This window comes from Spermophilus citellus (genome assembly GCF_964194105.1).
Source record: "Spermophilus citellus genome assembly, chromosome: 3".
In the NCBI taxonomy this organism is placed as follows: Eukaryota; Metazoa; Chordata; class Mammalia; order Rodentia; family Sciuridae; genus Spermophilus; species Spermophilus citellus.
The window spans coordinates 212,920,111-212,981,058 of NC_138184.1; the positions used below are offsets into that span (position 1 = coordinate 212,920,111).

At 43.8% G+C, this 60,948-nt stretch overlaps 3 protein-coding genes across 5 annotated transcripts; 1 reads left to right on the plus strand and 2 right to left on the minus strand.

Annotated features, from left to right (window-relative positions):
* Window positions 1–2,073: 2,073 nt before the first annotated feature.
* On the plus strand, window positions 2,074–12,945 carry TMEM140 (transmembrane protein 140). The gene is made up of 3 exons (XM_081282853.1): window positions 2,074–2,282; window positions 8,589–8,695; window positions 11,485–12,945. Exons 2-3 carry the CDS (start codon window positions 8,635–8,637, stop codon window positions 12,090–12,092), a joined length of 669 nt encoding a protein of 222 aa, XP_081138979.1. The 5' UTR covers window positions 2,074–2,282; window positions 8,589–8,634; the 3' UTR covers window positions 12,093–12,945.
* A 152-nt stretch (window positions 12,946–13,097) lies between these two features.
* CYREN (cell cycle regulator of NHEJ) lies at window positions 13,098–17,666 on the minus strand. Of its 2 annotated transcripts, XM_081282855.1 has the most exons (4): window positions 17,529–17,666; window positions 15,889–16,158; window positions 14,600–14,675; window positions 13,098–13,828 (listed from the first exon to the last, which is right to left on the minus strand). In XM_081282855.1, exons 2-4 carry the CDS (start codon window positions 16,023–16,025, stop codon window positions 13,568–13,570), a joined length of 474 nt encoding a protein of 157 aa, XP_081138981.1. In that variant the 5' UTR covers window positions 16,026–16,158; window positions 17,529–17,666; the 3' UTR covers window positions 13,098–13,567. The 2 variants fall into 2 exon arrangements, with proteins under 2 accessions (XP_081138981.1, XP_081138980.1); XM_081282854.1 differs by lacking the exons at window positions 15,889–16,158; window positions 17,529–17,666 and having other exon boundaries at window positions 14,600–15,869.
* A 1,322-nt stretch (window positions 17,667–18,988) lies between these two features.
* WDR91 (WD repeat domain 91) lies at window positions 18,989–59,139 on the minus strand. Of its 2 annotated transcripts, XM_081282843.1 has the most exons (15): window positions 58,971–59,139; window positions 57,313–57,492; window positions 56,559–56,766; window positions 54,785–54,867; window positions 53,267–53,397; window positions 49,567–49,732; window positions 39,266–39,424; window positions 37,578–37,768; window positions 36,922–37,072; window positions 35,091–35,185; window positions 34,749–34,917; window positions 25,737–25,845; window positions 24,983–25,095; window positions 23,396–23,593; window positions 18,989–21,104 (listed from the first exon to the last, which is right to left on the minus strand). In XM_081282843.1, exons 1-15 carry the CDS (start codon window positions 59,091–59,093, stop codon window positions 20,940–20,942), a joined length of 2,241 nt encoding a protein of 746 aa, XP_081138969.1. In that variant the 5' UTR covers window positions 59,094–59,139; the 3' UTR covers window positions 18,989–20,939. The 2 variants fall into 2 exon arrangements, with proteins under 2 accessions (XP_081138969.1, XP_081138970.1); XM_081282844.1 differs by lacking the exons at window positions 54,785–54,867; window positions 56,559–56,766.
* Window positions 59,140–60,948: the final 1,809 nt, after the last annotated feature.

Below are 60,948 nucleotides of genomic sequence, written 5' to 3' on the forward strand. Positions count from 1 at the left end.
AATCTGTATATGGGGTAAAAATGGGAGTGCATAACCCACTTGAATCAAAATGTGAAATATGATATGTCAAGAACTATGTAATGTTTTGAACAACCAACAATAAAAAAAAAATTAGGAAGTTTTCCTAAAATCATACCAAATGAAGAGACATTCACTCAAAAAAAAATTGGCTAAATTCCTGCAAGAACAGTGAGGGTTTGTGACATTCTGCCATGACTCACTCCTTTTCTTCACTCCAGCTCAACAGGAGGGAAGCTCCACTCTGAGAGAGAGTGACCAGGAACACTAGGACAGCACTCTCCCCAGCTCCCAGTTAGGGCCAATGGTGTCTCCCTGGGAAGGGCAGGTTACTAACATTTCTCGCCCTCTGGTGTGGCAGAGGCTAAATTCCAAGCAAGAACAACCAAGAGGTCAGGGATATCCTTCCTCCACCCAGCCATAGGCTGTCCCTCAGGTCAACAGGCTGGGAATATTGGAGCCCGGTCACCTTTGCCCCAGCTCCTTCATAGAATGGAGGTTCCCTGTGGAATCTAAAAAGACCAAAGGCTACTTACTGTGCCACCCAGCACACTACTCAAAAAGCAGACTTGTCATTCTAAAAGAAGTAAGCCACTGTCAACAATCTCACCTCCAGAGCAGTAGCTCAGATATTTTGCCTGGGGAGGGAGAAGTGTGCCCTAAGAGCAGAGAACTTTGAGGCCCTCCCCAACAGATTTGTTTGGAATAGAGTGTGGGAAAGTTTAAGGATAAAGTTATCTTCCAAACAATGGAGATTTGGTTGGTAAGTAATTAAGAGGAGTTTAGTGATTTGATAAAAGCAACAAGCCCAACCAGAGACCAGCTACATTGCCAGAGATAACCAGTGTGAGTGTGTGGGGTGGGGGAATCCAAAAAGAACCCTCCTGGGGTGGAAACACAGGAGGAAGAAAAGGAAAGATAAAGAATAAGAAAGAAGTATTTTACATTTTCAATTAAAAATGGCAAATTGAATACACATTTAGTTTTGTTTCCTCCCAAAACCTCACTTAAATAACTTTTTTTTAAAAGCAAAAACTGAAGGGATACAATAGGAGAGGAGGCTATCTTGGAAGCAGAATGACTTTAAACTTTTCAACAGTAACAAGAAAGCTAGATGGAATGGAACAAAATCTTCAAAATTATTTTTTTTAGTTATATTTAACCCCAAATGCTCTATATACTCAGTCCAACTTTGATCAAGTTTGAGAGTAGAATAAAAATAGTTTCAGTTTTGCAAGTTCTCAAAAAAATGTTTGGTGCACCCATTTCTCAGGAAGTTACTGGAGACTTCCTCCACCCAAACTGAATAAATCAAGAAAGAGAAAAACCTTTGATGCAGGAAATAGGAGATCAACACAGCATAAAGGCAAAGAGAGTCTGTAAGATGTACCAGTTAGACATAGCGTGTGAAGGGGACAGGAAGAGGAGCCCTAAGGAGTCAGCAGTACTGGGTCAGTCTACTGACTTAACCCAGCATAACCCCCATTTGAAAGTTCCATAGTCTTGTGAGCAGCAGAAGCAATCTTTAAACTCTGGCCAGGAGTTCCTGTGGTTTCAAAAATAAAAGCTTTGTTCTGCTCTTATTTTGAAATCAAATAGATGTTCCTAACTGCTTCAACATGGGCCTAAACATACCCAGTGAGAACACAAAGTTTTGTGTCCAGAGAAGTCAATCATTATAAAGCTGATTTCTGAAAAGGGGACCAGATGACATGCCAATATCCAAAGGAAAGAGTAGGAGATGACCTGGGCCCCAACAGGCTGAGAGCTTGCACTAGGTCATCTTGAAGGCCCTTCTAGGTTGTTTATCTTGGAGTTTAAATCGCAGAGTTCTAAGAGTCATGATCGCCTTTCCCTGCTGGACTTTCTGTGTGACACAGTCAAGACCCTTACCTGGCTCTTTAAATAGGATGGCTTACTGGCTCCAGTGTGGTAGTGAGTTCCAGTGAACAAGTTGTTTACATTTCTTAATTCTGGAAAGTCACCGGGCCACAGCAAGTTAAAAACCGAAAGTGAAATCAGCTGATAGTGACATCAGTCAGCACAAATGTACCAAAGTTCAGAGAGCTGTTTACTTCGGGACAACTGCGAATGGCAGCAGGACCTCAGCTCAGGGCTGCATCTGTCTGCCATTTCTCTCTGTCTGACCTCGTTTCTGGAACCTGATATTAGAAAGCCAGCAGGAGGGAGAATCCAACCAACTGAACCTGATTGCCTAGTCCATCTTTTCATGAGTGTTCCTGGGGGCGCTGCACATTCTGGTTGTAAGTACCTCCCCACAAGCATCACAGCTGGCCCAGATGCCCACCACCTCCCAAGACAGTACTTCTTCTCAGATGTTCACTTTCTAGAAAGTGCCTCAGGAAAGTATTGGCTGCTAGGTGTCTGTGGCCTTCCTTCCTCTCTCCTCGGTACATCTACCCCTTTATTCTCTGATCTCCTTCCATCTACTCTCTTCAGCATCACCTGTGTATCACTGGCCACAAAAATGATGCCACTAAAGCTGGCAGAACCAGTTGGGCCTACACAGACTAACTATGAGCAGCCAGGTCTGTACAAGTAACTGTATGTGGCTTTTGGAACACATTGTTCATCAAAACAGGCAGCCAAAACCCACGCAGGTCACTGACCAGCAGCAGCTAAACTGTTGCTCAAAGGTGATTATAAAAACACCATGAGCCCTTCGAATACACACTGAAGATTAAAATTTCCAGAAAGCTCTGTGCTCTTAACTTGGAGAATATAATAGGATCTAAGAGATTTTTAGACCCTATGTTATTAGAGTAGATTGCTTCTCATGCCCCAGTGGAAATTCATGGTAGAATTTTAGTTTTCTCGGGGCAGATGGTGAGACCTTTCATTTTTGTAAGTGGGCTATTTGTTCATAACTCTTATTATACTGCTTCACCTGTAAATTCAAAGCATTCATTGAGTAAGGGAGAAAAGTGCATATTTCCTTCTTACCTCATGATATTAAAGTGCATTTTCAGTATCATCTTCCTATAATATATCCCTTTCAAAATCTTGTTTCTGAGATTTAGTGCGTGTGATTTTCTTCTTTCAATTTTAAACATGTTTTCTTTTATGAACTTTCTTTCCATCTTGGCTCTCATCTAATTACTGGAAGTTATGATTATTTTATAAATTTTATTTTTTCTGAAAAATAGCTCATAATTCTGGTATTTTATTTTAATGCAAAAAGAAAGGAACAATTGCCAATAATTCAACTACCCAGAAAAACAGCTAATATTAATTAACTAATAATTAGTTAAATAATTCCTTAGTCTGTTTCTCCTGTACATGTTTATATAGAGGCATTCATACTAGTGGGATTTTTTTTTTTTTGTAAGAGAGGAGAGAGAGAGAGAGAGAGAGAGAATTTTTTTTTTTAATATTTATTTTTTAGTTCTCGGCGGACACAACATCTTTGTTGGTATGTGGTGCTGAGGATCAAACCCGGGCCGCACGCATGCCAGGCGAGCGCGCTACCGCTTGAGCCACATCCCCAGCCCACTAGTGGGATTTTATATAGGCTTTTCTTAAAAGTTGTGTAGTGTTTCATCATTCTGATATTTCCTAATTTACTTCTAATACTGGCAATTCAAGTTGCTTCCCACTTTTTGCCAAAGTGACACTGTAATAAACATTCCTATCATTGATTGCATTTCTGTTTCCTGCCTTAGAATAAATTCATAAAAATGGAGTGACAAAGAGATTTGACTGTTTGGAGGTTTTTAAATGCAAGTTGGCCAATTACCTCCCAGAGAAATTTTCCAAATTTTTACACCTGCCATCATGTGTGAGAAAGCCAGTTTTACCACTCTTGGTATCAGCAAGTATTTCTCTTTTATTTTAATGTTTATTTTTTTAGTGGTAGTTGGACACAATACCCTCATTTACTTATTTTTATGTGGTGCTAAGGATTGAACCCAGGAACTCATGTGTGCAAGGCCAGTGTTCTATCACTGAGCCACAACCCCAGCCCCTCAGCAAGTGTTTTTATCTACAGTTTTGATAGGGAAACACATAGGTTATGTTACTTGGCATGTCTTTGATGACATTAGGATAGAGATTGTTTTTTCATGTTAGTTAACTACTTTTCATTCTTTCTTTTGTGAATTATCTCTTAATATTCCCTTGTCCATTTTTATGGAGTTTAATATTTTCCTTAACTATTCACATGAACATTTTAGGCATTAGGTATATTCATCATTTAATATTTGTTCTACATATTTTCCAAGCTCATTGACTTTGTGTGTGTATATGTCTGTGTGTGTGTGTTTTAGTGTTGTATGCTTTTGTATATAGAAATCTATATTTTTTTAAGTAGCTAAATCTGTACAATTTTTATAGCTTTGATTTGCTTTTAAGTTCAGAATGTCCTTTCTCATTCATAAATCAGATTTTTTTTACTTTTTTCTGTTTGTTTTTGAATATATGTGCAATTTATTTTGGTTTGTGGAATGCAAAGAGGACCTAAAATAGTTTGGGTTTTCTTTTTTTCTCTTTTCCAGCTAGCTTGTCAACTGCTCCAGTTACTTAATAAGAAACCCTTTATAGGCTCAAACCAAATGTCTCCTCTACAGAGCGGTCTTCCCTGACTCTCAGATCTAGAATCATTTCCACTTTCTCCCTTCCATTTTCTCCCCCTGACTTCCCCCTGTTTCTTTCCCAAAGCTTTTCAAACATGTAATTATCTTTCTTAATTATGTTTGGTGTCTGTCTTCCCAAGTAGAGTGCAAGCTAATAGGGAGATATCTGGTTGTTCCCTAGCACCTCTGATTCTCCAGGGTCCTCACTCCAGAATCACCCAAAATGCATCATGAGTAGTGTCCTAAGACAAAACTGTAGCCGGAGGGTGGGGAAATTTCTTCAGAATTGCAGGAGAGAGTGCTGGGGCCAGAGAACCCACGCTAGCCTCTAGTGCTATTTTGGGCCCTGTGAATCTCAGCGTCCCATAAACTGGATGGGGGAGATCTGCCCAAAAAAAAAAAAAACCAAAGGAGGATGGGTTCCTCAATTTATAGTCATTTGTTCATTTTTAAGGATTTTTTTCCCCTACCTCTAAATATTTTGTAACCTTTATTCTCAGCTGGGTCATCTGCTAGTAAAAGCTAATCAGCAACAAAACAATCAAACAAATAGCAAGTTAATATTAATGGACTCATTAAACAATGGCTTATCGTGTCATGGCTGGCCTCATGCCTCTGAGTTTAAATTGCCATCTCATGGTGTATCCCCATTTCTTCTGGGAAAGCTGTTTTTATTTACATATAAGAATTAAGCAAATCTGAACATTGCAGTGTTCCATGACAAGCTGGGTGATGCAGACGACCACCCACAGAGAACACTGTGAACCCCAGGAGCTGCCACTGGCCAAACACATCCAAGAGACACCCAGTTGTGAAAAACTAGAGCTTAGACGCTTATTTCTGCCAAAGGAAATACGACACGTTTCCCTATCTTCTTCCCTTTTTATTTTTGTGAGAACCCCACCCAAACCAGGAACATGCTAGTCTTGAATGTGTTCAGCCAGCAAGTTTTTAGCCAGGACTGGTGGCCTCCTGTGACGAACACACACTCTTGCCCTGCACCCTGTCAGGTTTGGTGGTTCTGGCTTTCTTCTGCTTGGATTTTCTTTTCTGGACTTCTCACTGCATTCATGCCATGCACTGACCCGCCATCTCTACGTTACTCCCGCTTCCATTCCCTTTTGCCCCCTGGAATCATCTTCTTCATCACACAGTAGACACGTGGTACTTAGCACTTGCTGGGCACTGATCCATCTGTGCTGCTGTGAACTCATTCAGCCTCACAACAGCCCCATGGGGAATGTGACGGCCAATGCATGACAGAGCAGCATGTGATGGAACTTGCCCAAGGCCACATGACTAGTGAGGAACAGGACAGAGACAACCCAGGTGGTGGTGGTCACCACTGCCTGTTGCTACCCAGGCCTCATTCTGGAGTCATCACCTACACATATCCAAGAGGACAGCTTCCTGGAGTTGAGCTCTGTAAAGTAACCCCAGTGCTCTGTCCCCCTAGGTTCTCACCCAGGCTGTGTGGTCCTGGGCTCAACCTCTCTGAGCTTCAGTTTCCTCTCTATAATAAGAATAATTTGAGCAACTCTTACTAGGTCATGTTCCAAGTGTTGTGCATGAATTACCTCATTTAATTTCCATAACATCTATAAAATAAATTCTGTAATTATACCCATTTTACAGATCAGAAAACTAGGCACAGAGATGGCATGTAACTAAGGTCACCACAGCTGGTAAATGGAAGAGCTGGGATTTGAACCCAGAAGACAAAACTTCAAAGCATGTGTTGTGAATCATTATTCCACTCCCCTATATCAAGTGAGAACAAGAAGAATAGCAGCTACATTTGGTTGCTCTGAAGATTAAATATATAATGCTGGTGAAGGGCCAGGCCTTAAATAGGCAGATGCTCAGGAAGAAGCAGGCTCTTATTCTTACACTGAAGACAACTAGGCAGCCTGATAGGCTCCAATATCCATCAACGGTATGAGCATGGGCTGGTTACTGACCCTCACTAGGCCTACTTTCTCCTCAAGGAAATGGAGATGAAAACAGGCAATCTACCTTCTAACCTTGTTGCAAGAAATTAAGAATACCTGCAACGTGCTTGGTGCAGGGTCCGGCACATAATAAATGCTCAAGAAATGTTGAGGTCTGTTTTCAACTATTAACAAGACTTCAACAAAATTGGATTCCTTCTCAGTTCCTTCCCACTGGGTGAAGAGACTCTCAAAGCAAGCTCTCTCCTCTGCTTCCCGTGGCTTCTGAAATTGTTCACAAAATGAAAAGCCAAAAGGGGAATTTATAACTGACAAGACCCTAAGGACTCCCCTGTTGTGTTTTCTTTTGAGCTTCCATGCTTTCAAACAACAAAATACAAATCCCAGGTTGGACTCCGAGGCCTTGGTAGCAACTCCCTGGGTGGTGCCAGGGCAGGGGAAGAGGCTGCTGCTCCCACCTCAGCCATCACCATATCTAGTGTCAAATGGTCCCAGAGTACCCAACTCCTGAAGCCGCAGGCTTGGATGAAGTACCTGAGGGAGAGAGGACCTTGTAGAAAATTTACATTTAGCAAGGCACAGTGGCACATGCCTGTAATCCCAGAGGCTTGGGAGGCTGAGGCAGGAGGATCATGAGTTCAAAGCCAGCTTGAGCAATTTAGTGAGGCCCTAACACAACTTAGACTGTGTCTCTAAATTATATATATAAAAGGGTTGGGGATGTGGCTCGGTGGTTAAGCTCAACTGGGTTCAATCCCAGGCACAAAAAAGAAAACTTGCATTTAGAAACTGAGAAAGAAAAAAATAAAAAATAACCCAGAGGCAAAGAATCAGGACAGAGAAGTACATACAGAGGCCCTGGTGCAGCAAAAGAATTGTACTTTACTATGACAATTATGGTGGCAAAATGTTAATAGCCTTTACATAGAAAGGGCTCAGACTGACAAATGAAAACTAAAACCGGAAATAATTTTTTTTCTTTTTTTTTTTTTAGTGGTGCTCTGGATCAAATCCAGGGCCACACATACTCAAAATGATTTTTTAAAGCAAAAGAACTAATATCACTTCACAAAAGAAGAAATATAGATGATCATTTCTTGAAAATATTGAACTTTACTAATTCTGAAAGAAAATAATAACAATGAATCATCATCTGTCGCTATCTAAGACTAAAGATATGCAATTCTAGGGAGCAAGCATTCTTGGGCACAGTAATTACAGTTCTCAGGAGGCTGAGGCAGGAGGATGATTTGAGCCCAAGAGTTCAAAGCCAGCCTGGGGCAACACAGTGACACCCTGTCTAGGGGGTGGGGATGTGGATTTGGACAGGACAGGACGGAACTGGGAGAAAAATAGAGATAAGCACTCTCTTACACCGCTGATAGAAGGATAAACTGATTCACATACATACTCACTGTAACTTTATTTATAATATAAAATAATGTTACAAAATACAATTTAGAAACACTTTAAGCTCTGAAATGGCTATATGAAGCCCTTAAAGGTGTCACATAGGAAATATTTCTAGTGATATAGGGAAACGTTTATTCTACAATGAAGTTCACAAAGTGGAACATGAACATATATTTATGTGATCCTAGCGTATAATACAACATTACAGAGCACTAAGAGTGGGTATTTCTATGACCTGGAGTCATAGGAATTAATTTTTCGTCTTTTCTCTACACTTTCATTTATTTTCTAGTTTTCTGCAATTGGCACACACTATTTTCTTATAAACAGGAAAAAGCTCATCTAAAAATGGCCACAGTGACTCAGCAGTCTACCCTTTTGCCCTTTGAAGGAAGCACTGGCTGGTCATTAAAAAACTCATTGTCGGGAGAACATGATTACCAGGATTGTTATAAAACAAAAAGAACAGGGCAGACTTTGGGGCTGGGAGAACAGTGTCACGGGTTTCCAACCACATATCCAGACACTGTCATGTGAAATGTTTAGGAAAAGCCAGGACTAGACTCCGACCTCTCCGTCCCTACTTCCTAAAGTCTGTACGTGTTTCCAACAGGAAGCACAATCAGACATCTTGGCACTGTGCTGGGAATGTGCGGAACATGAAGATGGCCCCTCACTCAAGAAGCTCCACTGTGTGGTTACGATGTGGACATAACACATGTAAGTGAAATAACCCAAAGACACCAAGCACATTTTCATTCATTAATTTAAAAAAAAAGAAATTCTCTGTATGCTGACATCAGTCCAGGAAAGCTCAGGAATCACTGAAGGTTTTAATCAGGTAGAAAGTCAGAAAGTCAGGTGGGAGTTTGGGGGTTGGGGAGCGGCTGAGCATGGGCTAAGAATGGACACAGCCTGAGCAGATGCTGGACCATGCAAAGCTAGAGTGGAGGAAAAAGGAGCTGGGCCTCAGTGGAAGACTGAAAGTTCAAGTCCTAAGTGGAGCCAGATGGTGGAGAGCCTCAAGCACTGGACACGGGAGCTGGGCCTGTCTGTATCTATGAAGAGTTGAGAAGGAGAAGGAAACCACCTCCTCCACAGGCCTGGGCCTGCACTTCTGGGCTCCAGTTTTGTTTTGTTTCACTCTCCATCAAAAACCTCTAAGTGTCAGTTGGAAAAAAAAAAAAAAAAACGAGGAAGTTAAAAACAAAGGTTTCAGGCTCTGTCTTCAAGTCAAAAATGTTTAACAGTAATGATTTTTGGAAGCCAGTTGAATCAGGATTCAAACAGGAGAAATGGGAGGGAGTATTCAAACACAGTATCCTCTCTCCCATCCTGCTTCGTTCCAGGGCAATGCAGGCAAATTTCTGTAGCATGGTAGTGTAAATCAAGGTCCCCACTCTCGAAATCCATCCCACTTCCCAAAATACCAAATCCCATTAGAAACATAGGCTTTTACTAAAGTTGTCAAATATTCAAAACCATGCAAAATACATTGGGAATTTTCTCAAACCACGGGCTGGACTGGTTAAACTTTTCATCATACCATCGGAGAACAGTTGGATTCAGTCACCTTTTAGAGTGTTGATGAACAAGCAGCAATGCTCCAAGAATCTCCAACTACATTCAAAGGGGGCCTTCTGCCCCTTGAGTTTCCAGAGACTTTAAACAATAAGGTACTGCAGAGGGGCAGCTGCTGAGGCTTGAGCTGAGATGGTCCCTCACACTTTGTTTCCAAGTGTCACTGCCATCTCTGTCTGGAGGGAAGGAAAGCACAAGCAGGAGCAGAGCAGGCTACTCAGTGTCGCCAGGGGCCTGGTGGAGGCAGCACAGATTCAGGTGCTCAATGTCCTAACAAGGGCTTGCTCAGCACCAGGTCTCTGTCAAAGGATCTCTGATGAATCCCTGTTCTCATTTCTGGCCTTCATTTGGGTCCTTTGAATGGAGCTGCCTTCTCTCCAAGCCTGACCCATGCTCTTTGTTCCACTTGGTCCCTTTCTGTTTTTGCAGAACAAACGCGGCATATAGAATCAGACAGCTGAGGGAAAGGAGGGCTGCTCCCCAGGGGGTCCACTGAGGAGCTGAGCCCCAGGGTCTCTGGGTTCCTCCCCAGGTCACCAATGGCTGCCACACACTTCACAGCTGGATCCCACCTGGCACTGCTGGCCAAGGCTCACAGGGCACCACTTGGTACTCTGGCTCCAGTGCGTGCATCTCACAAAGTTTGCAGCTAGGCGTCCCTCATAACCCCTGACGTAAATGGCTGGTTTATTCACATGGAAAATGCACACAGATGAAGCCCCAGCGTGCAGACTACTGTTTTACAGGCCAGTTTGAGAAACACTCTTCTGAGTAAAAAAAGTAGTAAATTTTTTAAAATAATGAGGAGTGTAATGAAATGGGCATTTCCGTACATCTAGAAGGACCACAATTAGCAAGTTTTCTATAGGTCAGTTTGGCAAGATGCCCTAGGATCGCTATGATAAGCTACCTTGACCCTGTGACGGCTCTTCTAGATATCTAACCCAGGGAAAAGTCAGATTCCAAGCAAGATTCCTATAAGCTTCTTCATTATCACAAAGGTGAAAAATGGAAACGACTTGTCAATTGCTAGTGTAAAGGATAAATCTACAACATGGACTATTCAGTGAAAAGAGTGTCATGTGCAACACAATGGTTATTGTAAAATACATCAGCATATGGGAAATGTTAGTGAAATATTAACAGTGGTTCTATGTATATGGTGGGATAAAAGGGCTTTTTAAAAAATATTTTCTAAATTTCCTAGAACTAGTATATATTACCGTTGTTTTCAGGAAATTAAAAAAAAAAACTATAGATGTTTTAAAAGTAATGAGTGCTGGGATGGGATTTCATCACCAGGTGACATCATGTATGTCCCAATAATGAGTTCCCAAAGCATGGCAGATGACATTACAGAGAGTCTGGCAGCGATCCTCAGCCCAGGCTCATATCCTAGGAAGCTGCAGAGCTTTGAAGATATACCAGTGCCCACCTCATATCCAGAAGTCTAGATTTGATTGAGTGTGGCTTTTATAGCTCTCCAGGTGGGTATCTCTGTAGCTGTGGTGAGAGCCATGGCTCCACGGGTCTTCCATACCTTCCTTCACCTTCAGGACCCTGCTGACAGTGAGCCTTGTCCTCCACCTTGTCAATACCCACCCTCTATAAAGATGTGAGAAATTCCCCCAAGAATGCTTCCTATGGCTTCTGGCATTTAGGCTGAGCAAATCCTTTAACCCAAAAGCACTTCAGTGGGGACTCTTCAGGCCTTCACAGCTGCCTAGGAAGGACTCTTCCTCCTGACCTCAAATCCAAGGGGCAGCTGATGTCTTGTGAGTGGGTCCTGGCTGTAGGTTACCTAGGACTTCCTGTCCTGGTAGGGTGGGTTAGAATAAGTTTGCCAGGGGGAGGTCAGGAGCTTGAGAAGATGCAGGGCATGAGCAGAGAGGGAGAGCTGGATACTCACTGGTGTGACTTTCCCTCAGGTCCCCTGAAAAGGGCAGGAGAGATGGCCATCCCCAGGCCACTGTGGGGCAACCATCTATCCTTCGTGGGCATCATGATCCTGACAGCTGTGGTCATCTCCCTGCTGTTCTACGCTCTCCTCTGGAAGGCTGGCAACCTCGCTGACATGCCTGACCTGAGAATTGGCTTCTACAACTTCTGCCTGTGGAACGAGGACACTGGCTCTCTCCAGTGTCACCACTTCCCTGAGCTAGAGGCCTGGGGTGTGTCTCAGATTGGCCTGGCGCTGGCCAGGCTTGGCGTATACGGTGCCCTGGTCCTCACACTCTTTGTCCCCCTGCCTCTGCTCCTCGCCTGGTGCAATGGTGACAAGGGAGAGTGGCAGCTGGCAGTGGGCTTCTTGGCAATGTCCTCTGTGCTGCTAGCCGGAGGCTTGGGCCTCTTCCTCTCCTATGTGTGGAAGTGGGTCAGCCTTTCTGTCCTGGGGCCTGGCTTCCTGGCTCTGGGCCTGGCCCAGGTTTTACTCATCCTGTTACTTATGGCCACGGTTATGTTCCCTCCAAGGGCCAAGAAGGACAAGTGCCAGCTGTTAGACCTATCTAAAGGCTTAAGAGATTGTGAGGGTTAGTTCTAACTACAGAGAAGGTGCCAGAGAACCCAGGGGTTGGCACATCTTCTCAGCCATTTTGTTTCATAGCTAATGCCGTTCTCAAACCCCAGCAGATAGAACTCTGCAAAAGGTGGGTCCCCAGTGTCAAGGAGACCAAGGTAGTAAGGGCGGCCAGGCCAGCTGCGGCTTCTTAGTGTAGGATTGCCTGTACTTCAGGACTTCTGCAGACACCCTAAAAGCACATGGCTCACTGCCACATGATTTCTTGCTTTATTTAACCCATCTGGGCAATTCTTCCTCTAGCTTCAGGAGGTAAAGATTCCTGTTATGGAGTCAGATTTGCAGGCTGACTTATAAGAGAGCCAAACTGGAATCAGTGAAGGTTTATGGGAACAAGCAGGACCACTATGAAAGGGCACCTAGTAGCAAGCCTTAGTTCCTCCCTCAGTGAGGAGTGGCTTGCTGAAATAAGCCCCTCACCAGGACTCCATCCCCATGGCCCAGGAACGGCTGAGGAACCCAACAGACAGAACACACATGGCATAAAGAAAACCAGGTTTGGAAGGTCCCTCCACAAAGGACGAAGCAGGAATCAGCGGCAAGCATTCCTATCATTGTGACCCTGGAGGGAGGGGCAGGATGCTCCTGATCCTTGGGCAGGAGAGGGTGGACTGGACCAAATGGATCCACACACAGGTGCTACATCCCCTCACTTCTCCACCCAGAACTGGAAAGGACAGAAGCACAACAACTTGTGCACTGGAGAACTCTGTATTTTTTGGCACCTGTATGTTGGGAAACCTGTATGGCAACAGTTTACTCCTTCTGTGCCTTTCCAAAGCCACACTGAATACAGAGGCAGAAACATGGACTCTGGTGTCATCTTTTGTCCTTAGTGTATGGTCTCCCAACCCTCTCGCACTTTAAACCTGCCCAGAACCAAGGTAGAGGCTTCCAGGTGGAAGAGAGGCAGCAGCTCAAGGCGGCCTATCTGGCTTACCAGTCTCTGGTTGGAAAGTCTCACCCTCCCAGGTGGAGCAGGAACTACGGGCAGCTCGTGTCTTCAAAGCTGGAGGGCGAGGGCCTCTGATGGGGAGGGATCATGCTACAAAAGCCTGGGAATCACAGTTATTCAGTAGCCATACTTTTCCTTGAAAATTATTGTCTCTTGGGTTCTTAAAAGTTGGACCCCATGACCTCATTTTCTCTAGAATAAGACAGACAATTGGGATTCTATCCCCCTGTGCCAGGTGGGATGCAGTGCGAGGAGAAACTAATGGGAATTTGGTTTGGGTCCTCACTGTCACACTGAAAACAGCGGCCCCCAGGAGGCCCAGAGCACCTGGAGCTTCTGATCTAGGATGACTCTGCCAGGCCCAGGGAGGTGCAAAGCTGGGCACACAGGCAGCCACATCTGCACCCCAGGGGTGGGGGTGAGGGGCAACAGCGCCTCTTCCTGTTGCTCTCCGCAGAGTCCAGCGAGCTGTTTATCCTCAGCTGAAAAATATCTCCCTGACATATTTCAACACATCTTCCTCCTCTGCTTCCTTGGGGCTTCTGCACGTAGAGCTGGAAGTCCCCTGCCCCTGGGAAGGGCGGAGGCCCCAGGCAGCCTTGTCTTTCCCACTGTCCTCTTCCTCGCTGCTGCTCCCAGGAGAACTTGTGTGAGGAGACACAGAGCAGATGGGGGAGAGCTCCAGCTTATCAGCGTCCACCAGAGGTGACTGCTCCTGGGGCTTTTCCTGTTTACGGCACTGCGAAGCAGAAGAAGTGGCAGGCTCAACATCCATCAGTGAGGCAGAACATATCCAGAAGCAACTGCAAAGCCAGTGTGCGACCAGGCCAGGCCCCACTCCCACCCCACTCCTCCCCAAACTCCTCAGGTTCTTAAACAACCAGAACCCACTTGGGAGACAAGCCAGCAGGGGTGTGGGGAACAGCTGAGCAGAAAGAAGAAACCAATAGGAAAATGTGGCGGGAATGAAGGGTGAGAGCATGGAAGGGGCCCAGGCTACGTCACAGAACCAATGAAACCCCCGAGTCCCAGCTTCTTCAGGGTAACAGTATCTGAACTAGTAACCCCCAAATGTTACTGTGAGGATTAATGAGAGAGGACACTGTGTAAAAAGGCACATAATAAATAAAAGGTGCTGTCCAACTGTAAGGTGGTCCAATGATTACTTCAGGAAGACAGTGACTTCCCCATGTTCTGCTAAGGAGAGGTGCAAAGGTCCAGAAGGATCTTGGCCAACTGAGACCCTTTCTGAGAATACAGGCGAACATTTGGTGTCCTGCCACATACCAGCACAGAGTCACAGTGAATGCTGTTCCTCACACACACCCAGCCCAGGTGTCTCACCCCACATCGGGGAGGCTGGGGCAACATGGCTGAGGGACAAGGGAAGGAACAGACGGAAGAAGCCAGCTGACAGGAGCAGAATCCTGACAGTGACCAAGGGCTGTGGCTAGTTTCTGTCCATGGAGTCTGCAGTCACAAGAGTAAGAAGGGACACAGCTGACTGTACCTCAATCAGGATCCCCAGAGCCACATCCACCATTTCTGCTTCATTCATGCAGTACACAGTCTTCATGGCAGGAGTTCTGCAACACAGACACGAGTCACGAATGGGGAAGAGGGTCTCCAGGCTCACAGGGGCAAGGAAAGGACAGCAAGAGGGCTGCATCCCAGGCCTCCCCACCAGGGATAAGCACAACAGTGCCTCCGAGCTGAGAAACTTCCTTGAGGCAAGAATATGACTTCTTCCTCCCAGTAGCCCAGTGCTGACCTCAGGCCTTTCCACCCTCCACCAACTCCCGATAAGGAGCTGGGACTGGTTACACATCCACAATTTTACATAATGCCCTATTAGTAACTGTTGTATTCTGCTACCTTTCCTATCCCCTACTATCCCCCCGCCCCTTCCCTCACATCTTCTCTCTCTCTAAATTGTGGATGTGTAACCGACGTGATTCTGCAATCTGCATTTGGGGTAAAATTGGGGGTTCATAACCCACTTCAATCTAATGTATGAAATATGATATGTCAAGAGCTTTGTAATGTTGTGAACAACCAATAAAAAAATAAATAAAAAAAAGGAGCTGGGACTGGGGAGGAGGCTGGCTCCTGAGATTCACACCTTGAAACACAAACAGTGGATATGAGCAGATGTGGGCCTTCAGGCCAAGACTTGACTGAAACAGACCTGAATGCATGAACACATTCGATCAAACACCCTGCTACAATCTCAAAGGGAGGCTGGCCAGAAAAGGAAGAGCTAGGAAATAGAGTGCTGAGGGCCTGGGCCTAAGAGTGGCAGGGATGCCCCAACCTGCTTGATGCTGGCACCCTGAAGAACTCCCTTCCCCACGTTACCGTCATTCAACTAACCCACGCATGGTTCCTGACTTCTTGCTGTACATCTGCCTGTCCCCAGAGCTCTCTTCACAGGAAGAGCAGGCACCATTCAGGAAGCCCGGTGACTGGTCCACTGGACTTGTCCATGTGATGTCATAATTTTTGGTGTAAATGTAGAGAATAGTATTCTGACAACTGGCATTTTGGAGAGCTTGCTAGTATTCAGAAGCCACCTGTGTGTGTGCTGACGGTCCAGGCTCCAGCAGTGGAAACCTCAACGGCACAGGGCCAGAGGTGGGCACCTGACTGCAAGCTCACCTTCCTTTCTAAAAGTTCCAAAGTGTAGAAAGAAAACCCACCCATCACACTCTCGGCCAATTACAGCAGGCCCAAGGCCACTGAGAGGCCCTCCTCCCTCCTGAGCTTCCCCAGGAGCATCCTGACCAGAGGTTGGCTTACCCTGCTGCTACTGCTGGCCCTGTCACCATTCTCCTCCGCTTGGGGGTCTTCACTGGAACCACCCTCCTTTCAGACACCTGGGCTGTCATCCAGCAGGGAAGGACCCTGGTTTTGTTCTTAGATTTTAAGGTTTCCATCGCTGTAGTTTCCCCCAATAAGGAGTCAGGATCTGAGTGACTTGCTTGACTCAGGACAGGACAGCAAATCTTACTCCTGTCACACCAGGAATTAGAGGCCTCATTTTTCCAAAAGGGCACCAATCTTTAATGCCTACAAAGAAGAACAAAATCTGGTAAGTTCTAAGCTAAAACACTTTCAGTCAACCTGGGGCAGGCCAGAGGTGACCCAGAGGGTCACCAGAGCCCAGGAGATGGGGCATTCTCAGCATGTCCAGCAGGTGTGGCAATCAAGACGATGGGTTGGGGAGACAAGCCCAGTGACTTGCCCCAGTGCCCCACAAGCAGACACCCCTCACCCCAATCACCTCCCCTGTAGCCTCTGTATTAATGGAACCAGCACTCCTAGAGGAAGGAAGGGAAGGAGGCAAAGCCAGGTGATTTCTCCTCCTCCACACTGCAGGCGCTACTGTCCTCAGAGCGTCCAGCCAATCCAACTCCCAAAACATCTCCCATGATCTCTCTCAAATTTGCCCCAGGTCCCAGCTTCTCACTTCCTCTACAGTGAGAGGGCCTTAACAACCACCAGGCAATTCTGATTCACAGAAAGGTTTCATTGGTCACCCTCCCTGCCTTAATCTGAAGCTTCTTCTGATTGGCCAAATTTTAACCTGCTAGAGGGGTCAGGAAGTTTTAACTGCTTGGCTCCCCAGATTTGCAGAAATCAAATCTCCCTGGCCCCCATCAAGCCTCTGATATAACTTGGCTTCCCTTTCCCTACCCCAAGTTGTTTCCACCTGGGCCCCTCCATCCTTAACATCAATCCCCACCTAGAAAAAACTGTGACTCACAGACCAGGACATAATTTTCCACTTAGGAATCAACCTAAGTGTTCCTAAGAACATCTAAGGGGCCGAAGTTTGCCTGAAAGGGGTAGTCAGCGAAGAATAAAACCCCTCTCTGAATCATAACTTGAAAATTTATTGCTCATCCAAAATGGCTGTTTACAACTTAAGAAAAAACCAGCAGGCCAGCATCTTAATCTACAGCCCAGGGGACAGACCTTGACCAATGTACTTTAATTTCTGTTTAAATTATTGGACGTTGATAGTCATTCCTCCAGTCTACTGAGCACCCAGTGCTGCTCAGTAGAAATTTATTAGATCGGGAGATGCATCATTCATTCCACTTTACAAACAAGGAACTGAAACCTAGTTAACTTGCACAGGTCTCAAAAAGTTCAGCCATTCAGGATCTCAGCCTGGCCCTGTAGATTGCCAATCCTGTGCCTGCCCTGCTTCAGGTTGGCAACGTCCCCTGGAAGCACGTTTGGTGCAGCTCAGTGCTCACTGGTGTCAGACCTGGTAGACAGACTTCAGAAAATCTCAGCCAAAGCCCCTCACTCCTTGGGTGAAAACGAGACCCCGCAGGAACGGGATCTGACAGCACTTCTCATCCGTAACTTGCAGCTCGCTCTTGGGGACCTTCCCCTGACTTTGCCCCTACTGTACTGTGCCGACCCACAGGAAAGAACACGCAGGAACTCCTTCCACCACGCGGACCGCGGCTGCCCAGACAGGAGAGCTGGCGCGCCTCCTTCCGTTCCGCAGACGGCGCCTGCACTGGAGGAGCACGCCGCAGCCCCTGCCCTTGCTGTGCTGCCAGGTCTTGGGCCTCCTTCTACGGGTCGGGAGGAGCGAGTCCCGGAGGCGGATTCGGGACGGTTGTGCCAGCCCAGCTCTGCCCGCCCCTTCCGGCTACCCGGTCTTCTGGCGCGCGCGCGCGCGCGCGCGGAGGCCGGCGGCGCCCCCTGCTGCAGCAGGAGAGGCTCTGTCCGGCTTTTGGAAAGTCAAAATGTTGATTCCCAGGCCCCAGGATCCGAAATTAGTCGGAGGGAAGGGGGTTCTGTATTCTACAGCCCCGCCCGGGATCTCACGGGAACCAAGTTTAGTGCTCCCCACCGGCGACGCATCCCGGAGAAGGCGCAAGACGGTGCAGGGAGAGAAATCAAAGGCTCTGTTCACGTTGAGGAATCAAGTAACGTAGGAGTTACTAATATTTAATATTCAGATTGGCAGCCCAGGGCTTCCCTATGCAGAGACACGGGCGGCTCACTTACCTGCCCAAGTGTGCTAGTTGCTTTCAGCTATGCTGAACGCTATAATTAACAAATGAAGGTAGCCTTGGTTCAAATCACACTTGTGACTTCAGATAGCCTAAAAGAGGACTGAGGTCAGAGACCAACTGAAAAGACCAAGGCAAGCAGTCACAGGGGAGGTCTTCCTCTGCATTTGGGGATAAAATATGGTCTGCCCCCAAATGAGAAATAAGACAGTTGTTGAACTGTGATTTCCAACTGGTCTGCTAATAACAGCACAGTTACTATTTAGAAACGAGCTGCACAAAGCTTTGAGCCCCCTTTTCTGGACCAGGAAGTGCTCTTTTCCCCTAGGGTGCCTTCAGTTTCTCCAGAGAACCTCCCAGGCTCTTCTGGAATGCTAATCAATACTAGGGAAGTGGGCTGGGTGGAAATTTTAAATAAATCTAGGCCTAAGAAAATAAACCAGTGGTCTCAATTCCCCTACCAGTCAGCCACTGTAGGGATCAACTTAGCTATGGTTGAACCAGGCCAGCCTCCAGGCTCTGCAGGACTGGCCACTGGGATATAGGCTTCTCTCTGGCCACCACTAAGGCATCAGTAACTGACCTCAAAGGTCCTGGCTTTCACAGGCTGTGAGTCATCACAAATCTACAGGGCTGGAGTAGAATCGCATCATTTCCTTTTGTGAATAAAGGAACAGAAAATACTTGCTCAGTAGAACTACCCCTGTACATTTCACTCCTTAAAACCTCTCCACAGTCAGCTGGAAAATAGGCCTGTGTGTCTGCATAGTCTTAGTGTAGGGAGAGGCCCTGGATGGGCAACGAACCCAGCTATGAGATCTATAAGCACTGGCAACACCTGAAGCACATGGGGTTTGTTGGGTTTTTTTTTATTTTTAAATTGACAGATAAAATTGTATTTTTGTGTGTGAGCTAACATGTAATGTTAATTAACTGGATTTAGTCAGTCCACATTGTATACACACTGTACTCCCAAACATCACACTGAGCTTCCTGGGCATTTGAATATCACGTGGGGGCTGGGTTTTGGCCTGAGGCTTGGGGTAGAGGCACAGGCAGATACCTGAGGAGAGGGCAGAAGGAAACCAGATGGGGAAATACACCTGCAGGGCCCTCAGTGCAGGTAAGGGGTTCATGACTTGAGGCCTGGCCTGCCTCCATGATTTTCTTTTTCTACCCTCATGGAAGATAACAGTAGGGAACCTTGGGTCCTTGGGTGGAAATACGCAGGTGTTTTGAAGGAGAGATTAGTGTGCATTTCCAATAATCTTTGAGGATGAGCACTCTTCCTGGAGGTGGGTTGGGACGGGAGCACTAGGGGTTTAAACTGTTGTGTTGCTGTATTCCTTAAACCATTTCAGCAAGCTGTGGGGACCATATTGAGAGGAGAGAAAGGGTCATAAGGCAGGAACTTTGAGATGAGAAGAAAAACTGGACCATGAACTCTCAGATGAAACTCAAGACCATTTAGACTGTCCCCCAGAATCCTGGGGTGAGATAGATTACTCAGATGTTTCAGTGCCAATGTGAAGACATGGCAGTGGAGAAGTCTTTACTTTCTTCATTTTAGAGATGGAAATAGGAGAAACTGGGTAGCTACTTACCATGAAGTCTCTGGTGTTTTCTTGTAACCAAGCCACATGCATCTCTCTCTCTACCTGTCCCTCAGTCCCAGCAGAAGACAGCCATTCCAGCCCTACTCCAGAACTGGGCGGGAGCCCAAAGAAGCTATAAAATGACTATATTGAGTTGCTGGTGGCAGCAATTCCCCGTACATAGGTGACAAGGTCACCCTGAAAAGCATGGGAGCCCTCCAGGACCAGGCCCACCATTCTATGTTGGCTCCTGCACTTGCCCAGCCTCAGCTGCCACTGTGGGAGAATCTTCCTCTTCAAGGTGCCCAGCTGGGGAGTAGCAGGCAGGCCTCAGGCGGGGGCATGGTCACCATTAGTCCAGGCTCAGCTCAGACTTAAGTGGTCAGGCCTGAAACCCAGGGGTCCTTCTAGCCATATGGTCAGGGAGCTACCCTCTCACCACTTGCCAGCAGAGAGTAAAAGTGGCTGGCACTGTTCAACTTCAAGGGCATCAAGTTGGAAGAATGAGAGAAGCCACCAAATGAAGTGCTAGGAACAGCAGCTTCCAGATAAAACTGGGCCACCAGCAGCAGAAGCCTGTGTACCTGCTCTTGTCCAGACGGGCTTCTGTAACAAAAGCCACCACCTCTCAGGGAAGACAGAACACTCTGGCCTGAACTTGAGCCCAGGCAAAACAGAAGAGCATGCTGTGGGCCCATGTCCCACTCCCATAAAGCCCAGGTGAACTGATGGCCAGCGAGGAAAGTAAGAAAGACCTGGTGTGGGGAAACAAAGGCAGGGAGCCCACGGCTGACTATCATCAGGGCAAAGTGACACACACATCCTAAAAAGAGACACCAGGTGACTGCAAGAGCATTCTCTTTTTTTTAAAAAAAAAAAAAAAGAAGAAGAAAAATAAGCAGAGATATATATATATATATAAAATACTGTCAATCTCTCCTGGGCCAACACAGCCCCCATCACTGTTTCTCCTTCCTGAGCTTTCCTCCTGCAGTCGGAGGATCCTTCTCAGCCCATGACTTTGTTCTGTGGGAAGAACATGCCACCCGCTCCTTAAGGCTCCTGTTCTAGTCACTGCAGCTGGACAGTCCCAAGCCCCCTGGACAGTCTTTGCCTGAAGATCTGCTGCACTGGCAGGGACCTGGAAGGGGTGTGTCCTGTTCTCCCCCAACACTAGGACAATACTGTTTCTGTGGTGTCACTTGAGGCAGGTCCTTCAGAGCTTATGGGCCAGGAGGGTGGTCAGCTTGATCTTGCCATCCATGGAGGCAGTGAGGCAGGTCCCACAGTCCATGGCAGTGCTCCAGTCCACAGTGACCACAGGGGCCCGGTGGCCACCCAGGCTCAAGCAGCTCTCCAGAACCTTCTCATCACCACCCAGCTATAAGAGAACAGGAGAGGAGAATGAACCATCAGCATACATCACTCATAAACACATCCATTTTATCCACTTTTGGAGGCCAAACTGCCTCAAGTCTGGGGCAGCCACCCAAACCCAAGGATGTGGGGAGAGCCACATAGCCACCTGTCCAGAAAGTGAACCGGGGAATGCCTTAGTTTCCTGACTACAGTTGGTCCACTCTATGTGGAAAACAAGTCCCTGCCAAGTTCCTTAAAAATGCCACTTTCTCTGTCTCCTTGACCATGCTGTGGGCCAGTACCTCTGCACCTGCCCGGTGTTGCCTCACAGCATCGTCCGTCACTCGCTGACATCTGCTCGTGCCTCTGCTCATGTGTTTAAGGTTCGTTTCCCATTGCAGGGACACAAGCTATAGGAGGGCAGGGTCTAGTTCTTTCCTGCAGTGTGGCCAGCCTACAGCACCCAGAATGGCCCTGGCACAGGAAGGCCTTGGATTAACGTGTAAACGAGGTCCTCTACCCCACCAGCACCACTATCCAGCAATTAGGCAGATGGGTGAAGGGTCAGCTACTAACAGAACAGGAAACGGAAGTGAGTGAAAGTACTCTACATGGCTAAACAGAACAGGAGGTGTGAAGTGTTTGGCCTTCATGGAGAAACATTTGTAAAAGTGTCAATTAAATTGCTTATAGACTGTAAACTGGGACAGTTTTACAGTAGATTCTTTAAGCAATTGGAAGCCAGCATCAGTATATTAAAAATTTCACAGGAAAATCTTTCAACTAATTAATTATAGAGTGAATGTGACTGCAAATCACATAAGTTGATCTGGGCAAATGAAAAGGCTGTGTGATCAAAAATAAAATACACACACACACACACACACACACACACACACACAGATCTCCACGCAGAGCAAAGTCCAGTCCACTGAAAACCAACCAGAGCAAACCTTTGGAGAACGAAATTAGGCTTGGAAACTGGAAGCTTTTTACCAGTATTTCCACTGAGAAATGCACAATTATGAGAAATTGTGTAGCTAATTTGTAGGGACAGCAAGAAACAGCAGAACAACCATCCTCTGTAGAAAAGAGGAGCCTTGCTGACTGTGCACATGTCAGGTCAGTCTAGAAGTCTCCTGATTTCCCACCCTAGGACCTCCTCTGTTCCACATGTAGCATCCCTTACCTTGCCATGAACTCCTCGCTCACTTCTGCTATGTGGGGCCCAAGGCCCACCTTCCTCTCTACCCAACTGCTCCTCCTCCTTCCAGGGCCTCCAACTTACAGCCTGCCACTTCCCGAGTCTTCACCAGTCCCCACCCAGCTTCTTCCTCTTGGAACTGTTCAACACCACATCATCTTCCTTCACCCATGATGTTTCTTTCTAATTTGAGTGTGACCCAAGAGAACAGAGATCATATTTTATATCTCCCTGGTACACTCCATAGTCCCGAGTCCATGGCCTGCAACACAGCTGCTGTCCTATCTGTGGCAACAAGAACACTGAGAATATTTTACCTCATATAACTTCTTAGGCCTACAGACCAAATGTCATTGTCAGGGGGTTAAAGAATTAATACTGAGGCTAAGAACTGAATTCACTAGGTACCTGACGAGGCCAAACACAAATCCTCATCAGTAGGTCTAATGAATAATACTAGTAAAAAGGAAGGTACTTGTAATTTCATACACTTATACAAAGAAAACACATGAAACAGAACAGCTCTGACTTGAGAATTAAAACAAATGTATAAGCTGAAGAATACATACAACACGAAAAACTTGCATTGTCAACAACTTACATTGTTGTTATATATATGGTGTGTGTGTGTGTGTGTGTGTGTGTGTGTGTACCCCTCAAATTTGTCTCAAATATGGACTGTGAAGTACTTCACTCATGGCCCGGCCATGGCCTGCCTATTTAGAGTAACTACAGTAAACCACTCAGCTTGTTTTCTGTGGGGGGGCATGCTTCCCTCTCCCACACTCCCCAACTCTTCTTACTACTCCTCAGTGTTTTCCATAATAGGTTATTATTCCCAAGGAATGGGGTAAGGAGAAGGTCAGATGCTTGTCAAGGGCAGGACAACAGGTGCCTTATATTCTGTCCCAATCCCACCTTCTTTACCAGCACTAAGGTCCAGGCCCAGCACCAATCTAGCCTGCAGCTAGAAGACTTCAGGTGCTGCCTTGTGTCCAGGACTTTTTCACTGCCATACAAGGTGGGACAGAGGGCCATGCTCAGCTTGGCCAGGTCCAGACCGCCAAGAAGCAGCTCCCTTGCCCACCAGGACTCCACCACCCAGTTACCTTGTAGATGACTCCCCCTGTGGCAGAGCATGTCAACATATAATTGCCCTCTGAGTCAAAAGCGAAGAGTCGGCCTCTGGGTACTTGAACCTGCTTGTAGCCGCTGTAACCAGACAGTACAAAGGGGCCGGTGGCATCCGAGGGGAGGCTGTACTCAGACACTTTCAAGCCACTCTTGTGGATGTTCCATTGGATGAACTGCAGATAAAATGCACAACCAGAGTGCTCTTCAGTGGGGTGCCGGTCAGGCCCTATCCTGGATGGAAGCCCAGGGCCTGCCCAGAGCAAAGGCTGTTGGGGCAAACTGCCTCCTTCCACCAACAGTTCTGACAGCTTTAGCAAGCCCTTTCAAGTTACAGAGGCAGAACAGGGGTGGGGGTCCACAGACCTCCTCAAAGTCCCACCTCTTATCAACCCACATTGTTTTAAAGGATGAAAATCTAGAAAAACCAGCAACCTCATTTCAAAGTCTAACTCTTCTCTTTGCTTTGGCCTGAGCCCAGGAGAGGAAAAGGGATAGCAAGTGGCTTTGCATGGATTTCTGGTCTCTCAAGCAGGTCAATGACTACTGTCATTATTATTATTAGAATTAGAACCTGACTAGATTTTTCTGACTTAGGATTAAAAGCCCAGAGGACAAATTCCAAATATATTTTCAGTTTCTCAGTGCACCAATTGGACACTGCATGGTATCGTTACAAAGCTAGCTTTGTTTACTGTGGTGCATATAATTCCCCAACCCATTTTATGAACAGGCTACTTGACTGTGACCACTTCTTTTTGGAAATCCTACCCAGATACATAGGAAGTTAAGCTTTATCTTAAAAATCCCTTCCTAGAGTTTTCAAATGAAGAACTGAAGCTGGGGCACAGTAGTGCACATCTCTATACCTATTTACTTGGGAGGTTGAAGTGGGAAGATCACTTGAGCCCAGAAGTTTGAGGTCAGCCTGGGCAACACAGCAAGACCCTGTCTCAAAAATAAAAAGAACTGACCTTATAGTTACTGTTTTCAATGACAGCACAGGTCATTAGCATGAAATCCCAAAGACACAGGAAGGCAGAGCACAGCCAAGTCTCTCTCCCACCTCTGCCTACCCCGGCTCTCTTTCTACCATTGTTACTGTTCCCACTTCCAATCATGCCCTTCCACAAGGGGAATCTACATGGGGCACTTCCTTATAGTTTTTTGGGGGGAGGGGTGGCTTCTTTTTAACTTCTTTGGACTCTGCTCAGGCCTGCTTGCCTCTGGGAAGCTGTCCCTAGGCCCTCAGCAAGCTCCATGCATCCACGGCTGGTCATAAGGCCACCAATTACCAAGCTCACCAAAACATATCTTGGCTCCAAATATAGATCTGTCGGGGTGAGATGAGTCACTCTGCCATGAGGAGGATGGCTGTGGTACTCCCTTTTCCACCGCACTCATTAAACCCCACAAAGAGCCCGGGAGATAGATTACTATTTATCCCTATTTTACAGATGACAAAACTGAGGCAAAAAGAGGTCATGGCAATAGCAGAAAGAGTTCTGGATCCACTGCCAGCCTGTCATGGTGTCCCAGCACTTGCCGATCCTGAGGGCACCTACCTTGCCATCCTCGCCGATGCTGTACACAGCATTCTCATCACAGCTGAACTCCACGGAGCAGACCTCCCCGCAGTGGGCCTGCCAGCTCATGGCACACTCGTGCTGCTGCATGTCTGAGGCCATCAGATGCCATTAAAACTCTGTACCTTGGAAGGCACCCTCCCACAGCAGGGGATCCTCTTGCCTTTACTCAGGGGGCACAGCTGTTCTGGGGGCCATGGGGCTCCCAAACCCCACAGGGTAACCCCTCCACGTGAAGCCGGGCTACCTCTGAGCTGCAGAAGTAGCTTCTTTCGCTAGGTTAAAGTGAGGTTCAGGAATCCTAGCGGGAGCAGCATGGGGAGAGGAGGAGCCGGACACAGGCATCCTTCCTATTGAGGCCTCTATAATGTCCCCCAGGGCGCCCAGAGATCCACCTCAGATAAGATTGCCTTGTCCCATCCCAGACCCTGGGGATGTCTCCCTGGGAACGGAGGGGAATGAGCCACCTACAGCTGAACAGGAAAGTGTTACTCTTGTGTCCTGTATCCTAAAGAGGCAACAATAAGTCAGATCAAACAGCTCAAAACCAAACTACCATTGAGCTGCACCCCCCATGCCTACTGATATTAACCAAGTGGACTGTGCTGAGTGTTTTAAAAACTCTGACCAAGGTTAAGCTTTCTTGATTTGAAATCAGGGTTTTGCAACAGCCTCTATTGCAGCTAGGTCTCACAAAGTGGGGACCAGGATTGCCATGAGCACACTTGCATACCAAACAGCCGGATGACACCGTCAGCTGCTCCTGTGACCAGCAGGTTCCCATTGTGATTGAAGGCTGTACAGTTGACAGCAATGGGTTCTGGGTCCAGAGAGAACTGAAGCTGTTAAAGCCAAACAAAATCACAATTAGTAGACTATTCCAACTCAGATATAAGCATAGGAACCCAATGGATCCTCTGCCAGTTCCTCCCTTCAAATACCTTTCTCTGGAAAAATTCCTAAGCATTTTCCCAAGTGCTGGGCTGTGACCTCCTATGCTATACTGTATTGAGAGGCAAAGTCCACTGAGCCCATAAAGATCTGTTTTCCATACATGCTGGCTCACTTATAAAATGAGTCATCTATATCTTAGTAATATACACATCATTCAAGTACATTCTAGCTAGGTCTAATTGCAAGATCACAATGCCTGCAGGGAAGAACACCTCATCGATTGACTTTCATTACTGGCAGCTCTAAGCAACAGAGGACCCACCATGCAAAGGTTATGCAGCTTCTCCATTCCCTGAAACATCTCCCCATGGCAACACTTAGAAATACAGGAGCTAACAAAACTACCTTATAGAACTCAGATTATATATAGAACTGGTGATTAATGAAGATTATCATTCCAAACATGGAACCCAGGAGCCCTAAATTACCCTCCTGAGACTAAAAATGCAAGACAGAATGCTATATGGTGTTATTTATACACACATGCACAGTGCTGAGCTGGCAAATAAAGAAATCCTCTGATGCCAATAATGAGGGGAAAGCCAGACTCCTAAGGATGAGGGAAGTCTGAAACTGACCTTCACTATGGGGCATTAATCAAATATACATGACCCTAGTTCTCATTCTGATTGCCAAGAAGCACTCAGAAGCCCCCAATGTCAAGACCTGTTCAAGGTCAGGTAGGAAGAAATCTCTGTACACAGCTGGGACTCCAAAGAGCTATATTCTCAGTGCAAGAATAAACTAGAAAAAAACTTACTTTGCAAAACAGGATAAGGAAACTTACCCTCTCTGCAAATCATAACCACAAACTTGCCCTGATAGGGATTTATAATCCAAATCCATAAATCCCTAAATAGTCCAAGAAAACCCTAGCAGAGAATTTGTTTTTAAATTGTCAGGAGTTGGTAGTGCCCCCAGGAAGTGAATGCACCTCCCCACAAGTCTCAAAATATTCTCAAGGATAAAGGTCCCAGAAACATAAGCCCACATTGGAACATCACAAGACACAGGAAAATAAGGCAAAAGGGGCAAACACCCATAGAAATAGCAGAGAAGAATGAGATCTACAAAGACTTCAGATATGGGAATTACCAGAGGTACAATGAAACACTAGGATGTTCAACAAAATAAAAGAAGGAATTAAAACAAAGGGCAAAAATAGGAGACTCTAAGCCTGACAAAGCAGGTTTTAAAAATGAAGTTATGTTTCTAAAAATGAGAAACAGAGAAACTGAAATTAACATCCTAGTAGATTGGTTAATTAATAGATTAGGCACCACGGACTAGAGAATTAGCAAACTGACAAAGCTGAGAAACTCTCATCATGAATGCAGCAAAGTAAAGCCAAAGAGAAGTGTTAATGCATACCTGACTGGAGTTCCAGAAGGGAAGGAATAAGCAGAGATCTACCTCTAAGACTGAAAAAACAATGACTAAGAATTTTCCAGAGTTAATAAAACACAAATCCTTGGATTCAGAAACCTAAAAAATCCTAAGCAGGAGCTTAAGGAAAGAAGAAGAAAAAAAAAAAAAACTTCAAATTTAAAAATCCACACCCAGATACCAGGTAAGATCTTAAAAGCAGCCCATGAGAGAAGACAGCCCACAAAGGAAAGCCCATTCCACTGACAACAAGCTTCGGTTTGGGCAAAGGAAGTGAGAAGATAAGACTAAGCCACAGAGTTAGGAGAATCAGTTTTCAACTTACAATATAAAGTTTGAGAAAAAATGATTATGATTCCATTCATATAAAGTTAGAAAACATGCAACACAAAACTATATTGTTTATGAATGTATATTTGTGTAATAGACTAATTTTTTAAATATAAGGAAATAGCAATCCAAAATTCAAGACAGGTTCTCCCTGGAAGAGGAGGAGGAGGTGGAGACTGGAAAAAGGCAAAGAATAATACTAATGTTCTACTTTTGAATTAGGTGCTCATTTTACTGCATTTCTTCTCATTAGATCATCTATCTATGATTCAATATTCTTTTATATGTAGTCTATATTTAATTTAAAAATCTGAAAATCACAAGTGAATATAAGATTAAAAATCATGCTAACAGGAGGATGGTAAGTTCACGGTTAGCCTCAACAACTTGGGAAGACCCTGTCTCAAAATAAAAAATAAAAGGACTGGGAGTCTAGTTGTGTGTTACAAACCTCACCTAGTACACGTGATCCCTGAGTTCAGTCCCTAGCACTACAAAAAAATAAAGAGAGAGAGAGAACACATTACTTCTAAGTACTGAAACCACTAATTTTAATAAGAAACACCATGCTTTCTAAGCAAGTGTGTTCAACATCGTTTCTCTCTCTAGGGCCCCAGTGACAGTGCAGGTATCTATTAACAGACAGCCAGAGACCTGTCCACCACAGGTCTATTAACAGAGAGCCAGAGACCTGTGGAGGACAGGTCTCTGGCTCCAGGAAGGCAGGCCAGTGCCCAGGAGCTGGCTGTCAGCTGTCACTTCTTAGGGGCGTGCACCTGTCCTCACTGCTGCCAGCTGCTGTTGTAATTCTCACACAGTTCTCCCAGGAAGTCAGATGAAATAGAAGTACTCTCCTAAAATATAAGACACAAGGCTCCCTAGTAGGTTCTGGGTGACTTCTGTGTCTGTGGCTCAATTCTGATGACTTTAGTCACTAACAATCCATCCAAACAGAGTAACTTCATTTTCAAAACTTTTTTTTTTCAGTTCTATTAGTGCTCCTTTATTTTTTTTCTTTTCTTTTTTTTTTATTGGTTGTTCACAACATTACAAAGCTCTTGACATATCATATTTCATACATTAGATTGAAGTGGGTTATGAACCCCCAATTTTACCCCAAATGCAGATTGCAGAATCACGTCGGTTACACATCCACAATTTTACATAATGCCTTATTAGTAATTGTTGTATTCTGCTACCTTTCCTATCCGCTACTATCCCCCTCCCCTCCCCTCCCATCTTCTCTGTCTACCCCATCTACTATAATTCATTTCTCTCCTTGTTTATTTCCCCATTCCCCTCACAACCTCTTATATGTAATTTTGTATAGCAATGAGGGTCTCCCTTCATTTCCATGCAATTTCCCTTTTCTCTCCCTTTCCCTCCCATCTCATGTCTCTGTTTAATGTTAATCTTTTCTTCCTACTCTTCCTCCCTGCTCTGTTCATAGTTGCTCTCATTATATCAAAGAAGACATTTGGTATTTGTTTTTTAGGGGTTGGCTAGCTTCACTAAGCATAATCTGCTCTAGTGCCATCCATTTCCCTGCAAATTCTATGATTTTATCATTTTTTTTATTGCTGCATAGTACTCCATTGTGTATAGATGCCACATTTTTTTTATCCATTCATCTATTGAAGGGCATCTGGGTTGGTTCCACAGTCTAGCTATTATGAATTGTGCTGGCATGAACATTGATGTGGCAGTATCCCTGTAGCATGCTCTTTTAAGGTCTTCAGGGAATAGTCCGAGAAGGGCAATAGCAGGGTCAAATGGTGGTTCCATTCCCAGCTTTCCCAGGAATCTCCAAACTGCTTTCCAAATTGGCCACACCAATTTGCAGTCCCACCAGCAATGTACAAGTGTACCCTTTTCTCCACATCCTCGCCAGCACTTGTTGTTGTTTGACTTCATAGTGGCTGCCAATCTTACTGGAGTGAGATGGTATCTTAGGGTGGTTTTGATTTGCATTTCTCTGACTGCTAGAGATGGTGAGCATTTTTTCATGTACTTGTTGATTGATTGTATATCCTCCTCTGAGAAGTGTCTGTTCAGGTCCTTGGCCCATTTGTTGATTGGGTTATTTGTTATCTTATTGTCTAATTTTTTGTGTTCTTTGTATACTCTGGATATTAGGGCTCTATCTGAAGTGTGAGGAGTAAAAATTTGTTCCCAGGATGTAGGCTCCCTATTTACCTCTCTTATTGTTTCTCTTGCTGAGAAAAAAACTTTTTAGTTTAAGTAAGTCCCATTTGTTGATTCTTCTTATTAACTCTTGTGCTATGGGTGTCCTATTAAGGAATTTGGAGCCCGACCCCACAATATGTAGATCGGAGCCAACTTTTTCTTCTATCAGACGCAGAGTCTCTGATTTGATATCTAGCTCCTTCATCCATTTTGAGTTAACTTTTGTGCATGGCGAGAGAAAGGGATTCAGTTTCATTTTGTTGCATATGGATTTCCAGTTTTCCCAACACCATTTGTTGAAGATGCTATCCTTCCTCCATTGCATGCTTTTAGCCCCTTTATCAAATATAAGATAGTTGTAACTTTGTGGATTAGTCTCTGTGTCCTCTATTCTATACCATTGGTCCACCCGCCTGTTTTGGTACCAGTACCATGCTGTTTTTGTCACTATTGCTCTGTAATATAGTTTGAAATCTGATATTGCTATACCGCCTGATTCACACTTCCTGCTTAGAATTGCTTTTGCTATTCTGGGTCTTTTATTTTTCCATATGAATTTCATGATTGCTTTATCTATTTCTACAAGAAATGCCGTTGGGATTTTGATTGGCATTGCATTAAACCTATAGAGAACTTTTGGTAATATCGCCATTTTGATGATGTTAGTTCTGCCTATCCATGAACAAGGTATATTTTTCCATCTTCTAAGATCTTCTTCTACTTCTCTCTTTAGGGTTCTGTAGTTTTTATTGTATAAATCTTTCACCTCTTTTGTTAGGTTGATTCCCAAGTATTTTATTTTTTTTTGAGGATATTGTGAATGGAGTGTTTTTCCTCATTTCCGTTTCAGAAGTTTTGTCGCTGATATACAGAAATGCCTTTGATTTATGCGTGTTGATTTTATATCCTGCCACTTTGCTGAATTCATTTATTAGTTCTAGTAGTTTCTTTGTAGACCCTTTTGGGTCTTCTAGGTATAGAATCATGTCATCTGCAAATAGTGATAATTTAAGTTCTTCTTTTCCAATTTTTATGCCTTTAATTTCTTTCATCTGTCTAATTGCTCTCGCCAGTGTTTCGAGAACTATATTGAATAGAAGTGGTGATAGAGGGCATCCCTGTCTTGTTCCAGATTTTACACGGAATGCCTTTAACTTTTGTCCATTCAGAATGATGCTAGCCTGAGGCTTAGCATAGATAGCTTTTACAATGTCGAGGTAAGTTCCTGTTATCCCTAGTTTTTCTAATGTTTTGAACACAAAGGGATGCTGTACTTTGTCAAATGCTTTCTCTGCGTCTATCGAGATGATCATATGGTTCTTATCTTTAAGTCTATTGATGTGGTGAATAACATTTATTGATTCCCGTATATTGAACCATCCTTGCATCCCACGGATGAATCCTACTTGATCATGGTGCACAATTTTTTTTATGTGTTTTTGTATTCGATTCGCCAGAATTTTATTGAGGATTTTTGCATCTAGGTTCATTAGAGATATTGGTCCGTAGTTTTCTTTCTTTGAGGTGTCTTTGTCTGGTTTCGGAATCAGGGTGATGTTGGCCTCATAGAATGAATTTGGAAGAGCTCCCTCTTTTTCTATTTCCTGAAATAACTTGAAAAGTATTGGTATTAATTCTTCTTTAAAGGTTTTGTAAAACTCCGCTGTATACCCATCCGGTCCTGGGCTTTTCTTGGTTGGTAGTCTTTTGATGGCTTCTTCAATTTCATCCATTGATATTGGTCTGTTCAAACTGTGTGTATCCTCCTGACTCAGTCTGGGCAAATCATATGACTTAAGAAATTTATCGATGTCTTCACTATCTTCTATTTTATTGGAATATAGGTTTTCAAAATAATTTCTAATTGTCTTCTGTATTTCTGTAGCATCTGTTGTGATATTGCCTTTTTCATCCCGTATGTTAGTAATTTGAGTTCTCTCTCTTCTTCTCTTCGTTAGCATGGCTAAAGGTCTGTCGATCTTATTTATTTTTTCGAAGAACCAACTTTTAGTTTTGTTAATTTTTTCAATAGTTTCTTTTGTTTCAATTTCATTGATTTCCGCTCTGATTTTAATTATTTCTTGCCTTCTGCTACATTTGCTGTTGTATTGCTCTTCCTTTTCTAGGGCTTTGAGATGAAGTGTGAGCTCATTTATTTGTTGGTTTTTTCTTTTTTTGAGGAATGACCACCAGGCGATGAATTTTCCTCTTAAAACTGCTTTCATTGTGTCCCATAGATTCCGATATGTTGTGTCTGTATTTTCATTTATCTCTAAGAATTTTTTGATTTCTTCCTTTATGTCTTCTGTAACCCATTGATCATTCAGTAACATATTGTTCATTTTCCATGTGATGTAGGATTTTTCCTTCCTTCTTTTATCATTGATTTCCAGTTTCATTCCATTATGATCAGATAAAATGCATGGTATTATCTCCACCCCTTTATATTTACTGAGGGTTGCCCTATGGCATAATATATGGTCTATTTTTGAGAAGGATCCATGTGCTGCTGAGAAAAAAGTATATCCATTTGATGATGGTTGATATATTCTATATATGTCAGTTAAGTCTAGGTTATTGATTGTGATATTGAGTTCTATAGTTTCTTTATTCAACTTTTGTTTGGAGGATCTGTCCAATGGTGAGAGAGGTGTGTTGAAGTCACCCATAATTATTGTGTTGTGGTCTATTTGATTCTTGAACTTGAGAATTTGTTTTATGAATGTCGCAGCACCATTATTTGGTGCATAAATATTGATAATTGTTATGTCTTGTTGGTGAATGGTTCCTTTTAACAGTATATAATGTCCTTCTTTATCCCTTTTGATTAACTTAGTCTTGAAGTCGATTTTATTCGATATGAGGATGGCCACCCCTGCTTGCTTACGAGGACCGTGTGCGTGGTATATTTTTTCCCATCCTTTCACCTTCAGCCTGTGTATGTCTTTTCCAATCAGATGTGTCTCCTGGAGGCAGCATATTGTTGGATTTGTTTTTTTTAATCCATGATACCAGCCTATGTCGCTTTATTGGAGAGTTTAAGCCATTAACATTCAGTGTTACTATTGATATATGGTTTGTACTTCCATCCATGTTTGATTATTTATCCTTTTTTTAAAAAATTTAGTTTGTTTCTCCATGATTATCTTTCCCCTCGCCCTCTGTCTTTACTGAGGCACTTCCCACTGATGGTTTTGGTTATTGATTTTCATTTCTTCCTCATGTACTATTTTGCTCAAAATGCTTTGCAATGCTGGTTTTCTGGCTGCAAATTCTTTTAACATTTGTTTATAATGAAAGATTTTTATTTCGTTGTCATACCTGAAGCTTAATTTTGCTGGATACAGAATTCTTGGTTGGCATCCATTGTCTTTCAGTGTTTGAAATACATTGTTCCATGACCTTCTTGCTTTCAGCGTCTGTGATGAAAAATCCGTTGTTAACCTTATTGGTTTACCCCTGAATGTAATGTGTCTCCTTTCTTTTGTAGCTTTTAATATTTTCTCTTTGTTCTGTATATTGGATATCTTCATAACAATGTGTCTTGGCGTTGGTCTACTGTGATTTTGTGTGCTCGGTGTCCTGTATGCATCTTCAATTTGTATATCTGTTTCCTTTTTTATTTCTGGAAAGTTTTCTGTAATTATTTCATTCAGCAGGTTACTCATTCCCTTGGTTTGAATCTCTGTACCTTCTTCTATCCCGATGACTCGTAAGTTTGGTTTTTTTATGTTATCCCATAACTCTTGGATGTTTTTCTCGTGATTTTTTACCAGCCTTTCTGAGTTGGCTAGACTCTTTTCAAGATGATATATTTTGTCTTCATTATCTGACGTTCTGGCTTCTACTTGCTCCACTCTGTTAGTGATACTCTCAATTGAGTTTTTAATTTGGTTTATCGTTTCCTTCATTTCTAGAATTATTGTTTGATTATTTTTTATAATCTCTATCTCCTGATAAAGATGCTTAACTTCTTCTTTTATCTGTTTATGTAATTCATTCTCAATGTGTTCTTTCGCTGCTTGAATTTGCTGTCTTGTATCCTCTTTAAGGTTCCATTCCATCTGTCTAAGGTGTTCTTTGAGTTCTTTATATGACCATTTTTCTGATGACTCTAGGTCCTCCTGAATATTTAGGCTGTCCTGCATTGTTTGTACTCCTTTTCTTCCTTGCTTTTTGAAGCTGCTCATGTTACTTCTTGTTCTGTTTGATTGCTGAGTAACTGTTTACTCCTGTAGCCGCAGGTTTCAATGAAGTTATCTCCTCTGCCGCAGTCTGATGACATCAGTTCTCTGCCATGGTGGTGTCTCTTGCAAATGGCGACAGTTCGTTTCCCTTTGCCGGGCGACCAATGAAACGGGTGGGTCCTTACTGTCTCTCCCAAGCCCCGTTTCAAACCTGTGGCCACTACCTATGAAGGCTCGGTAGGCATTTACCTCCGTAGGATCAGAAGGGCTGACCAGTTGTTTCAGCCGGATGGATTAGTGCTGAGTCACAGCTGTTTGTCTGCGGGAAACAGGCGAACGGGAGCTTGAATTCAGCCAATCTGGGCTCAGTGTGTGTTCTGAGAGGCCCAGACTGTTCGCCCCAGATCCACGTCAGCTCAGCATTGCCTAGTGATCCTGAGCAAACAGATTTAGGTTGTTTACGACTCCCTATGCCCGCACACCTGAAGAGGTCAGAAACTTGATCTCTCCGCGCCCGCCGCCATGTTGGAATCTAATTTTCAAAACTTAAAGCTTAGAAATTTTTTCACAAATCAAAAATCTGAGGAGACCAAAGCAAAGAGAGGGGAAGAGCCTCACCAGCACCACAGGGGAACAACAGGCAGGGTGCCTCCATGTGGTGTGCGCACCCATGGGGGACTGGCCCCACAGCAGGTCCGTACCTGCTGCTTCATGCTCTTCGTGTCCCACAGTAGCAGCTTGCCAGGAACCTGGTTCATGCCCTTGCTGCCAATGTCTGGTGCCGAGGAGTCCACCTGGGAAGTGAGACTCGGAGCTGCAGCCGAACAGATGAAAGAGGCCCCATTGGGGCTGCACGCGAGAGACAGGATTCTGTAATACATGTGGGTGAGGGTCAGACAATCGCCTGCCTAAGGGGAGGACAAGCCTCAGCTCTGGATCCTGTTCCAGGAGATGGCACATTGGGCTCAGGAAAGACCTGGCCCTACAGAGAACCTGCAGCGAGCTGAGACCTTGACAAGTGAGGAGGAAGGGGCCTGGCTCACCTGGGCATATCATCATTAATGTTGATTTCACAGAGATTCTTCTTGGCTTCTGTGTCATAGAGACGCACTGTTCCTACACCACTGCCCAACAAGAGCTGGAATGAGAAGGGGTGGGCATTGAAGGACAGTATGTGAGTCAGGGAAGACCGCCAGAGGGGGCCCATTCCTGTGAGGTGCTGGACTGGGCAGGCTGCAGGGCGAGCCCCTTGTCCTCTTATCCAGGCAGTCAGGGGAAATCTGCCTACACTGGATCATGCTTCAAAATTAAAAATTAAATTAAGATGACAAAGCCAACCTCAGACAGAAGCAAAACCACAAAAGTTATCTGCTATGGTTTGAATCTGGCCTGAAAGTGTCCTTCAAGGCTCACGTGTTGGGAGTTTGGTCTGGTTGGGGCAACTGAGGTTGGAGGCACTCTTAAGAGGTGGGGCCTAGGGTAAGGTGATGAGGTCATTAGGGCACTGCTCTCAGAAGGGATTAACTCACAAAATGATCCCTGAACCAGCACTGGCTTTCTGCCTTGCCATGTATTTTCTTCCTCTAGCACACACTCCTACCATTATGCCATCTGCCATGTTGTGTGGCAACTAACCCTGACTAGAGGAAATGCAGGCACCTTTACAAAGGATCCAGCCTTGGGGGAAGGGGGATTGCTATAGCACCAAAAAAAAAAAAAAAAAAAAAAAAAAAAAAAAAAAAAAAAACAGAATAATGCAGCATCTGTGGAATGGGAAAGATGTGTCTCCTAAGATTCACCTGGAAAAGTTCTGTCTGGTTACATATGACCCCCTGATTTTCTTTTACTCTGGTTGTAATCCCAGCTGTTCCAATCCCTTCTTCTCACTCCCAGCCTACGTGCCACCTCTCTCTATACTGGTCCTAGTCAGTCATGGGGCCTGGGTGACTTTCCTTTTGCCTTTTCAGGGGCAGCTCTGATTCAGGATCTGTAGCAGCCTCCAGAAAAACGTAACAGGCTATCCTTGCCTCTAGGAACTTGTAACTTATTTGGTGAAAATCTCGAAAGCCCCAGAAACAGCCAAAGTCTGAGGCTATCCCAAGGAATACTAGCTAGATTGTGACCTCAACATTCACTTGGCAAACATTTTAATGGTAAACATTTAAATGGTATTTTAAATGGTAAATATTTTCCTAAAAACACCAATAGAAAGCAAATTATAATTAAAGAGACTTGGGGGCTAAAATGAAGAGTAATTTGTTCCTAGGAGCTCTGAGACCCTAGGCCCATGAGAATAATTCCTTCAGATGTCAAAAATCACACAAACTCAGCATGGGCCTCTGACCCCTGCATAGTATGATCCCTGAGAAATGGAATGAAAGAAAAAACAATAAATCAATTTGCCCCATCTCATATATATTAATGTACAGAAAGAAAAAGCTACTATTCCTGGGGCCCTTCTGTGGATGACACAGTAAAGAACACCATCCCCTCACCAGCATAAACTGCTGCCCTGGGGGCCTAGTCAGGAGGGTTCTCAGCAGCAGGAGGGAGCACACTGAGAGTGGGGTTAAAAACAAGGACAGGTGGAAGAGGACAGAAAGCTGGGTCATCTCTTGGGACAGACTGGTATACACAGGAGGAAGCCTTCCACCACCTCCAGGTCCCCTCATTTCAATTCTTAACCCAGTAATTTCTCTGCCATAGCCAACAGAAGCCTGTCAGGCCAGTTGTGGATGTGAGGTCTCTGCTTGCCCAGGGATGGAGAGAAGGAAAGGATCTGGCTTGGCTACCTCAACTCAGTCTTGTCAAGAGCCCTGGGTAATCCTTCAACTTGGACTGCAGAGCAGACGCTGTTAGCCAAGTGTCACTCACCAGCCTGTCCCGTTTGGTGGCCCATTCTAGAGAGAGCAGCGGTGACTTGGAAATGGAAGATGCTTTGGTCTGCATGATGGGGTTGAAGGACCACACTTTGATGACCCCGTCTACATCTAAGCTGGCAACCCTCCTCCCCGAGCAATCCACTCTGAGCAAGAGAGAAAGGGCGATGTTAGCATCCTAGCCTCATTCTCTTCAAGGGCCCCAGAATACGTCAGGGCTGTCAAAACAAGAAGCCCCTCTTTACTCTGAAACTTACATTCCTTGAGAGTATTTCTTTTCTTGAAAAGTCATGTTTTTTTAACCATATTTAAATAAAAATGTATAAATGGTAAATATTTCCCTAAAAACGCCAATATAAAGCAAATTATAATTGAAGAGACTTGGGGGCTAAAATGAAGAATAATTTGTTCCTAAAACTCAGAGAAACATTATTAGGAAGGGTGGATAGACTGACTATTACAATGGAGGCTCTAAGAAGATTCCCAGAAGGCAGTGGTCCAGCCCTTCTCTGAGCCTGCAGGAGAACATGGTCCTTCAGGGGCCACCTGCCATCCCACCATCCACCCGACCCTCCTGTCGCCACACCTTCACATGTACTGCCTGAAAATCCAGGCTTCACAGAGTTTCCTGGTGGGCCCAGTCCCCATTACCTGCAGTGCATGATGGAAGAGTGATGCTCCCCATACTCCTCTTGCCCCAGCACAATGAAGGGCTGCTCCGGGCGGCCTCCTCCCTCAGGGCCTGCTGTAGACACCCGTGTCAGTGGCTCCACTGGTTCCATGTGGAGATCTGGGCAGGGCTCAGCCTCAGGGGCACTGGCTTCCAGTTTCTTCTCTGCACACTGTGGTTAGCAAGTGGGGATTCATCAAATGGGAAGCAGTCTCCCACACTCAGGAGCACAATAGGGGACGCAGTGGTCACACAGTCCCAAAGAAAGTTCTGAGCTGTGAGGGTAGAGCTCAGCTTGCCCCAGAAAAATGGGGCTCCCATCCCCTAGACAGCCCGTTTCTCAGGACTTTACTCACCTCATACCCTCTGCTGAGGGAGAGGGGCCCTGAGCCCTTCTCTCCCTGTCACAGCTGACAAGACTTGGGACACAGGCCAGGCCAAGGATAATGAACATTGTTTCATGAGAGCCCACTGTGTGCTAGGCACTATGATGTGTGGTTTTCAGATTTCTATCATTTAACCTCCCTAAAACCATGTTGTTCACTCCATTGACAGCTCTGGAAACTGACCAAGGTCATAGGCTGGCAAAGGGTAGAAGTAGATCCAGGCCCACTGGCCCGGCCCTCACAGTGCATCCCACACCAACTATCCTCTTCTTTTGGGAAGTGGATACTGGGCGACTGAGAAAATGAGGCAACTATAAGGCATGAAGATAGAGAGATCCAAAGACAGTGGGGCTCTGTAGCAGCCTGGTATCTGCCTCCTCATGGTACCAAGTGTCAGCCACTATGATTACTACGTGTTCACTAGACACACCCCAGGCGTAAGGCCACTGGCCACTCCCTGGGGGTCCTAATATTCTCCACGTACCCCACAGGGTGACAGGAAGAATTCAATAGCCAAAGAATGTCAAAAAGATCTCAGACCTTATGGAGCTGTGCCTGTGGCCTTCATCCTCAAGAACAGAACAATTTGAGATCTCAGCCTTCAAGGTCTATTGCTACCAAACTAAAACCTCTACTGTGCTGCTCACTGGCAAAAAAAAAAAAAAAAAAAAAAAAAAGCCTCTAAAATGGTCAAGAAAGTCCAAATAGGAGATGCATGCTCATGGACCAGCAAATCCCTTTGACTTTTGCTTTAAGTCTGGAGTATTTGGTAGAAACAGAAGCAGCCAGGAAGAGTAGATCCTGACCCACATCCCCAGAGGTGGGAGCCCCCAAGCCTAGGGGGCTCGGCATGGAAAGGGTCAGAGTCACAGCATCTCACCACATGACTCTCAGCACAACAACCTGGCAGCTGGGCCTCAGGTAGAGCAGGGGAAACAGATCCTGCCAGCAAGCAAGTCAGGGTAACTCAGGGTTAAATGAAGGGGACCAAACCTCAGGGATGCTGATATATAGACCTGCACAGTTAATCTAAGGGAAGGACTAGTAGGCCAGGGTGCCCAGCCAACCACATGCAGAACTCATCTTAAGTAGCACTTCCAGAGCTTGCATTTTCTGGTCCTTTGAAATACTATAAGGGGAAAGCCAGGCAAAATACAAACTCAGACAACCAAAGTGCAAGCAATTAGAACAGCTGGGCAGGACCATGCCTCACACAGCAGAACTCAGAAGAGAGGTAAGGAACCCCCTCCACAGCCACCGTGTGGGCATAGGATGCCCCATACCTGGGAGGAGGTGGTAGAGAAAAGCTCCTTCCTCTCCTTGCCATGGTCCTGCAGGCGCCGCTGCCGTTGCTGTACCCAGCTAGACTCTCCCGAGGCTGGCCCGCCCAGGAGGCTCTTTCCATCCTTGGCCCCTGGCACCAGGTCCTTTCCCTTGCAGGCCTAGAGGATGAGAAGCTAGCTTTGAAAGGTCTCTTTGGCAGCCCAGGCAGTGACAACCAGGAGGGAAGCAAGAATAGGGGACAGCCTCTCTGCCCACCAGCTCTGGGGAAAGGCCCTCCCTGGCAAGCTGGGACAGGTAGTTAGAGTGGCACTGGCTAGGCCAGGGGGGCCTGCAGCCTGGGACTCCTCCTTTCCCTCTTCACTCCCTGTTAAGGGTGGGACCCACAGGTGCCAAGCCCCATTACCCAAGTCCAGTAATTCCTCCCCATATTTACTGATGCTGAGGGCAGAGTATTGACTGAGGAATTCTAAAACATGTCTCTAAAAGCTCTATCATGTTGACAGAATCCAAAAGATGGTTATGGGAACTCCATAGTTAGCTGCATATAGTACTAAGAAGGAAGATCTGTTTCTTGAGTTGATGGCAGTTTCCAGAAGAGTTGGTAGGCAAGTGAGGACATTGCAAAAGTCAGGGAAAATTATAAAGCACGTTTGACAGACCTGTCAACCTGACCAAGAGATCTTTAAGCTGGATTTTTGAGAAAAGGAAAAAGAACCCATAAAATGAGCTAACTAGATTCTGTGAATCTAGTATGAGGTAAACAAAGAAAAGTATGAGAGCAAAAGGAATCACAGAGTGGAGGTTCAGTGGGAAACTAAGCCTCATGAACTAAACTAGGTAACTTGCTAAAACTTAGTCTCAGGGACCTAGATGTTCACTGTACAAAAAGGCAGCCATCCTCAACTCTAATGGATCTCGGAATCACCTGGGAAGCCTGTGGTGTGCTGACTTTTTTGCAGACTTTTATGCAAACCTCGCTGAAATAAACAATCTTTTTTCGTTTGTTGAGCATCTTTATAGGTTTATAGGTCCATTATTTTAAGTTAACTGAGGTAAAGAAACTGTTTTAAGTTTATAAGCTAATAGTTTATCTAGCAATACAAATTCTTTGTTTACCTCAAAACATAAAATACTAATCCTATGGTAAACAACAGGTTTTTTAATACACAGATACATGAAAAAGAAAAGCATGCAAAAATTTCATGCCAACATCAAATATTAAACAAGATTTTGTTTTCCATTTTATAATCTCTGAGTTCCATGACAAAGAAAAAAAGGTCTCATGCTTTTCAACATTTGGTAGCTTAATGAACTAGACTTGCAGTCTGTAAATAAAGCACTTTGTTATCAATACACATTCTCTCAAGGACTTTTTATTTTCACACTTTTGCTTTGGCTTAATGGCAGCAGGGAGAGAAGAAGATATTTACACAAAGGACTTTATCAATACCTCAGAAGGATTTTACATTTTCTCTTACAATTTTAAACAAAAAGAATGATTTCTAAAATTAAGAAAACACAGTCTATAATTTAGAAATGTCCTAGTAAAATTTTAATCTCTTCTTTAACAGTTAGAAAGTTTACTGGCAGCTGATTTCATGGGAGAATATCAGACATAGGTCACCTCAATGCATTTCCAACTCAGAGATGATGGGAACAGGCATATACAAGTGAAACAAACCAGGGATCATGGGGACTGGGGCCCCCTGGGGTGTCCAGATGGACAGTGTTGATTCTTAAAGAGATGCTGGCTTGTTCCCCAATGAAGGTCCAGCTGACAGAGCCACTACTTTATCATATGGATTCACATTCTAGTCTGCAATCTATTTTCCCCCCTCCCCATGAAGTGAATAATTTCTAAGGAAAACTCAGTTTACCAGTAGTCATGAAAAACTTCAACAGATCATCTTCCATAAGGAAAAAAATGAAAAAGTTGTAAAACTCATCAAAAGCTATTATACCAAAAAAGTACCAGGCCCAACTGGTTTCTCAGGTGAATTCTATCAAACCCACAGGAACCATATAGTCCCAATACTACAAAAATCATTTCAGTGTACAGAGAAAAAAAAACCCTCAAATTCAAATTCTTTTATATGAAGTATAATCTTTTTCTGTACCTGATAAAGATAGCAGATAAGAAATCATAGATATCAATATGAGTACTAATGCAAAACTTCTATATAAAACATTACCGAATAGTCTAGGATGTGTATGTGTGTGTATATGTGTGTTACCCCTTGTTTCCTTCATCCTTAAGTCAGCACCATACTTAACGGCAAACATGTGAAGGAGGCCTGCTAGGGAACAAGGCAGGATGACCCATCTCCACTTCTGTTAAACTCTTTACTGGTAGTATTAACACAATTGTGTAAGAGAAGCAACAAAAAGACTGAAGAATTGGAAAAGTAGAAAAACTTTCTCTTTCTTGAAGATGGCAAGCCAGTATACCTGAAAAAATTATTGAAAATAAATGCTAAAACTAACTTAAAATAACAAGATAGCAAAATGTAAAAACAAAATGCAGAATCAGTAGCCTTCGTATACACAAATGATAACCAGGAGGAGAATATAATGTAACAGAATCCTAGTTAATATAGCAACAACAAATATAAAATATCTAAGGATAAACTTGACAAAAGTATATGAAAGCTACATAAAGAAAATTGTAAAACATCCCTAAAAAACATGAAAGTAGTATGGAATAAAGGAAAGCCATCCCTTCTTTTTTTTTTTTAAATACCCTTATTTTATTCACTTATTTTTATGTGGTGCTGAGGATCGAACCCAGTGTCTCATACATGCTAGGTAAGCACTCTACCACTGAGCTACAACCTCAGCCACGAAAGCCATCCCTTCTTGCACAGGATATCTCAAATCATCAAATTGCCAGATCCCTCTAATTCATAAATTTCAAAGAACAGCTAGAAAAACATCAAAAACAAAGAGCACTGAGAGGAAGCTAGACCTTTCAGGTACTTTAACATACAGCAAAGCCTCTAGAATTAAAACAGCATGGTAGTGGAACATGAATGGATAGAAAAATCAACAGAGCAGGAAGTCCAGACACATCCAATTACACATGGTATTTTACTGTACAGTGGATTTTCAAATTACTGGAGCAAAGAAAATTTTGAATCAGGGGCTGGGGTTGTGGCTCAGTGGTAGAGTAGAGTGCTTGCCTAGCATGTGTGAGGCACTGGGTTCGAGTCTCAGAATCGCATATAAATAAATAAAATAAAGGTCCATTGACAACTAAAAAAATATTTTTAAAAAAATGAAATTTTTGAACCAAGGGTATTGGAACAATTAGCAAGTCATTTTTTTTAAAAAAGGAGAAATTAGACCCATTATTCATATTATACACAAGAATAAACTCCAAACAAATCAGATATATAATTTATAAAAATGCAACAGTACCATTACTAAAGGAAACCATGGGTGTATTCCTCTGGTTATAGGGAAAAGCTAATTATGACTTAAAATCCAAGTGCAGTAAAAATAGGAAACTGATAAATTTCACTGAATTAAAAAAAAATAAACTTTTGGTGTACCAAAAATATCTCAAGCAAAGTCAAAAGATAAAGGACATATTGAGAGACAATATTTGCAACAAATGTCACAAATAAAAGCCTAATATCCTCCTTCACAAATGAAATTTTTCAAACTTGAGGAAAATACCAAGATTTATATAGAGAAATGGGAAAAGACATGAATGAATTTATAAGAAATACACAATGGACTTTAAACATATGAAAAGATGCTCTACTTCACTCAGAAAAGAACTACAAATAAACTACACTGAAATACCATTTCTTACCCATCATATTAGCAAAAGTTCCAGAGCTGCACAAGAGATTCTGTTGGAGAGGCTGTGTGTGGGGAACCAGGAATTCTCATACACTCCTGATGGAAATGTGAAATGGTAAAATAGATGGCTGGGTGGTGGTGGGGGTTGAGAGTGTCTTTATTCTTGCAACTGTCCTTTTACCTTGAAAGTATATAATAATAAAAAGCTTCAAAAGTAAGAAAGAAGAAAGAAAAGGTAAAGTAGCATGCAATGTAATTACCTTTAAACAAATCCATAACACTTACTGAGAACTTCTGCATGGATAAAGAGCTGGAGAGAGGAAAAGATGTTGGTAGAGCTATATACACACTAGATGATACCAGCACACCAAGAGGCTCAGCCCTACTGTGAGGCTGCACTAGCCCTACTGTGAGCTACTCCCAGTGACCTTGCCTTACATGTTTGTAGCCATAGCACCCAGTACCCTGCCTGGAGGACTGGGCCCTCATTACTGTCTGACTACACATGAGTAGAGACAGTGATGGACAAGTGAAGTTATAGTATCAATATGTACTACACTGACAATCCTGGCATCTCCCACACTTATTCTATTACAGGCTGAGTATCCCTTATTCAAAATGCTTGGGACCAGCAATGTTTCAGATTTTGGAATATTTGCACATACATAGCAAGATATCACAGGGATAGGATCTAAGTCTAAACATGAAATTTGTTTATACTTCATATATACCCTATACACATAGGCTGAAGATAATTTTGTATATTTTTAATAATTTTGCACATGAAGCAAAAGTTTCACAATGTAGAATTTGCCACTTGGAATCCTGTAGGTGCTCAAAAAGTTTCAGACTTTGGAGCATTTCAGATTTTTGGATTAGAGATGCTCAACTTATATAAATACAATATCTGGTGAATTATTTTATCAACAATTTCATCCAATAGAAAGTAAAGGAAGAGATATAGAGATCTACCACACTGGCTTTGCTTTTTATTTACATGAAAAGCTGGATGGCTATGCTCATATGACAAAAAAATCTTAAGAAAAAGTACCCTATTAGGATGTATAAAGAAAAGGGAACTGTGGCACAAACACATTCTTCAACTTTTAGGAACTTAGAACATCCAGAAAAAGGAAGAAATTTTAAAGGGAATTAGTGCATGAGTGAGGATGACAGATTCTGAAGTATAAATTTTATGCCATATTATACCCCAAGAATAAAGAAAGGAAACATTTAAAGGAATGTGTGGCAAGTTCAAACCATGAAGAGTAATGCTAACCTACCAGAAAGTTCTAGAAAAGCTAAAGCAAAAACTGAGCAGACGCCCTGACACTGACAAACTAATCAGTGATAAGGACTCTGATGTCAAAAGAACAAGGAAAGAAGTGGTCCACTATCTAAGAAAATGGCACAGTGCTATCAGATCATCCAAAGAATGCAGAAACACTTCTGTGGCTTCTTCCTCCTGTCTTCTCCCATGGTGAACTTCCTATTAAATATTTTCATGATAGTTCCTACTGAGATAAAAAGAAAAGACATGTATTGGCCTGTTTTTAAACTTTAAGTCATTCATGAAGAGAGCAAAAATTGTAAACCCGTGCTGATCAAACACAGCACATTTCCATTCCAAATGTTAGAACTGTGTCAATAGCAACTGTATTTGGGTTCCAGGAGAACAGGGGCCAATGCAAGGTTAAGTGTCTGGTCCTAAGGAGACGGAATGAGCAGGGGGCCTGCTCAATCTGGGAGCACTTCCAAGGCCACGGTCTGGAGGCAGCAGGCAGGCTGCTGCCATCATGTAACTGCTTCTACTGATGATGTTCTGAAACCCTCATAAAAATAGTCACTGAAAATGCAGACACCAAGCAAACATATTATGGTCCAGGAGATGCTATGTTTACCACATTCACTGCCTGGCACATGATTTCCAGGCAGTAGAACACTGTGGACTACATGGGTATCCTGCCTTGGACCAAAAGTAGAAAATGCTACGGAGGGAAACAAGCACCTTGGCACCCCTTATACCTAATAAATAGAACCCTTTCCTTTTTCAGTGCTTGATGTTGAGTGCTCAATTAAGCTAGTCCATATTGATGGTACTGAGAGCCTTCAAATTCTCTAGCATAATTAAATGTACATCTGACATGAAGAAATTCAAAGGTAATGTTCCCCTGAAAGTTAAGATGACAAAGAAGTTGCCCAGTGCTGTCAAGCTGGGGTTGGACAGCTTATATTTTATAAAACAAAAATACAAACAGGTATTAACAAAATGATTTGCATTCAAGAAGAAACAAAAGAACCATGGACCCAAGAACATGACCTCTCAGAACCTGCTTAAAGAGAGGGGAGCTTCTCCTTAAACTGTACCTAAGTCACCAAAGAAAGGTGAGCAACAAGGAAAGATAATAATATATTAAAAGCTGATAAAGGGCTGGGGGTATGGCTCAGTGGTAAAGCCCTTGCCTTGCATGCTTGGGGCACTGGGTTTGATCCTCATCACCACATAAATAAATAAAATAAAGGCACTGTGTCCATCTACAACTAAAAATTTAAAAAAGAAAAAAGAAAACGCTGTTGAAGTCAGGTGTGGTGGCACACATCTGTAATCTCAGCAGCTCAGGAATCTGAGACAGGAGGATTATGAATTCAAAGCCAGCCTCAGCAACTTAGAGAGGCACTAAGCAACTCAGAGAGAAAGGGTAGGGATGTGGTTCAGTGGTTATGCATCCCTGGTTCAATTCCCAATACCAGAAAAAAAAAAAAAAAAAAAAGCTGATGAATGCAGCTGTCCACAAAACACTTTAATAAGTAGGTTAAGATAAATTTGTATCTAGCTACAAATATGCACAACTTAAACAAATGTTTACTGTGACATAACCAGTAATTGGAGGTTTTATTTTGTTTTAAAGGCAAACCTCATAAAAATTTTAACTACCGTATTCATATAACTTAATGCCTCCAAGGTTTAGACTGTACCCATCATAAATCTACCTGACTCCTTCAATTTAGGAAAGGTACTGTAACCTGCTTTATCATTTGACTTTCTCCCTCTGGAGATGGCATAGGTTGATACTTGTTCATTTTCAGTGACCTGAATAAATCAAGAGAGAATCAAAAGCCTCACAGATCTTGCCAGGCAGCTATCCAAACAAGGCAGGGAGCAAGTTCCAGAAATTTGGTCTCACCTGAAGTAAAACAAAGCCACCCAAAAGTGAGGACTGAAGGACTGGGAAGAGTGTGGCCTTTTCCCCATCCTGCCAAGCTCCATGGGAACAGGCCCCACTGCAGCTGTTGTTACCACTGATGTCTCAACAGCTAGGAGGTAATTTGATACTAATAAGAATCAGAAGTACATAAGTTTGTGGATGCTTTGCTTTCTTTACATTACAGCCAATTAAAGGTTATCTCTATAATAAGGCAATTCCCACTTGTTGTCCCATAGCTCACTAAGTGGGTGTGAAAGACATAGAATCACCGCTGCAGGGGAAGGATGTGGGCAGCGCAGCAGCCCAGGCCTGCCTGCTAATGATGCTCCCTCCCCTGGCTACCATTCTGAGATCCCAAAAGAGTTTGGGAACCTCGGTTTTGCAGTTAGTCCTCTCTTCCTTTTTTTTCTACTGAAAGTCCAGAGAATGTATGTTGCCATCTATTTTGCAAGAATCATGCTATGGCCATCTCAGTAATAGTGACAAGAGTTTTAGTGACCCATCACAAGCAGGAAAAATACTGAAGTAAGTAAAATTTACAATGCTCTGCATATATGATTTGGAAAATAGAAAAGTTTAGTCATTTTATGTATTGCTAATTTAACAATAAAACTCAGGGTGGTTTTTGTTGTTTTCTTTTTTTTTATTTTGTTTTTTTTTTTTTTTTGTCTCTGTGTGTGTGCTTATTCTTTAATAGTAAGAAACCAAAGAAGGGGTGGTAGTGGTGAGAAAAAAAGACTGCATGCCTGATTTGCACTGACAAAGCAATATAGCTTATTTAGAAATTGTTTCCATTTCACATTGAGTTCAAAGGAGTTTTATCAAAATCACAGGAAGTGATACTACCACATACTGCATTTGGCATTGGTGAGAAAACATCTAAAATGGACACTTGAATTTGGGCATCAATTTAATAAAGGAATTTATACATTAGAATGGCCCCTCTAAGAGGAAGTGGCAGAATGATGAGGAATCTAAAAATTATGCCATGGGAGAAAACAGTTGGGGAAAGGGAGGCACAGACAGTGCTTAACATGGAAAAGATAGAAAGGGTTGTCCTATGCAAGCAGCTTATTTAACATAGCTCCAGAGAGCTAAGATTGGTGAGTAAAAGTTATAAAGGGGTTTGCTTTCTAATAAATACACATTCCCACTTTACAAGCATTAGCTCCACATCATAGAAGGCAATCAATCCCACAGAATGCGTTCCTATGCTCAGCATGAAAATGGGCCAGATGACCTTTAAGCCTCCTTCCAACTCTAAAATTCTGTCATTTTCTTAAACCTCAAATCTGCTAGTCATTTTTAAGAGTTAAAATGTCCATGCTGGGTCTAAATAGTCTGCCGTCAAATTTTTTAAAAAGTTACTTGGCCAGTGGGTTTTTAGAATGTAGCTATCTAAGGTCTCCATTCAAGATCTAGAGACTGCTCTGTTAAGACACTTCACTATTTCTCAACCTTTTCCCAATTATATTTGAGATACATGTGAATCATGCATTTTTACCTTCATTTCTTGGCAGTAAACTTCACAAAGATTTCCTATGCCATTTCAACTTTATAATGTGACACATAGTTCCTAAACACATAAGAGCACAGCCCACAGGCTTACTTCCGAAAAAGCTCTCTGATTTTATTTTGAGTTAGAAAAATTGAATTCCACAATGGCAAGCCCAAGATTCCTTATACCATCTACCAAACTTATAAAATGTTGCTCAGTAAGAGATCTGGAAAGTAAACAGTAAAACTTACTTTTCCACATTCTAAGAAACTGAAATTTTACTTTCAAAGTTTGAATTTTCAGAAACAAGAGTTGTAGAAATAATTGTGATTGATTTCTAACTGCTTCTACTTTTTTGGATGCTGAGATTACAGTCAATCTCATTCTGCACTAACTAGTAAAAATACATTTAAAAGAGAATGTCCCTACCAAGGCAAAGTGGCACCTGAGATCCCAGACTTGACTTGGGAACTCAACTAGGCCAGAATCTTCAAGAATAAAACTTCTACTAAAACTTAACTGCATGTTTATCATATGCCAGCCACTGCAAATACCAAGAGCTCTTCTAGCCACTCAATTATTCCTTCCCTAGGGAGTCAATACTATTATTATCCCCCCAAAATTGGGGTGAGTTTAAGCAATTTGAGCTTTGATGCTAAACAAGGAGCCCAAGCTAAAAGTAAAGCTGCATCAGCTTTATGACTGAGTCCACACTGTCTTATCCAACACTCTACTTGGTGTTTGCAGCTCAACAATACTGAACCCCACATTCCAAAGGCAGCCTAGGGCAGACTACTGCCTCCCTGGGTACAGGGAGCCACCCCAAACTGTCACATCACTTGCAACTCCAGTCCTGGGTAATAGAAGAGGAAGGCACAGACTACAACAACTTACTTTATTGGCAACTAGTAAAAATACATTCAAATAGAGTGCCCCTATCAAAGCAAGTCTAAGTTGGAGTCTGTGAGACTTTCACTCTGGCAGGCATTTCTGAAAGCAATTATTCTGACAAGCTAAGTTAAAAAAAAATTCAGTGGGACTCTTGGTTGTTTTGGACATCAGCTGGCATGGAAAAAAAATCTCTTGCAATATAATATTAAAGTAAAAAAACAATGAAAATCCTTTGTAGATTCAGCAAAGATAAACTTGTAGATATTTATCTACAAATACATAGATTCAGGAAACTCTTAATTAACTCTTCAGCCAGACAATAATTTATATCACCAAAAATTCAATTGAACTCACACTTGAACCACTCAAACAGTCATAAGTCCTTGTGGGTTCCCAGGAAGATTAGGAAGAAAGAGGAGAGACCCTGCAAAGCCCACTTTCTGTCATTGACTATCTACCACTTTGCCTGTGGAGTGTGGCAGACTTCTGAGTTGAGACAGGAGTGCAGGGGTGGTCAGAAGCCCTGGGCCTGAAGTCCAGCACAGCACTTCATCAGCACAGGCACATCTGCCACTGTCTCAGTGCCACACCCTGCAGTGCCAGCCAGAGGCAAAAATGCAGCATGCATTTGGGGGATTTTCCTCCTTGTTCTCCTAATTCCCTCACTGCTCTTATCTCTATGCTCATCCTGCAGAACTATCACTGATCTGTCACAACAAAGATAGGAAAAGAATAGAAAGGAATTAGAAGTGAATTTAGGATTTCACAGCTCATCTAAGAACTTGGTTCTAAATGGAGGGCACACAAGTCTACACTTGACAAGAAAACCTAGAAGCAGACCTGATAGTCAGATGTCAGAGGCTTCTTGGCAAGTTAGAAAGGCAAGACCAGCACTTACCTGACTGCTGAAGGACTCTTTCTTGACTGAGCTCTGAGTCTGCAGAGGTCCCTGGGCAGGCGACAACCTTGAGGGGCTCTTCTTACTCTGAGGCAGCAACGAGGACAGGAATCCTACTCGAGGCGACTGGGAAAGGGAGGTGGTCCTCTGGCTGCATACCATGGCTCTGGTCAAAGACACACCACAGGGTCAAAGGGCTAGAGGGGGATGAGGGAGATCCAAGAACTCAAACAGCTTCTGGGGCTTGACAGTGGCATTATCCAAGGTACCAGTTCCTCTACAGAGGGAGCCATCAGCTTAGTGAAGACTATGGCTCTTCTTTGAGGGCCCCAGTAAAACTTAGAGCTGCCTTGTCCAACAGCCACTGTCCACACATGCCTCTGAGCATCTGAACTGTGGTTAGTCCAAATTGAGATGTACTGGAGTGTAAGACATGCTGGAATTCAAAGACTCAGCAAGAAAAAAAGTGTAAAGTACCTCATTAACATTCTGCTTACATTCATTTCACGTTGAAATAATTCGGATATATTAGGCTAAATAAAATATATCACTAAAATTAACTTTGCTTGTTTCATTTTATTTTTTAAACATAACTACTAAAACCTTTGAATTACATCTTTGGCTGGCATTTTATTCTCCTCAGCGATATTGACTGGAAAGCTAGAGCAGTTTATTTGGTGCAGCACTTGGCTACCACCTGGGTTTGCAGCCTGATGCACTGTGTCACCTGTCGGTGTCTGTGTTTTCAATTATCATCTGAGGCTTCTGCTATAAATGGCTATTTCTTAAGGTCACCCAAATACCTCTATCCCAATCTGCCCACCTTTCTAAACCCCAGTAGCACGCTTCCCCTAAGAAATGTGTCCCTCCTGCTACATCGATGTTCATAGCAGCACAATTCACAATAGCAAGACGGTGGAACCAACCTAGATGCCCTTCAATAGACGAATGGATAAAAAAAATGTGGCATTTATACACAATGGAGTATTACTCTACATTAAAAAATTACAAAATCATAGAATTTGCAGGGAAATGGATGGCATTAGAGCAGATTATGCTAAGTGAAGCTAGCCAATCCCTAAAAAACAAATGCCAAATGTTTTCTTTGATATAAGGAGAGTAACTAAAAACAGAGTTGGGAGGAAGAGCATGAGAAGAAGATTAACATTAAACAGGGGTGAGAGGTGGGAGGGAAAAGGAAAGAGAAGGGAAATTGCATGGAAATGGAAGGAGACCCTCATGGTTATACAAAATTACATACAAGAGGAAGTGAGGGGAAAGGGGAAAAAAAAAAAACAAGGGGGAGAAATGAATTACAGTAGATAGGGTAGAGAGAGAAGATGGGAGGGGAGGGGATGGGGGATAGTAGAGGATAGGAAAGGCAGCAGAATACAATAGACACTAGTATAGCAATATGTAAAACAGTGGATGTGTAACCGATGTGATGCTGCAATCTGTATACGGGGTAAAAATGGGAGTTCATAACCCACTTGAATCAAAGTGTGAAATATGATATGTCAAGAACTATGTAATGTTCTAAGCAGGAAGTGTGAATCTGGAGGTATAGCGATACCAGAGGTCAAACTGTACTACAAAGCAATAGTAACAAAAACAGCATGGTACTGGTACCAAAACAGGCGGGTGGACCAATGGTACAGAATAGAAGACACAGAGACTAATCCACAAAGTTACAACTATCTTATATTTGATAAAGGGGCTAAAAGCATGCAATGGAGGAAGGATAGCATCTTCAACAAATGGTGCTGGGAAAATTGGAAATCCATATGCAACAAAATGAAATTGAATCCCTTTCTCTCGCCATCCACAAAAATTAACTCAAAATGGATCAGGGAGCTAGATATCAAATCAGAGACACTGCGTCTGATAGAAGAAAAAGTTGGCTACGATCTACAAATTGTGGGGTCGGGCTCCAAATTCCTTAATAGGACACCCATAGCCCAAGAGTTAACAACCAGAATAAACAAATGGGACTTACTTAAACTAAAAAGTTTTTTCTCAGCAAGAGAAACAATAAAAGAGGTAAATAGAGAGCCTACATCCTGGGAACAAATCTTTACCCCCCACACCTCTGATAGAGCCCTAATATCCAGAATGTACAAAGAACTCAAAAAATTAAATAATAAGATAACAAATAACCCAATTAACAAATGGGCCAAGGACCTCAACAGACACTTCTCAGAGGAGGACATACAATCAATCAACAAGTTCATGAAAAAATGCTCACCATCTCTAGCAATCAGAGAAATGCAAATCAAAACCACCCTAAGATACCATCTCACTCCAGTAAGATTGGCAGCCATTATGAAGTCAAACAACAACAAGTGTTGGCGGGGATGTGGGGAAAAAGGTACACTTGTACACTGCTGGTGGGGCTGCAAAATGGTGAGGCCAATTTGGAAAGCAGTATGGAGATTCCTGGGAAAGCTGGGAATGGAACCACCATTTGACCCAGCTATTGCACTTCTCGGACTATTCCCTGAGGACCTTAAAAGAGCGCACTATAGGGATACGGCTGCATCAATGATTATAGCGGCACAATTCACAATAGCTAGACTGTGGAACCAACCTAGATGCCCTTCAATAGATGAATGGATAAAGAAAATGTGGCATCTATACACAATGGAATATTATGCAGCACTAAGAAATGACAAAATCATAGAATTTGCAGGGAAATGGATGGCATTAGAGCAGATTATGCTAAGTGAAGCTAGCCAAGCCCTAAAAAACAAATGCCAAATGTCTGCTTTGATATAAAGAGAACAACTAAGAACAGAACAGGAAGGAAGAGCATGTGGAAAAGACTACAGATAACAAAGACGAATGGGGGGAGAGAAACGGAGAGAGAAGGGAAAGCATATGGAAATGGTAGGAGACCTTCAAGGATACATAAAATTACAAGAGGCTATGAGGGGCAAGGGGGAGGGAAAAAAAAGGGAGAGAATTGAACAACAGCAGGGGAGATAGAGAGGGAAGATGGGAGGGGAGGGGAGGGGAGGGGTGATAGTAGGGGTTAGGAAAGGTAGCAGAATACAACAGACACTAATATGGCATTATGTAAAAATGTGAATATGTAACAGATGTGATTCTGCAATCTATATTTGGGGTGAAAATGGGAGTTCAAAACACAATTTGAGTCTAATGTATGAAAGATGATATATCATGAGCTATGTAATGCTTTAAATAATCAATAAAAAATTAAAAAAAAAATACATTAAAAAAAAAAAAAAAGAACTATGTAATGTTTTGAACAACCAACAATAAAAATTAAAGAAAAAAAAAGAAATGTGTCCCTCCCATGGGAGGCCAGTCCTCCTCACTACACTCCTTCCAAAGCACAAAAACTTCCTGAGACTTTACCAGTGGCTGTTGTACTGATCCAGGCTATGCACATCTGGATGTGTGTGTCCCTGGCAGAGCTGTGCCCCCTCTCTCCACGCAGAGCCAGAGGCTTGGAGTTTCAGAACAACTTCCAAAGGACCTTAGAGGCCATGAGAACCTTATTTATCAATTCTGAAGCAAGGGCAGATGTGCCAAGGAGCTCTTTGGCAATTTTCCCTCAATGGGCACAGGGGACCAAGGGCAAGGCAGAATCAGATTGAAGCTCAGGTCAGAGAGAGCATAGAGTACAGAGGACAGGAAGAAGCAGCCACCTTCCCCATGATCCCTGGTGTACACTTACAGCTCTGAGTCCCCCAGGCGGTCCATATTGGAGACATAAGGAGGCAATTTGTGTTGGACCAAGGCCGCCTCCTCTTCAGGTTGCTGCTCCTCCTTCTTTAGTCGGTGGATTTCAGCTTGCAAGGCAAAAAGCTATGTAGAGGTAGAGCTGAGTTAGCCAATAACCTCACCTGACTTTCCCTCTTCTGAGGGAGATTTTTAGGCATCTCAAATCCAAATCCAACCTCACTGGCTCAAAATGCCACTTGACCTCAGCCTCAGGGTGCCCGTCACATTTCTGCTCATTGAGCACTGGAAAACTGAAAGAATAACTTGCTGCTACTAGCCTAGACCAGTGAAGTAAGAAAATCAAAACCGGTTAAACATCCAAAACCACTTCTTTTTTTCATTTATCATTTGACTTGCTTCCTTTTTACCACTTGACTTGCTTCTTCCTGAATTTACTATGAAAAATAACTCCACCTGATCCTGCTTTGTTCTTTGACATCTACAAAATCAAACTTTGGAACTCACATGGAAAAAAGTTCTTAATGAATTATATCATCCTTAACCTCTCACCTGAGCCGGGCATGGTGGCATGTGCCTATAATCCTATCAATTTGGGAGGCTGAGGTAGGAGGACCACAAGTTCAAGGCCCTAAGCAACTAAGCAAGACCCTGTCTCAAATATAAAAAATTAAAAGGGCAGGGATGTGGCTCAGTGGTTAAGCACCCCAAAATTCAATCCCCAGTACCATAAAAAAAAGGTCTTTCACCTGAAGCAAACTGTATATACACACAAAACACAATAAACTCTGAAATCTCTGTATGTGTACATGTGGGGGAGTTTAAGTGGGAGATTTAACTCAGAGGTATTGAGCACAGAACTATTACCCCACCTCAACCCTATTTTGAAACAGGATCTTGCTAAATTACTGAGACTGCCCTCCAACAAGTAATCCTCCTGCCTCAGCCTCCCAAATTGCTGGGATTACAGACATTAAAATCCTGAACCTAACAGTTTTTAAGCTTCCTTTTCCTTCCTTTTCACTGACAGAGCTCTTCATTTCAGGACAAAGAAATGCCTCCAGCAAAATGTAAAGACAAATGTGGGTTCCCCAAATTTGTTATTTTATCCAACAAGAGAAACAGGTAGTTGAGTGGGAAGAATTAAATTAAATCTGGATTTGAAACAATGTATACATGGCTACATGTGGAAAAAGACAGGAAAAATAAAATAGACATAAGAAATCAGGTGAGGTGCAAGGTGTGGTATGAAGGCACACAGTGTTTTTCTTCTTGAAAGTCCATTCCTGTTATACATTACTTTTGCTGCACACATAATTTGAAACATGAATTTCACCTCTGGTTACCAGAGGTTGGTATAGCCTCAAAGCCCCAACACTGACTGATAGTGACTCACTTTCATCTGAGAATAATTCTGCTTTTCTACATTTAATCAACCTTCCATTGCCACTACCCAATTTCGCGCTCAAAAAGCAGAAGTCCTTCCCAAAGAGCCAGCCTATTTAAAACAAACCTTCTGACGCAGAACTTCATTTTCTTCTTGAACCTGGTTCGTCCTCTGGCACTCTGCATCAAAGTTCAGGATCACTGGAACTGGTGCCCAAAGTTAAAGAATAAGCCTGCCTGAGAACATTTAAAAGTTCTTCCTGGCTGAGCATGGTGGCACATGCCTATAATCCCAATGATTTAGAAGGCTAAAACAGGAGGGTCACAAATTGAGGCTAGCCTTAGCAACTTAGTGAAACCCTGTCTCAAAATTTTAAAAAAACAACAAAAATTTTTTTTTAATTAAAGTTCTTCCCAACTGACATAGTAGCCAAACACTTGAACACAAGACAGAGGAACATAGGTGCAATGGGCTCATCCCATTGATTTCCATCCTCACAGATCTGACTCTGTGAAAAAAAGCTGCATTTATGAAATATTCTCTACCTATTCTCTGGGCCTGTTACTCCAGGTCAGCCTACTTCCTTTAGGCCCACAGACACATGACAATCTGTTAGCCAATCTCGAAGAGGACATTCAAACTTTGGCATTTCCCCCCAAACAATGGCAGTAAAGAGTTGGCATTTGTCAGGCTTCACCATCTAAGCTTTAGCAAAAGATGAATGCAGACAGAAGGTAACCTTAGAAGTAGGATCAGCCACTAGGTTTTCCCTCCCCAGATTAAACCTCTCCCTGGCAAAGTTTAGACTGAGAAGAGAAAGCTTCCTGCAGATTGCATGGCCACACACCACCCCACAAACACCCTGCTCTAGCTGTGGTACTGGTCTTTCCCAATTGCTCACACAGCTTCAGTCAGGAGACACAGAGCAGACCAGGCCTCAGTCCTGGCAAAGCAAACTGTAGCTCAGATGTGTGTGACCTAGTTTGCAGAGTTCTGCTTGAAAAGATCTTGAGTGACCATTTCAGTTGCCCTGAAGGGCCCACACAGTCATATGGCAACCACCTTGTGATTTTCTTTGGAAAGCCCTCAGGATGAAAAGGCAGCAGGAGAGTCAGATCTGTGAGGATGGAAATCATGCTAATTCACATGAGGAAAGGAAACATCAAAGGCAGGAACCTCCACCAGAAAATGTTCTTCCCAGAGGCCAGAATGGCCACCAGTGGGTGGGCCTCTACAACACCCAAATTTATCAGGGCCTTACCAGACAGCACTGCTCAAACCACACTCCCTTCCTCCCCACCCCACCCCACCCCCCCACCCTCCCCCACCCCCGATTTCCAGCCTGGAGGACTTGAACAATGAACAATGATGCATTCCTGGGTCTCAGGATCTCTGGCTTTTCATAACAAATGGTATACTTGACAGGCTGTTTTGCATGTATCATCATTCTCTCTCTCAAATACTCACATATATTTGACTTAAAACTACCCTGTTTTCTGGCAAATAGAGCAACACTGAGACCACCGGGACAGAAATAACCCAAACACTAACTCAGGAAGGAAACCCCAACCCAAGTGTTCTCCTCCGCTACGGAATCCCCACAAAGGCAATCCCCAGGGACACATCATGCACAGACAGGGTGCTTCAAATCTGACTGGTTTCACCAAGAAAATAGCTGCCTTCCAACCCTTTTGCCTGCTGCTAACACTATCCCCACACATGCATGTCAGCTATTTCTTTAGCAGCACAGTGTCAGAAATAAGATTTATGACTCCCTGGCCTCCTGACAAAAATAACCACAATTTGTCCAGCCCCCTCACATGACACATGTCAATGATTCCGGGTACACAGTCTGGATGCCTCAGACTAAGCCCACAGCCCCAGGCAGCAAAAAGGATATGCATGCACTGAAACAGGACACTCAGGAAGTTGTGGAGGGACACAATAAAGGTGTCAGCCCACTGTCGAGAAAAGTAGGTAGCAAAGGTGGGGTTGGTGTCTGGGGATGGCAGGAAAGGCAGGACAAACCAATCCTTCCACTCAGCCTGGTTCTGAAGCTCTGTGGCCTGCTTTGCAAAGAATTCCTGAGCCTTGTCATTTCTGTTTGTCTGCCAAGACACAAAGGAGGTAGCAAGGAAGGGGAAGAGACACAAGTCCAGAGGTAAGATTCTTCACCACTACACAGCAGACAGCCTTTTGGATATCAACTGCCAAGTGAGTGGCAAGATATTACCTCCACAATATGAACACAATCATCGCCCTTTTCTCAGGAACCTTATTTCAGAGATAGTTTAAACTGAAGTTCTAACGACAAATGCCACCCTGAAAACTAATCCCTGTTGATGTTCAAATAACCTAAGTGACTTATTCTTTCAAATCAGCTGTAGTCTTTATTACTTAAATTTTATATCTTTAAACCACTACCCAGGGTGATGTGCTTAAAACAAGAGGGGAAATAGGAATGGAAACAACAGGTAAGAGGACCTACAGATGATAAGGAAAAAAAGAAGTAGGAAAGCAGTCAAGAATAATATGCACTGTGGCTGTTCCACACTTTCCCATAGTAATGTTCATGTGTCTCCCTCCAGTTAGAAGAAAATCTATTTCTGGATCAAAGAGCTCTCCCACCTCAGAACCCCTGAATCAACAAACACCTGGATTGTGTAGACAAGATAAAAGCGGAAGAGGCTGGTTTTCAGCTTGTTGATGGTGGGTCTATATATATCCTCCAAGCGGCTAAAGAGCCTCCGTTCCAGGTAGCTCCAGTAATCCCGAAGGGCAGCTAAGTCATACACTTGCATTAACTGCTGTAGCTGGTCCACAATCTTGTCCACCTAGTGAGAAAAAGCAGTGCTGGAGAAGGCGGGGAAGGACAGAAGGGAATTCACCTTGCATTCCACAGAATACAGTTTTTCCTTTCACTGACTTCTGGGTGTACAAATAAATTTAAGTTGGCAATTTATAACAAAACATACTAATGTAGTATCTTTTAAATTACTTTCTGATGCTAGATATATATCTTGTCTCTCCTGTAAGCATGGAAACTTCAAGTATAAAAAGGCTCTGGCCCAGGAGATGGAGCTATAGCTCAGTGGCCACGCGCTTGCCTAGCCTGGGTGAGGCACTGGGTTTGATGCCTACCACCGCATAAAAATAAACGATAAAGGCCTACTGCACATCTATAATTACAAAAAGGGGGGGGGGGGCTCTGGCCCTAACTTAGGGAGCGAGAGATCTGGCTCCAGGTTTTGGATCTACTGTACCAACTTGGCAATGTCACTTTAACTGCAGTCTCAGATCCTCATATTTAAAAGGCAAAGAGGTAAGAAAGTATGAGACAATGTCTATGGCCTCCTCCCAGTGCACAATTCCAGGATTCCAAGGATCACCAAGCTGTGCACTGACTTACTCCTGCAAGTCAAAAAACTACCACAACCCTGGTAGCTGCTCAGAGTGTCAGTCAAAGAAAGAATTCAACTCCTTGTGAAGAACAATTACACCAGAATATACAATCTAGAAAAATTTTGTATATCCATATCAAAAATAGATCAGGGCACTGAAATCTGAAGAGGTAAAATCATTTGCTTTTGCCATAAGTAACTAACTTTGGCAAGGCAAAAAACCAAGTATTCCCCTCCAATGCTCTCGGTGCTAGCTCACTGTCTCTCTCAATTCATCCACCAACACCAGAAAAACTGATTCAGCACATACAAATCGCACACAAATTCCAAGAACCTCCCAAGGAAAAATCATATCATAGTAGGAAGTCTTTATATTTTAAAATGTGCCATGAGTTCTCCCTCAACTACTCAAGCAAAATTGCCAATGAGTCCCTGACAAGGCCATTTTAAACGAACACCTCAGACGCCTGAACCCAGTTGGCGTTTGGGGCTGCAGACGCTTTTGCTCCCATTGAGATCAGAAGCCAAAACCTTATGTCTTTCTCTTGCCAGAGAGACAACTCAACCATCTACCCAGTCCTGGCTCCTAAAACCTCGTCCACCAGCACCTGCCGGGAGACTGGGATGGAGAACAGAGCCCTGGACCAGGAATCAGGGCACCTGGGCCCCGATGCAGATGCTCCTGACTCACTGAGCAACTTCAGGAAAGTCACGTCCGTCTCAAGGCCTGTTCCTCATCTGCCTAGCTAGGGCCAGACGCATAATGTCTACGGTACACCGCTCCCCCCTCCCCCCCGCCCAGCGCAGTGACAGCGCCGCTACATCCCAGGAGGGCAGTGCTCGGGGGAAGGAGCCCGCTCTGGAGATCCCTCGGGCCGCCTCCGCCCGCGCGGCGCTCGCCGGCCCCTCACCCGGAACCCCTTCTCCTTGTCCGCCTTGATCTCGGCGTCCAGCTGCCGCAGTGTGTGCGTGAAGCCTCGAAAGAGCAGGTACTCCCGGACCAGCTCGTCGGTGCGCTCCACCGCCTCCGCCATCGCTGCGCCAGCCGCTTGAGGGTCCGCGGCAGTGGAGACGAAGGGGCGGGGCCTGGGAGGGACGGGGAGGAGCCGGGCGCGGGCGTCTAGTACGTCACGAAGCGGCCGGCCTACCAGCCCGCACGCCCTGCGCGCCAGGCGCCGAGGCCCCGCCCCTCGGCCGTTGCCCCGCCCCTAAGCCTCGCCTCCGGACCCGCCCAGCCGACCTCTTTACGCTCTTACTCACTGAGGGGTGGCTGCTAGAGGCTCTTGTCTTTTGAGTTTTCTGGCAGCGCCAGCAGAGGCTTTGTCATCTGAGTTACTGCAAGTGGCGACTCCCGTCCAAATCAAGTAGGACTGGACCTTGTGAACGTCCCAGATACACGAGGCCGCCAGGGGTTGAGGTGCCCTGCTTATTGGCATTACATCGCTGAATTTTTTGTCCCCTGCCCTCCTTTCACAAATGGGAGAAAGTGGAGTCCTAAGAGGTAAAGTGACCTGTGTGAAATCACACAACCGGATGTGTCATCAGAGAGCTCCAACTGCCCCCCAAAACCCTGTTTTCATTAACTACATGGCAAGATAGCCAAGATGCACCGCTACTAGGAAAAAAACAAGTCTCAGAATAGTATGTATACTATGGTCCCAGTTTAAAAACAAAGGTGAGGGGATTGTGTGTGCATGTATTTTTAAAATTCAGGATTATACGCCAGCTTCTTACAGTTGCTTGAGAGGTGAGACTATGAGGGACTTTCGGTTTCTTTTTATTTTTTTTTTAACATCAATGGACCTTTATTATATTTTATTTGTACATGGTGCTGAGAATCGAACCCAGTGCCTCACACATGCTAGGCAAGCGCTTTACCACTGAGCTACAAGCCCAGCCCCTCAGTTTCTTTTTTTAACATTAAAAATCATTCACAAGGTCTATTTTTATAAGACAGAAAACAGCTATTGTCTTAGAAATGACAATAATTCCTACCTTGCAGAGTCATAAAGAAAAATTGATAACACATCAAAACAGCTTAGTGAACAGCCCATTGGTAAAACAAAATAAATGTTTGTTCCTTTCTCCTTCTCTGTAATAGTATGATCTTTTTGTTTATCAACTCTGAATCATTCCTACCACTCTACTTAAACTCTCTGATCCTACTATACAGAAATTCAGGTCCAAAGGGGCCCTAATCTAGAAAAACCGGAAAAGATAACAAAGAGCAAGCCACAGCAAAAGAAGGGAGATGCTTATTCTGCCTTTTTGCCTGGTTTCCCAGTCTACACAGTTTAAGTATCTCCCAGGCAACCAACAGCCAGGAGAATCCCCTCTGTGACTACTGGGGGAACCAGACCAAATCCTACTTTGGAATCTGAGATCATCAAAAGTGAACTTAGGAAAGTTGAGCAAGTAGCCACACCAAAACTCTGCCTAGAGGAAAGTCATGAATTTGATTTCCCTAGAGTACCCTAAGTCTGCAGCTACAACTTTCCCTCCCCCACCTCCATCTGCCCTGGCACTTCCCAGACCAGAGCCTGTAAAACCAGCTAAGATTAGTTTTCTGATGAAGAAAAGGCAGTTAGTTCCTCAGAGCCCAGCACAAGTTCTTTGCTCTACCTGGAATGTCTTCTCCTACATACCCAAGTGGATGACTGCCTTTTCTCCTTCACATGTTTGCACAACTATCGTGTCGTGTCTTTTGGGGCTGCTATAATAAAATACCATAAATTGGGTGGTTTATAAACAACATGAAATTACTTGTAGTTCTGGAGCCTGGAAAGTCAAAATCAAGGCAATAGCAGAAAAATCAGCACCTGGTCAGGACTTGTTCTCTGGTTCACAGATGGAAACTTCTACTTGTGTTGACACATGGTCCATGAATGG

What these genes read in the sequence shown, in the direction of transcription:
- TMEM140 (XM_081282853.1), top strand. Translation starts at nt 8,635, where the DNA reads ATGAAGATGGCCCCTCACTCAAGAAGCTCCACTGTGTGGTTACGATGT. An exon ending in ACGATGTGGACATAACACAT is followed by an intron (nt 8,696 to 11,484) that starts GTAAGTGAAATA and finishes ACTTTCCCTCAG; the next exon opens with GTCCCCTGAAAAGGGCAGGA.
- CYREN (XM_081282854.1), bottom strand. Translation starts at nt 14,917, where the DNA reads ATGTGTAACCAGTCCCAGCTCCTTATCGGGAGTTGGTGGAGGGTGGAA. An exon ending in CTCTGGGGATCCTGATTGAG is followed by an intron (nt 13,829 to 14,599) that starts GTACAGTCAGCT and finishes TCTGCTTCGCAG; the next exon opens with TGCCGTAAACAGGAAAAGCC.
- WDR91 (XM_081282843.1), bottom strand. Translation starts at nt 59,093, where the DNA reads ATGGCGGAGGCGGTGGAGCGCACCGACGAGCTGGTCCGGGAGTACCTG. An exon ending in ATCTTGTCTACACAATCCAG is followed by an intron (nt 56,767 to 57,312) that starts GTGTTTGTTGAT and finishes GTGTCTTGGCAG; the next exon opens with ACAAACAGAAATGACAAGGC. An exon ending in CGCCTGGGGGACTCAGAGCT is followed by an intron (nt 49,733 to 53,266) that starts GTAAGTGTACAC and finishes GTCTTTGACCAG; the next exon opens with AGCCATGGTATGCAGCCAGA.